General features: G+C 30.4%; 1 protein-coding gene across 1 annotated transcript; it reads left to right on the forward strand.

Annotated features, from left to right (window-relative positions):
- The first annotated feature begins 5,948 nt into the window (after positions 1–5,948).
- Positions 5,949–21,423, forward strand: LOC132760156 (allatostatin-A receptor-like). The gene is made up of 6 exons (XM_060752064.1): positions 5,949–6,997; positions 18,292–18,415; positions 19,296–19,519; positions 20,173–20,338; positions 20,754–20,882; positions 21,180–21,423. The coding sequence occupies exons 1-6, from the start codon at positions 6,573–6,575 to the stop codon at positions 21,405–21,407; spliced, it is 1,296 nt and encodes a 431-aa protein (XP_060608047.1). The 5' UTR covers positions 5,949–6,572; the 3' UTR covers positions 21,408–21,423.
- Positions 21,424–65,164: the final 43,741 nt, after the last annotated feature.

Consider the following 65,164-nt stretch of genomic DNA (forward strand, 5'->3'; position numbering starts at 1 on the left):
TGTTTTAAAAAACGTCATTTAATAATGTGACATCATATACGAGGGTTGTCCCAAAAGTCCGTGACAAATTTTATAGCCGATTCATTTTTTACGCCAATAGAAAAATAATTCACACATATAACCGATAAGTTTATTATTTAACATTACAACAAATCATTTACAAAAAATTTACCCTAGTTAATTAGAAATTTTCAGTATTAACGACATTGGTTTGGGTTGCCGGCGCACGTCAAATAATTTACATTTTGTTATGAATAGGCTGAAATTAATTACGTATATTTCAAATATCTGATGATGTGTCTGCACAATGTCACGTTAACTTCCTCTGCTGCTATGTTTAAATCATCTCTGAAAAGTTTAGTTAAATAACTTAAAAAACGAAAAAGATACGAATAAATGAAAATATCTCGTATCAAATAGGAAAGTTAAAATGGCGATGTTCGAAGAATTTGCGGCGCAGTGAACATGTCACTCAGGTTTCATGACTATTTCGAGATGACACATGTAACGATTTTCAACAAATATATCAAATATAACATATGAGCAAAATATTATGAGCATTTGTGTACAAAAGGCATGAACGGAACCAGAGTTTTGCGCTACAAAAAGCGAAAATAAGGAAAACACTGGTAGGAAGACCGATCTTCGTCGCCTATTTCCTACAGCTAAAAACAGGAGTAACGAGACCGGAAGTTTGCGTATAGCAAAAATTAAGGTATGCCATCCAAACATTCAACAGACATTAATAACCACATGATTTAAGTCAGAAAATGACAATTTATGGGTACTATTATTGCGTTGAAAGCCATTGAGAGTATTTGAGAAAGGCGCCTTATATAGATTTTGACGTTGGACGTGCGCCGCGATTCAGTTAGTTGCCATGGTGTTTATGGCATATTTTTGTTGTTTGTTGATATTTATCTATGAAAATTTGTGAAAATGTTTAAATTATATGGGTTTAAAACATATTAAAATATCAAATTCGTACCTGTTTTATTTAGCTTTTAATCAATCTTGTCACAGAATATTGGGACAACCCTCGTATATATAACAAGTACATCTCAATAAATATGTATATGATATTCGCTGACAATACTACTCTGTGACGTAGATCTATCGTTATAAACGGATTGGTATCGGGCGGCATTAACAATTCTTCTTCGATGGATTAAATACCGGCATTGACAATACTCGACAATAGAGGACCTAGGCTTATGCAATGGGATCTTCTTCGGTTATGAACATTTAGTTACAAATAAATGTAAAGTATGACAGGATGTTGGAAATTTCTAAGACCAATACATCTTTTAGGGTCTGCCATAACGTGATAATTCATATTAGATTCAGCATCAAATGAATTTGTAATAGACTTCTGTAAGTAAACTGTTGTTGTTTACGATAGTACTGGATAGCTTAACGCCCAGCAAATTAAGGTAAGTTATTATTTATCTAATATATAGTAGATACCTTATAAGTAAGCAAGTAAGTGGTTGCAGGATATATATATATAGATATATCAGACGTAATACGACTTAAGGCTCAAAGAATTTAAGCTTTGTTGCTTTGGTACTTCTCAAGTTTTTACGGTTGAGAAGAAGATGCCAAATGACGACAGTCACCCCTATTTATAAACTTTTGGGACGCTACAAAGAGTGCCCCAGCCAATGAAAATCCCGGCTTAAGACTAGGTCCAGTGATCAGTCTTTAACAATATTTAACAATATAGCAATAACAATAGAAGTTCTAACAGACATAAGTAGCACATATATGGCTTAATTGAAAAGCCACATAAACATATCTGAAATAACATTTAAAAATACATATTAACAAAAAGCCGGTCCAAAATACTCGAGCGTAGTGATATATGCAGACGTATTCTATTACGCAGATAAAATACAGTTCTCACTTAATAAAATATGATAAAGACAGAAAATCATCCGGCTCAAATCAGGCTTACAATTATTTTTACATAAATAAGAAATCCTGAAAGTTTAAATGTAAACAAATATACATTCATAAAAAGCCAGACTGAAATACAAATAAGTAGTTCCAAAGTTCTGTGTCCGCCATTTTTAAACATGGAAAATGACAGAAGAAAGCGCCGTCTGAATCTTCCAATAATGTCTGTAGATATTCACTTTGTGATATATTATAGTAACTGTAAATGTTCCAAATTATTAGATATTCATCAGGAAATAAATTAGGGTCATCTGACCATTTTGTGGCGAGAGTTATCTATCCTAATGTGATACTCTTCTTAAAAGAGAACTGTCAACAATGCTGATATTCAAGTTTTACGTTGTGTTTCGTGGAATAAAGTCCATTTGTTAAAAAGGTAGCACTATTTGATCATTGTTAATACATTTTAAGTAAGAACAGTTCATGATTTATAGAATTATATATGCACATGTTGATTTCTGTTGAAAGTATAACGTAAATTGTCATGTCATTTGAAATGTCCAAAATTTGTAAGGGAGGTATTCCATTACACGATCGTACATCGATTTCAAGGACGGAAAGAGGAAGTGAGGTTAAATAAGATACCCCCCCCCCCCCCTAAAAATCCTCCTAGTTGGCAGTTAATTTAGTTTTATGATATTAAGCTTATATTTTTGTAAAGACGACCTTCAAAACTAATGTAAAAGCGAACCCGCAACGGTATCAGACAAGTTGTGTTTAACGTTCTTCTCGAGGTTAGGGATTTGGGCATTTTTTGTCGTAAAGAAGACGCTCCAAACTTATGAAAAAAAAAGAAAAAAAACCGATATAATACGATTTTGAAAATGACAGAATTTAATAAACATTTTATTATTTTAGAACATATTTTAAAATTGTCATTTAGATAAATGCATATTGCGTATTACACTTATTTGATTTTCATTTATTTGTGCATTTTAACAATTTGCTTTTAATAGATAAGCTCCTACTATAACGATAGTAATGTCTTAAAATGTAAAATTTGCAGAACATGATATTGTAAAACTTTCAAAAAAACTTGGTACTTAATATCAAGTAATGGTATGTTTATCCAAAATAAAACACAGTCTGATTGCAAGAGAAAAAACACACTAAAATTTGAAAATGCAAAATGCTTCAGGTTCAATATTTGACTCGGCCTCTTCATAGACGATAGTGTTTTATGCAACCCTACACGACAATATGAAGTAACACATTTTTACATTTCCAAGAGAACTAAGTTTTGATTTTTACAAATAATGTTGCCAACACCCTAAGGAATGAGATCTTTGAAAAGGTATTTCTGATTCTAATTGTGCAGCATAGATATTATCTCACTGAATTCTAATCCTTTTCAACATGCAACAGATGTAAATGTAAATTATTGTATGAAATGTATTTCTTTTAAGTAAACATTTGTTATTTTGCTTTTTTGCATTAATATTTGAAAACATTGTCATTCTTTAGAAATATCAAACATGTGTGTAATAAAGTTAAATACGGATTAAGAGCATGTTAGATGTTAAACAACTGTAGGAAGTAGTGTTGAATGTGCCGTAATGGTATCAAAATGTAAACAAAGTAGTAGTTTGACTTTGATACAAAATACTTATACTATAATTACCAACATTCCAAACGAAGCAAATAAAACTATAACAAGATACCAAAAGTAAAATGATTTTGAGAAATAAAAAGGATACAATTTCAGAGACATAATAGGCCTATTAGAGTAATTTAACTGATGTTATCATGTTGTGAAACCAGAAACATATGAGATAAATAAATAATAAACACATGCACATGCAAATGTTAATCACACAACACAACACAACAATTGATTTGCATTCTGAGACTGGAAAATTTATTTTACTCTATGACCTAAAAAAGAAAAAATCCGTATATGAGGAACGCACTGAAATATAATATTTTTGTATTCAATTTGATACGTGAGAGAACACGGTAGTATGATTGATCTTAATGTATGTTCAACATTTGTAAAAATGCCACAAGCTATATAATCAACAAGGTATTTACAAAGAAAAATAAAACATAGTTTCCTGCAGCTCTATAAGCACGCGACACAGTAAACTGTTGTAAGAACACAACACCTACTTACCACTTTTAAATATTTCGTAAGGGTTATAATTACGAAGATAGAATCTCTCTTTAAGAGTGCTTTTCAGAAATTAATTTACCGGTAAAAGTATTACCGTACTTGTGAAAGTCAATAAACACTAACTTTCTTAGACTTACAATTTCTTTATAAGTCCATTATACCACAGAAATGCTTTCCTGATTATGTCTCAAAAACCTTTTTTTTGTTTTTAGTGTCCCCGTTTAGTTTCTAATAAGTAACTAAATTGCCATTTCAGCGAAACATCTTTACATTGTTGTTGTTTGTTACTTTGACAATAAGCAAAGATATAGTATTTTGTATAAAAATCAAAATACTATTTAGTTGATATGCTGCTATTTTCACAAAGAAGAAAATAAATCCATTGAATGCTGCTTATTTCATTTGTCCTTAAATCTGCTTTCATGACCGATCATTTTACATTCAAGTTAACATTATTCTTTCATAAGTATGCCCTGAACCATTATTTAAACACTATAAAACTTATGTTTATCTTTTCAGAAAGGAAAAATGTATTCGTTTATAAAGCATAATGTGTCTTAAATGACCATCTATGTAATCTGGTATACATCTATAACCTGAAAGATAGAATGAAAGAAATGAAAGATATGGTTATTAGCCGAAATAATGGTGGTTTTGTTACTGTCAATCTTTCCAAGACTCAACGATATGAAGAAGTTAATTAAATTAAGTACAACAAAATTTGTTAAATATCACAGTATGGCCATCCAAAAATGATTAAATGATATAGCCATTTAAAAATAACGTGTCTCTAATGTTGTTTGCCTTAATGGGCAATATTTATTTACCACAAGTACCCATGTGTTTTTTCAATTGCATCTGGTTAAATCACTTACAACGGATATCTATCATGTAGTAAATATTTATAATCCCGATTATAAAACGTTGAATTTTGTATGTTCGTTCCAATTTTAATATTGCCAACAGGAGATCTTGAGAGAGCAAATTGTTGACTAGTGAAGACTTAATTTGTTGGAACTGATGTAATTTGCAACATCTCTCAAGCACCTTAGCACCGGCTTAGGAAGTATTCAATTATTAACACAGCAAGTATTAGTTTAAATGATACTGAAAAACCAGTAAGGTACAGCAACACTGTACACTGAGATGAAGTGCGGGGGATTTTGGGAAGTGTAGTTTTCTAACACTCAGATGTTCTCCATTGTTTACAAAAACATAAACACCAAATGTGGACACTTTGAACGTATGCATATTAAATTCACGATTCACCATTTATTTATCATATTATTATCATTATAATAATTATTATTTCTACTATTAATAAAAAAATAAAAAGAGACTAACTTCTTTAGAACGAACAATTTATACTATTTCAGCATATCATCGGGAAATGCTGAGACTTAATCGGTTTAAGATGAAAAAAAAGGAAACAAAAATAATGTATTGATAGTAGAAATTAGAAAAATTGCGTGTTTGATTTGTTAGTAAATTTCGCGATTTGTTCTTGTATTTGTTTTGTAATTGAGTATTTATGAATGCACATGAAAAGTGCCACAGTGGAGGAAACATTAATTTTACTGGAAATAAAGAAGTTGGATATTTTGGCAATGTTTCTTCAAAGCTATTTCATGACTTTGATACGCTATTGAAAATCAGATAAAATAAATTTCAAAGTTGTATTTTAGAATTTCATTTGATTTGTAAGAGTATATCAAACATTATATCTGCAGCATATTGCATTTTCCTCTAACATAAAGGGTATTTACCAATCAATAGAACGTCTAAAATGCATTTTTGATTTCATTGATATGATTAACTTTCGTTAAATAGCATAGCTTAATTGTCGCTCGAAGCTTTTTTCAAAGAATCTGATCAACAAAGCCGCTTTGTATAACATCCGATAGCATAGCCAAATTTCAAACGCATGCTATGATGAGATGGTGCTATCAAGCTACGCTAAATCTCTCAAAACTGCGGGTATTAAGAGAACACATAAAACGCTCACCACTTCGTTTTATACGCATCAGAATAAAAACCAATTCATAACTTGTATCGACAACGCTGACTCTATAACATGTCACATTCTTTGGAGTATCTCGATAGAAGCCGTATGTAATTATAATAAATGAAATGTTGGTATAATATAGGAGTTTTCTAGAATGGTTATTGGAAATGGACACAAGAATACGAGTATTGGAAACAGCATAATTATTGAAAAGTGTTTTTATATTTCAGCACATAAAAAGTAAATAGTTTGAAAGTTAAAGATGGAATATAACTATAATCATTATCGGTGATTTTGAATAGGAAATAAATATATTGTTAACAGACAAATGGTTAAATATTTAATTCAGTTAATGATTTGCTGATGGATTGATTTTGTTTGTATTCGATTAAGTCAATTGATAAAATATCCTTTATATAATTTGTGATTGTATACATTATGTTCAACGCTTGAATCTTAAAGATATTCATAAATCATTGTGTTCTTAGAGACAAAATGAACAAAAGTTTCAACAGTCAAACTTATGAAGTATTAAACAATAGTACGGATATTGTTGATGACGACGGCTACTATTTTTACGAAGATCTTGATAAACTAAAACATTCATGGATACACGAACCCCACTTTGTGCCTTTGATAATAGTTTATGGGACCGTCTTTCTAATTGGAGTAATAGGAAATGGTATAGTGATGTTTTCAGTACTTGGATCTGGGTCGTCAAGGTCGGTCACCTTTACTTTTATGATGAGTTTAGCTTTAGCGGATATTTTATTCCTGATGGTTGTAGTTCCACACGAGACTCTACGAATGGTTCTCGGAGAATGGTCTGGTGGAAGAGCGTTCTGCAAGGTTTCTGGATTTATTGAAATGCTCACAGCTGTAGCGTCAATTCTTAATCTCACGGCAATTAGCTTTGAAAGGTATTGTTACATGTTTGTTTTAAAATATTAACAATATATTTAAAAAGATGTTATAATAAAAATGTTATTCATCTATATAGTACTTATAAGATCTACATGAATGTTTTCGTATACCAATAAACAATAATGTCAATAAAATATTCGTCTTTAAGGAGGTTTATATAAACTATTTTTCTATTATTAACTCCTAACTTTCAATATATGTTTTGTATTATTGTATTATAACAATTGAAGAAGTATGTATTGTTTAAACCAAATAATATACCCATTTACAAATCATCCGGCAGGAAATACTTACAATATGGCTTACATAACAAAATATTGTGATAACACAAAAAGTGTTTTAAATATGTTTATTAAAATTAAAAGATATATATAACATGGAAATATGGATATTATGCAAGTATTTCTATTTTTTAATGTTCTAAAATCTGGTTACTATGACAACAAATAGAGCTATAGGAGTTCCACTGAGGTAACACGGCCCACAAAGGTCAACTTGAAGCCTAGAATTCTTACAAAGACCAAGCGAAGATCTGAAAATAAACACATCTTCAGAGAAAAATAAAGTATAAAATACTTATTATTAAATGGAATATCAATTTTTTGTGCAATTTTTAGTCCAAGGTTTGAGCAAAAAGCATTGGGACGCTTTTCATTTTTGGGCCATTTTAAAGAAAAAATTATTCTTGAAACACGGTATGAAAATGTGATCTGAAAATTCGACGCAAGTTATTTGTTCAGACCTACAAGAAACGGTACTCAAGTCTGGAGAAAATAACTCTAGTACCTTCATGTATTAAGCTTCAGTGGAGTTCCTTTAGAATATAGCAAACATATCAATTTATTGTGATGATTTTAAAGTGCTGGACAACACATTTTAGGAAACGTGAAATATGGATAGATGGATATAATGCACGTCATTATTTTATTATAATAAAGTAAATACAGTTATAATAAACATCATAATGTGCAGATCAAGTTTAAATCGTGGACTCTTTAGAACATGAAGTCTTGTCAATCACCAACATAGAGTGTGATCATGAAGATAACAGTCGCATCATGAAGATTTAAAACTTTTCACACGTTGTTTGCCAGTCTTAAGCTAAGCTCAACAAAATACCTATTAGAACACAAAACAAATTCACGTGAAATCAATGCATGGTGATAACTGGATTAGCTATGTTCTACAAAAATATCTCACAAGTACCTGTTTAAAAACACCTGAAACATTGAAAGCTATGGAAGTTAAGTTTCAACTGCTGACGATGATGCGAGTGTAGTACAATCTACATCACTTGAAATCATCACCAATGAATTCTAGCTTCATTTATACCAAGCCATGAACACAAACAGTTGTTTTATTGAATAATTCCTTGTTCATAAACGCTTAAGCAAAAGTGCGATAGTAACAATTCTTTTTTTTTTTAATGTTTTTTTTTGCATGAATGCACTTTTTTCGGCTCGATGTTAAGATAGTTTTTTAAATAACTTTATGGATTTTAATTCTATACAAAAATATCAACATGTAATATTAACCCAAGATTTACGCAAGACTTTAATTTTGTTTTGTCATGTTTTCTCCTACCCTTTGCCAACCATACCGATTAAGGCTTTGTAACTAAGAGTAGAATATATAAGATTTCTTAAATTTTTTACGATTGTTTTAAAAAACCTCCGTAAATAGAGGAAATGTTTTTAATAGTATACATTATGTTCAAAGACCTTACCAAGTTCAAAAAACGGCTGCCAAACAATGTGTAAATGCTCGAAATAACGTTTGTTATATTAATATGTAACATACTTTTTGTCCTTTAATAGCATTTACTATCAGAATTGCAACAAATTTTTAATTGCTTAGAACATTACGTAGTATACATGTGACAAAATTTACATTACTCTTGCAAAATTCACTAAAGTGCAAGTTTTTATCTTTACAGGACGCAATAAATTGATAGTGTATATTTCTTTAACGTAATAGAGATATTGATATCTTATAGATAACTAATGTCATCAAGCTACAATAATGTCCTGTTTTGGACATTTTCGACTGGAATATTCGACGTTATAATGAAACAGCTTATGTAAAGTATTCCGAAATGTCATAGTTACGTTTACGGACGTCACGCAACTAATTTTTTTATCATTTCATTAAGGATTCATTTGCTACTAAAAGTAAGAGTATGTGTTATGATTATATTTACAAAAGTATATATAAATTGATTTTCCAAGAATACGCTTTCAGAATAGTAGAACTGTGGACACCGTTTCAACATCGCTTAATAAGAGATAAAATTCTCTAGGTATGGGGTCAAAAATGATATCGAGACTGGTAAGCTAAAGCATTTAAACATCAGTGCGTACCTATAATAGAAGAAAATATAATTATTTTTCCTGTTGAGAAATTCCCTTTTTCGTGAAAGGTTTTTATCTGAAAATATGTTTAAACTTAATTGTGCATTTGTAAGAATTAAAAACATGTTTATTTTGATTTTTTTTTCGACTAAATAATAGCACATGTCCAAGTGTAGATAAAATACAAAACAGGGATAACAAATGATTAACTTCTTTGATTTACAATTATATCCTTATTAACCTCGTGATACTGTTAACTCATTGATGTCATTTAATGGTGTTTTTGTTCTGTGGACTTCATTGCCATATAATATTCGACACGAACGTCATAGAAACAGTGGGTAACAATATGGTGATACTGATTTGTACAATACTGTATAAAGAACAGAATATGACATATATGCGCAAGAAAAACATACACATATTCAGCGTTTAAAATGTGCTTTAAATCAATTTTCATAACACATTGATAACAAAAATATTCGAGCAATAATACAATTTACATCTGACATGTACCTGTTTTGTTTGGTTACTGTATTTTCATATAGGTAAACTGTTTTGAAATACTACATGCTGTGTTAGGAACAACGTTATTAAGAAAAATTAAAATTGTTAAACATTAAAAAAATATTTACTGCATAACTGTTTCTTACACATACAATATGATTTTAATCTCATGCATTCATTAAATTGAACATTAGCGAACATTAAGACGTTGCAAAAAATCAAAATTAATGTAAGCCACTTTGGTTAATGTAGCATACATTGTTACAAAGCACCTGCAACATTTAATTATCCTCTGTTTAAATTAAAACTTAAGTCTTATTTACGAGAAATTCAAATTAAAAATATGATATTTGTGTTTGTTGTTTTTATAAACCAATTTCTAATTCATTACACTTTCCAGGATGAATTGTTAGTCTGTTGAAATATGACTACAAGTTTTATTTTCTCAACAAAATGATTAAACTTCTTTTCGAATTTTATTTGTATTTTCAAAGTACATAAGAGTTCGCAGAATAAGGAATGCCTCCAATACATTTCTCTTTGATTTTAATAGTTTCGCGATCACTTCATTTGACCTAAATATCTTTGTTCATTTTACATGCTTATACACTTAACTGCTAACATTCTTACATACTTAGTTTTGTCTTGAAGGCACATTGAGTCAAAAGTGGTATAAGAAAAAAAGTTATATTTTCGTAAACTTTGAAGACTTAATTTAAGTGACATTTCGAGCGTTACCACAAAATGGTGTTCAGAAATTGAAAAAGGGTTAATCAAATCCTCATAAAAGAGACAAAGGGATATAATTCATGACCATTTCGCATCTTTTGTATACGATATTTCTATTCTTATCATTAACCATAAGCACAACAGTCATAACCACTCATTCAGTTCCAAGTGGCATGTTTTGTCATTAATTAGGGACCACTTACTTGACGATACATTGCTTTTATTTTACATAAATTGTTTACGCAAATTGTAGTTATTTTTGTAAACAATTACTAGGGTTTCATAAAGAATCTAAAGACATAGTTTAGTCGTTAGTGCAAAACTGTGAAAAACTGAGGTTCAAGAAAAGTCCTAAGTACAGTTTTAAGACTAAACTTAGGACTATTCCCATCGGTGCCTCAGGGCACTCCTAATTTTTGTCTAAAGTCATAAATACAAAAACAAGTGATTAAAAAACATTGCAGCTCTTTATTTACTGTCTGATACGTAAAAATCGAAGGCATATATGTGAAGAAAAAATTATTATTACATGTTATATTAAATAAATTCTATATTATATTTGTTATTATTGCATTGATTTAATATGAATTATGATAAGTTTTCGTTATGTGTGTATGACTTAATTAAATACTTTTAAGGTAAAAAATTGTTAAAATAAACATGTCATTTTTGCTAACCAGTATTATGATAGGTTTTATTAGTGAATAAAAATTCGTACCAATCATATTATATGACTAACATTGTGACTGATATGGCTACGAAATGCCGGACTTAGTTTGGCGTATGTTTTTTTGTGGTTTTTTTTCAAGATTCGGTATTTTTTTAAAGACTTTACATAAAATTCAAACATGCTTCACAATTTCCTCCTATAAACAGATAAGGCAGTCAAGTAAGCATTAATAGATCTACATGGTATATACGACATAAAAATGTAAGGATAACACAACATATAAGTCAGATATGACGTCAATAAACCAAATGACGTCATAAAGATAACTTCTACGCATAAAATAATTCAAATGTTTCTATTGATTATTTTGATGGAAATATATATCATTTTTCTTATGTTACTGTAAAATAATGCAGGGTTAATCATTCAAATGTTTTGTAATAAGTTATTTGGGCCTACCAACCTTAGTTATTACATTACTGCGCATTTGAACTTAGAAGGCGCATTATCCTACAACAAAACACTCAAAATTTAGATTTGTTTCCTTAACATTAAGAAGTTTTTTGTTTTTTTTAGTTTGTGTAAAATATGAAGCATATTTTCAAGAATCATGTCTGCCATATGCAATTTATAAATAATTTTAAAAGAAACTCAAAAATTATTAGTCCTCTTAGATCTACATTATAACATTAATGATATGAAGTAAGATAATAGATAAGAAATATTAATGAATTAATGTCAATTATACACCATAATTATATTTTACCAGTGTCTGCTTAATCATTTGTCATTCTACACTAACTTATTGCAAGATAAGACACAAGTGATTATTTTTATCTCCATTAAAAATATTTTGTCGTAAGAGTGACGTTAAGACTATTCCTAATTACAAGAGTTAGGGGAGTTTCTTGAAACGCTCCTTAGTGCAATTTAATTATAATCCTAACTTTAGTCTTATGTTTTAGACTTTTTTAGACGATTCTTTATGAAACATACCACAGTAATATAAAAAGATAAAGTAGCAGAATGCAAACTCCCAACCCGATCATTTAAATGTCACAAAAAGGATCTTAGCACACACCAAATGTCAATAACCAAACGAAAGCGCTAACATACAAAAACTATCTACCCATGATGTTTAATGCCGATATCTCCATAACATTTTGAGATAAAGCCTTGGTAAAAAAACAAATCGTTAAAACTGCAAATTAAGAGTCGAAAAACACAAGGTAACGACTACAAAATTATTGTCATTCCTGAAAATTTAGAAAATAAGAGAAATCATTAATATGTACCCTACTTCTTTATAAATTTTGAATCTGACGTGAACGCTCATGAAAAAAGAGTTATAAGTAACAAACTATTATAGGCAGAGTTATAATATTTGTGCATACCCTCTTCTTGAATGAGATCTATGATCCATTTTTAAGTTTAAAAATGAAATCTCCAGCACTTTGTTTTGATATGCTTCAGACAAAATTGTAAATATAACATAGGCCAATTACTCAAACACTAAGAAAATTTGATCATAAAATTGCATCGTTCAATGACAGGTATAGTTTATTATATAATATATGATAATGATAATTTGTTGTCAAGTATTGTCATGCATAACGTTTGAATACTAACAAAATGTTCGTTTTAACACATTAAATACTAACATAAAAAACTATCGTTTGAAATTCGAAACACAGGGTTGTTTGACATTTTGTAGATACTTTTAATTTTGACTTAAACCAAACATAGATTTGTAAATCACATTTAAACTAAGCACTTGCTACAAACAGGTATCAAATACATATGTTAGAATAATCACTTTGGTAATTATATTATACACTCAATTTATACCAACACTTGATTATAATGATTAATACAAAAACGTAAGGCATTTATCATATTTCCTGGATAGCATTAGACATGTAAGTCATAAGTGAAAATGACAGAGAAAGGTTATTTTGTCAAAGAATATGTATTATATATTCGACTGGTTTCTACTAGAAAGCGCTTATACACAATTGGCATGAACATCGACAGGAAAAGTGCACCAGACATTGAGGGTAGAAACCTAAACATAACCAAGTTGTAAGATTACATCTTTTCAGTTACAACACAAAAGGGAATGTCTTTCTTTAATCAAACTTTCAGGACAAATATTTGTTATCAGGGAAAGTATTCAAAAATGAGGTTTTCAAACTAACCAAAAAAACAAAGTGGACAAAAATAAATAAATAAAAATGAATACCAGGAAAAAAATTGTTCGACTAAAATGAACACTATATTATAATAATGATAAAATTGATAAATACAGAAACCCTAAAGAAAACCCAACACGGCAAAATTGAAAATGTTGCAGGCTCGGTTTGATTGAGCCTGTTCATGGACGGTACTGGAAAGTGCAAGTTTCCGCCCACGCCCCCTAGCACCGGCTTAAGCAGAATTCAACATTTAAACAGTCTTTATATAAATTCCAACATATTTATGCAAGAAACTCTCAACAAAATCGTATGCATTCCTTTTTATTCGCTTTCAACTCCCTTTGATTAAGATAAATGGCTCTTTTGATGAAAACAAATAATGAAATAATATTAATAACTAAAGACAAAAATCTAAGTGCGCCATTTTTTCTAAATCTAAGCTGTTTTAAGCTCAACTGGATGCCTAAAGCCAATTTGAAGATATAATGAGTGCAGCTGAGTTTGATTATTCATTGGCATAAAATACATCGTGGACACATTGAGACAATGGTGTAGCAGTACGCTTATATTACTTTCTAAGGCTTTCTAGCATGCATTTTAGTCTGAATGTATTTGGCTTACCACATATTGAGACAATTATATGGTATCACAAGTCTATTTCCTGTAATAGGAAGTGTGCACGTTAACATAAATAAGTCAAGTGATCGGAAGTAACGCATGCTTGTGATCACAAGTCATGATACACATTTTACTGTATATGCTTACAATGTACAAAAATTAGTTTATCTACTGTGATTTTACTTCAGTTGCTTATCATGACTCCGTCTACAAACTGATCAAAACATATAAAAGAATGTACATTTGCAATACATACATGCATTTTCATGTCAGCTATGCACAGTATCTCCTATGTTTATGCTAAATAAACTCTATGGCATATTATCTTATAATAGCAATTAAACGTTATAAACATAATAATAGAAATATATTTTATACATTCAGACAATTTTATTCATTTTAACTGATTTCAATGCAATAACAGCTTATGGTCGTTGGTCTATATCATGTTTACAGGCTAAATAACTAGTTTAGATAAATATCATTGTCATTTTGGTGTCAAATTATAATTCATTGATTGCCTTTCTAAGTGTTTGTGAATAATAATTGTACTGACAATACAACTCGTTTGTTGTTGCGTATCCCAGAGAGGTTTATTGATACGATTAACTGAAAAAAACATACATAAATGTTATACAATACAAAGATATTAATATCATTTGACTAGATTTACAAAATTATAACAAGATAAGACTATAAGTGAGAGTTGCTAAATATTGTCCAAATTAATTTTAACAGAATAAAGAAACTGATTTAAAAGAAACATTTGTCACTTATATTTACCTAGCTTTTTTAATAACAATGTTCTAGTCACCTTAAACTTGTCGTAAACAAAACAAAACTTCTCTAACACGTAATCTAGAAATGTCTTAAATTCAACAATATATGATATGTAAATACGTTTAGTAAACGATCAGAATCTGCAGACAGGGGAAAAAACGCCGTATGATTGCAAAAGAAATCAATCAATATCACGTTAAATCCACAGACAACCGTACTGACATAAAGGATGCGTATTCTACATAAATACTCTAATTTATCCCTACCAAATTTGAAGTATGACGCAGTGTTCTCAGTACAGACAACGACAAAATATCTGGGAATTCATTTCCCTCTATAAAAATCGGAAACTACTCTCTAAAAAAAGGAGATTCTTTTATTCGTCCCTAAATATTTTCGTATTTCACGAACATTCGCACCAGAGAAATAGGTTACAAACTACTAAAACCTTAGTTTGTGTTACAAACACTAAATTGCCACTAACGGAGGTTACAATAATATTGTTCTATTCTATTTCTATTGACTTAAGTCATATCATTTTTCTTTTTGACAATAATATTTAAATGTGTATTAACACAACTGCTGTATATTACATAATGATTGAATAAGAAAGCTGTATGACGATATCCACATATACGAGTAAAGAGCATGTAAATATAATTGGTACAGTAATAACTTAAACTTATTCTCATCTAATTTATATAAAAGGTCAAAAACAGCATCAAATAGTACAAATATCTCAAAAACATACTTCTGACTTATCTTTCGTAATTACGAATTATTATTACATACAAAACGAATTAATTCCGTGGAAAAAAGTGTGGACCTTAAGGGCTCGTAAAAGGGTCATTTCAACTTTTGATGTTTCTTTCTATTTGTTCATTTAAAATGAAGTAACCTATTTTGTTGTTCTACTTTTTTGAATCCGCAAAGGAATGTTTGCCACACAGAATTCCAATTTTAACATATTTGATAAAGACATTTAATTGAAAGACATTTTTGTAATAGCATACTATAAGGTAGTCGCCTTGAACACTACATCATGCAACTATTACACTGAGTGTCTTGAAAATTACAACAAACATTGTTTTTTTGTACACTTTTTATCTCAAATGTTAATATCCTTCATGAGGGCAATTTTCGTGAAAAACCTGATTGTTATACTGATTGATAAACTGTTTTGAGAAAAATTTGAATTACAAAAGTAATAAGCAGATAAAGTGCATTATCTACTGATTGGATTAAGAGGAAATAAATTGCATCAAACCTTATCAAAAGCCAAACAACCAATATGTCAATGAATGTAGTTTTAGACATTTAAAGGGATAAAAAGACAAGATATTATCTTATTATGAACAAAGATAATTCAATAAGTTTGCTCTTATTTGATCTTAAAGGTAAGATGAACATTAAATGTAAATGTGATATTTTTGTCGTATACACACAAAAACATAAAGATCTTTTTGGTATGCTGTTTGAGTTTTGTAAGTTATCAAAAAAATACAGAAAAAGAGAAACTGTAACATGCCGGGAGGGGACAGACAATCCTTGTACAATTCAGGAAAAACGTGCATGAACTAAATCCCCTTTAAGGGCTAGCATTTGTTTCTATGAGCAAACAACTTTCCACTTATACATTTTCTCCACACAATCGAAGTACAGTAAATATTGACATGAACAGGCACCTGAGAAGAACAACAGACGCTCCGTAATCTAGCTGACAGGATCGTGATCAGGTGCAAGTAATTTTAAGTCAAGGGCCTTCACCAGTCGGCCACAGGTTACTTATAATGATTAATATTTCATAAAAAATATTGAATAATGTTGTCATAACACTATTTATAACCATGTAATATGATATAATATGTTATAATATATATGATATAATCAGTGGTGATTTTAATACTGCGTTAAAAAGCTAACATTTCAAAGTCTGAATTTGATCTGTTTTAAATGTATTACCAATTGTTGCCTTTAGAGTGACATATTTACATGTCAAGTGTCATTGTAAATAGCACATCAATCTCTACCAATTAAGATATCAAGTAAGCCGAGCGATGAGTATCTGTTAAGTGTGGCTGTTGGACTTGATGATGTCTTTAATCAATTGCAACTAGAATGTCTCGCAATTCTGGGGTTTTCTTTTCGTTTTCACTGTGAGTGTCAATGAAGACACTCATTGAAGAACATTTTAGGTATAAGTTCAGAAAAAAAACTCTGGCATGAATCCTTGCCATTTGTAAGGATCAGTGGTCGATTATGCGTTCAGGAAGGCGGAAGTCAGTGATTCAAGTCTTTCTAATGAAATGAGCAAGAAATTAACCCGATTTGCTTAACTGCACCCAGGCATAAACCTTAATATTTGAGTTGGGTTAAATCTGAAGTCGAATAGAGGTCTGTAATTAGCCAAGTGATAGACTTCCTAGAAGAATAAATAGCTTGATGCAAGCAATTAATTTAGAGATGATGTCACGTGTATGAAATGTAAATCGTAGAATGCATTTACAATATGATTTTTAATACAAATACACATATAAGGCAAATACAGATATAAGGAAATTGAAAATTGTCACGGCTAACCTGTTACAGGAATCCTATAATTCATTTCTATCTGTCGATATTGAGAACAGTTTTTAACGTCAACAGGTGTTTAATTATCGGATACTCTCAGTAAGGTGACGGAACGTTTTCAGCTGCGCTAATGATTTACAATCGGTAAAACAATCCGTCTTAAAATCTTTATAACGTTTAATGTTGAGAGCTAGCTTTAACATGAAAATAGTCTGTTACTTATTGTTTACATTTGCGGTAAACATGATTGACAATGCACTTACCATAGTTTGAAATATTAAGTTTTATACATTCATATTCTTTGCTCTACTATTGTGATGCTTATGCATGTAATGTAAAACAACATAATTATACGAAATAGCATTTTGATTGAAAATGTTCACAAGCGACAAAAGTAAACAAAGTTTAAACATTACAAGCATACAAATATAAACGACCTTGACTTGTTTTGTTCCAGCAACTTTATTTAGCCAATTTGGTGATGTTGAAAAGACAAGCAGAAATAAACTGTGTACAATTAAACAGCATATGTCCCCCGTGTCACTATTTTAAGCAACGGCTTATTATTTCATTTGTACATTTGTTGTTTTTACAGTCATTAATGTCATATGGTGACTTTTGTTGTATCTTAGGCACACTCAAGGACAAAGTTGACATCAGGAACATTCTGTTAGATAGGATTGTGTTTTTTCTTTAAATAAAATAACGTTCAAGATGTGCTTTTTTCAACTAAGGATTGAGGGTTGCATTCCAAATAATTTTTCAGTACTTCAAAAAACAGTACAAACAAAGAGGAATAATGACAAAAGACGCCAGTTCTGTTAGGAATATGTATCTTTTATTCAATTATATTTCCATTATATTTTTAGGTATTTTGTGATAGTTATGCCAATGCAAAGTAGACGGAAGTGTACGATAGGTTATACCCGGAAACTTCTTGTCATCGTATGGATTTTGTCGACGTTTTTGTCGGCACCGGCGCTTTATGTTAAGGTAATATATTACATATAATCTTTGAAATTTGCTTATCAAAACGTTCAGTTCTTTAAAGAAACTCAACATATACATATAAACAGTTTTAAGGAAAAACTTTGTCAATATGTTTGTTTTATATTTTTTCAAAAAATATGGAATATAGAATTTGTTTTATTCATATCTAAATTCAATGCTTGTATTGGAACATTCAGTTCTAAGTTACATTCAATCTTTCAAATCAATTGGTTTTAAATTTTAAGAATTGTAACACAGTCCTGAGAATACAGGATGATTCTATTTCAATTCTTTATGTTACCAGAGTACAGCAACACACATATTTCATTCTTGTTTGACAAGCCCAAAAGGCTTAAAACCATTTTCAACATATATCTTATTACAAATAAATAATAACTAAAATTTGCGACGTTGGCCAATTCTATTCGCTTATGGAAGAGAACGAAAAAAAAAATTCTACAAATTCAATATCAATTTGTCAAAATTAAGGATATACTTTACGTTAATAATTTGTCAAAAATGCTCTGACAGTTTGCTACAGGATTGGCGACACATACATCATTACCAAAAGCTTTCACATACATTTCTGTCATTCTTCTTTACTCAAGAAATGTATGAGAGTTTTAAATGGAAATACATCCAAACTAGTGCATAGATACCTGCATCAAACAGAAAGAAAATTATTTTGTTTTATTCAAACTACATCAAGCGATTCTCTTTTGACCACTAGCTTGTGATACTGTACACATAAAGCTCTAGTTTTTTTTTTACTAAATGCTAAGAAATGCATAAATAAAATCAATCATGCCTTATTCTTGCAAACAATCAAGAACAACACAAATATAATTTTCTTTCAACATGATACTTTTATCTTTACCCATAGGACACACAGCAGACGACATACCGGAATAATGACAGCTCTGTGACGCTAGTTTTCTGCTCGGATCACGGTGTGAAAGATCACGAGAGATTGTATTTTGCAATCTACCAACTGATGATCATGTTTGTAATACCCACAGGATCCATGACATTCTGCTACGCCGTAGTTATATATGTGCTTTGGATAAGTGGACGAACTTTAATGAATCTGACCTCAACTTCACAGACGTGCGTATAATCATAATGTTTATAACACATTGCTCTATAAATCAATAACTTGTACCAAAGGTAAAAGTTGGAACTTGAAGCATACATTTTCATAATATAAAGAGAACTATAATAAACGATTTTTACCAAAGGTAAAAGTTGGAACTTGAAGCATAAATTTTTTTAATACAAAGAGAACATTAATAAACGATTTTTACCAAAGGTAAAAGTTGGAACTTGAAACATACATTTATGTGATACAAAGATAACTTAAATAAACGATTTTAAGCTGTTAACTGTAAACCGTTTGATCTATTGTTGTATGGAATTTGAATGATTAAAAATTTTGTATTGTAAGGAATATTTCATTTCAACAGTATGAATATTAACGTATTGTAAAAAACGTACATTGAATAACAATACCTTATGAACAGAATGTTTTGAAAAGTAAACAAGATTTTAACAAAATAGATTTTTTTAAACTGTTGAATTATTGATTAATCACGAAAAATAACATGAAAATTGCAAAGTCAGTTCAGACTCGACTGAGCCTGTTATTGAAAGAAACGTTCCGTTTATCTTAAAAACTATAAAAAATAACAACAACAACAAAACAGAATATAATAAAACTAAATAAATAAAAATAAAAATATTTACTAATTTTTACATAAAAGGTGTAGGAGTATACCCCTTCGAGACTCAAATCGCAACTCTAGCGGATCGTCCTCAGAAGGAACACCGGTCCGACCAAGTAGTAGAAAACGCATGGTGAGAAGACAATATACGTATGCCTCTTCAAACGTCTCCATAAGGGAGTCTATAATCAAAGGAAGAAAACAGGTACTATTTGGTTTGCAACATTGTATGAACAATCAACCCATTCTTATCATTGAAATGGTGTACGATTTTATTCAGTATCTGTATGTATTTTCAGTAACGCAAAACATTTAAAATATATCATTTGATATTTCGTTTGAAATATTTCCTGAATAAAAGTAGATTACTTCTAAAATGATTTAGTTTAACAGTTATATGAATAAAAACAATAATAAGATGTTGTTCTAAAACACCATTTCTTTCTATTTATTGATATGTCATATTGGATTGTATTCCTCACACTTACCTGCAAAATTCATATATAATTATTTTATGTTTTGTTCACGTAATATATCTAATACTGTCAATATTATCATGTATTGTATTACAGATTTTACATAATAATTCACTTTTAACTGTAAGGTTTTATATGTTTTAGGTAATCAAAATGCTGATCACAGTTATACTTGTGTTTCTAATATGTTGGGGACCTCAACTTTTTTTTCGAATCATCAAATATTCAGAATATGGAGTTCACATTTATACGGAGACACATTTCAAGCTACAGGTAAGATAACCAAAACAACAATTTTCTTGAATTCAAGTTGTTGCTCAATGAATACTAAAATAATAAGCTGAACAATATATATGTGTAGTGCATTTGGATTTATTTGAATCTGTTTATCAACATCGACAATACACTATATGATGTGTGTCCCTGTAGATATTAAAATACTGCAAAACTTTCCTGAATATAGCCTGTATATATTGAATCGATTCAAACATTTAATTCACATATACAATATAACAAACTATTAACTGTACCTGTTTTAGCACATTCACTGACCGTGTTTTTCTTTTTCAGATTGCTTTGTATTGCCTGCCATACATACATTCTTGCCTTAACCCAGTTATTTACGGCTTCATGTCTAAAACGTTCAGACAAAGTGTCGTGACGTCATGTAATAATACCGTGCTCTTGTCAAAATGTAGACAAAGGAGATCACCAATTGCTGAACTTGAGCTCGAATCAAAATACATCAATGGCACTTTAATGACAAAAGCTTTACGGCAAAGTACCTCTAGCGAGTGATATGAAATAATATTAATAGTAAACTTATTTAATTATACAATTTATTTCAAGCTCTACCACGTTACAATTATTTACTGGCTTTATATTTATAAAAATCAATTATTATTTGGAAGTACTTCAATCACAAAGTCTTAAAATATAGCAGAATACAGTTATTGTATGGTGACCTTAGCAAGTGTTCATTGCCTTTTTAGTTAAAAAAGCTTCTTATTTTCGACTTACATTAAAAAAAGAAGATACGTACGTAATACAAATTATCATAATTTGTCATCTTTGCCTCACTGATTTAAGCCTGTACTTTCATATATTATTTTTCGTTGTACTGTTTTTCATTGCCAAATAAATATAAATTACATACATTCGAAATATTTGTAATAACATTTTGTATACACATTCAAAGGCGCACATCTTTAAGATTCAAAACTAGCTTACAATTTCTTTTTATACATGTGACGTCTAAAGGTTTTCGACAAAAAGGTTATTAAATTAAGAAGACTTTTTACTTTTTAAATTAATTTTAAATGAATGTTATTTACGCTAAAATGTAATATATAATAAACAAGACCAACAAGGAAAGGCGGCGTTCAACGATTGCAACCCCCACACGGCCCAGCAACAGGAACCAATAGAAAGGAGCCAAGGAGGAACCAAACAAAACTGTAAAACTGTGTGAACTGTATACTGAAGTTACATTTTATGTATAAGTAACAAGCAAGCTGTATGGCACATATTTTGTTGGTTGTTTTCGTGTAAGTTTTAGTTCTCATTGTTTTCAAATAGAAAATAATACCACTTTGCAATATTGCATATACTAAAGACATTCATTAAAATGAGATTCACCCAATTTTTAATATTTATAACCAGTGTGTGGGGATGGTGAAGGTTTTAGCTGTTGAACTCTTTATGACTAGGTTTGAGAGTTTGCCCTGTCCTGCTATTATTTAAGGGTCCTCCTGGGCTCCTTGTCGCTGGTTCTTGTTGTTTGGTCGTGTGGGGTTGCGTTCATTGAACGCCGCCCTTCTTTGTTGATCTTGTTCATCATATTTTAAGATTTTTTTTGTCTAGGCAATGCCATTTAATTTGTTGTTTTTTTACATAAGACAATTACAGATGTATATCTAACTAAATAATTAGTAAGGAATTAGTAAATATTATGATTGGTAAAGAATGCAATAAAGTATTGACCAATTTTGTACAAGGTCACTTTTATCACAGCCAATATGGAATTTTTGAAAATACACGAGGCGGCTTGGCCGGATAGATAACTAGTTATTTAATGACAGCCACCTGCATTGGTTCAGAATCCGTCATGGGTTTCTTCAGCAGCAGAATTTACAATTATAACTCAGTATTAATTGAGTCGTTTAGGAGCCTATTAGAGAGTGTGTGTATAAGATAGCTTGTAGCTGTCTACACAAACTAAATAAGTTCTGAATACACTTAACACTTAACTTTGTAATATGAAGTAGAGTTTTGTAAAAGATATTGCCAAAAATGAGTACATTGACTGTCAAGTAATTTATGAGGATACCTTTTTGAATAATAAAAGGACAAGATCAGAGTCATAGGAAAACTGGACATTTACGAAGACATGCATATTGTATTATTGCATCTATGTTAGATTGTTTTTTAAACTATTAGCTGTTTTGCTCAAACCAAATGTTCATAATGTGAATAAAGAGTACAATCAAATATGTTTTGCATTGCATTATATCCATTTTTCTTGCCCATTAATGGCTAATACGCTGCGAAGAAAAGCAACCATACCAATTTCGTAGAAATGAGGTAAAAACATGTTTGTTTGTTTTCATTTTTACTAGAACAAAAAATACAGCTTTCTTAAATACTCGTGTTTAGTTCATACCTATTTTGTGTTTATACTTGCCTGCAAAATTTTTCTAAAGAATATATATGATCTTTACATCCCGTGTAACAAGGACCATGGCAATAAAACACTTTTATCATTCTCCTTTGTCAATAGTAGCTGATTATTTTATAGTTTTGTTATATTAACAAATGTTATGACATGTTTTATATTATTTCTTTTCTATGATAAAGGTTCCAATATATATATCCCCATGTAAGTAAACCGCAAAGTGTCATATTTTCTAATAATATTGCAAATATACAGCAGCGTAACGAACAATCTTATTGTATCGTAAGAGATATAGCCATAGTTATAGATATCCATATTTATTATAAATACATATATTATTTATCGCTGGATGTATTGTATGGATTCATTTATAGCCTAAATAATCTTATTTGTAAAATAACCATTACTATGCTTTGATTTACCATTGTAACCTTATACTTTCTCGCGAATTACTAGGGGGTATTTTCAGAATTATTAACATCAGGGAGAAAAGACAAAAAGATGTACAAAAAATATTCAACTCGTTGATTAAAAGTGTAATAAACGTAAAGTTATTGAGGGACATATGAGCTTTACTCATGTTTGTTTGTTTGTTTCATTTTACGCCTTTTTCCAACAGTATTTCAGTTATATAGGCGGGTAGTTTCCTAACCATCGTTCCTGGAGAGTTACACCAGTACTAGACTACCTTCCTCCGCGCTAAACTACCAAAGCATCTCCCGGGGATCGAACCCACGCCAGAGAGGTAACTGGATTAGAAGTCATCGACTCTAACCCCTCGACCACGGAGGCGGCTCTTTACTCATGTGAATGATTAGTTAAGAGTCGGTACCTATGAAGAATAAGTGACTTTTGAAAACTAAGCTAAATACCTTTTTGGCGTTGATATTAAGGGATTCCGTTTCTTAACTTTCGACGCCAACAGAATGTGCAGTCATGCCATATTAATCATGTACTAACTATTGAATGGGACAATTATAGTTTTTATTAAACTGGAACTCGGATATGCTGTTGGATCAAAGGCGCGTAATTAAATTTAAAGAGAGAAAAGGTAAGCATGAAACCAGTGACTCAGTGCCGTTATATTCCTTTCATCAAGATTTGTGTCAATGATAAGAAAATTACGAGAAAATAACATTAACAAACTAGAAGAATACTACATTCCTTCACTTTCATTAATACCGTATGTATTTAACGTACAATGTTACTTTATGCCGGCTCGCCACGGCGAGCCGGTATTACGTTAGGATTTTACTGAAAAACAACCTAAAACTCCGAATCCATCCAAAAATTTAATCGAAGCTTGGCTTCCAGCTTCCTACAAAATTTATTTATCAGGGCTAGGATCCAAAATTATTTAGCCAATCAAATTTAATCTTACATAGCGTCAAAAAACCTTCAATTTTCACGCCATTTTTAAAAAGCAGCAAGTATTATTTTGAGCGCAAAGATATAATGATGATTAAAATGTTTGTTTTCATGATTTCTTTTCAAAAAATCATATTTACACTGACTTTTGTTTTAGCGATCTCACCTGTTCCTCTGTAGTAAGTTTTCGTTTGGTTAATTAACATAAATGTACATCTGGTTCTGTGCATTTTTTTCTTTTTCCTTTTTTCCGGTCATTTTATCCTTGATCGGTATTTAGTGTATATATTTATTGGCCGGGGTCCGGTAGGTCCGGACTGGCCGGGATCCGGGATCGTATAAGATATAGAGGAAAAACTAATAAACTATATTTGTATTGATTATTGTCGTAATGAAAGGACATTAAACGTTAAGTTTTTTTTTATTGTATGTAATGAACGTTAAATTAATCAAACTTAGGATATAAATATATTTAGAGGTATTTATTAACAAACTTAAAATGCGGAAATCCCAATACTTATAATTATATGCCTAATTAATTGGAAAAATCAAAGACTACATTCTTGAATTGGTCAAATCCCGGGATCCCTTTATGTTTTAATGCGATCCCAGCTTTTCTGAAAACTATATTCTTGAACTGGCCAATTCCTGGGATCTCTTTATATTTTAATACGATCCCGGCTTTTCTGAAAACTATATTCTTGAACTGGTCAATTCCCAGGATCCCTATATGTTTTAATAGGATCCCGGCTTATCTGAAAAACATCTTAGACTGGTCAAAATCCGGGATCCCTATATTTTTTTAATAGGATCCCGGCTTTTCTGACAACTTGTGTTTACTTTAGGACTTGTGTCTGTCACTCATTCCAATACTAAATAACATTTTACAACTTAACTTCGTATAAAGAGACATCTTTATGAATTCTACCTATCTAAGATTTATTTGGTCAAGGTCAACAGGCCATACAGTAAATGTGCATAGACATAGGGACTTCATTCTATCTGTTTACATGCATCTTCATATATACTCATATTCCTCTTTGTTAAACTTAGAGAACTGGCTTCCATAACTTTATTTCACTTTTATTTTGATGTTCGCTGAAGTCTCTTCAGCTAACAGAACTATCATTTTTACATTTAAACGCACCTCTGGAAAAAAATTACGAAGCGAGTCGCTACTAGCTTTTTTAAAAGCTAACCTTGTAATTTGATTAAAGTAGCACGAGTACACATCGATTTATACACTTACATTTTTATCGATTTATTATTCTGTACGCTACAGTTACAATACATTAAACAACATAATTAAGATTGCCTGTAAATATGACCACTTCCGGTGACGTTTTCGAGCAAATACACGAATGTGCATCACTAAGAAAACGTGTTTCTAGATCCGACTTATACAAAAACGTGAATGATGTCCCTTACGCTCTTTGAATATAAAATTGCGATACACTAAAATTCATTGTGATATGATATTAGCACAAATAATTAGTTTATGTAGTTATGAATGATCACTCTTTTTTTTCCAGATGTTAACTTCACATCAGCAGGTATTAAGTGCTGTATGGCAGCTGTAAAAAGTTGCCCCATACTGAACTTCAATGTTGTTATATTTTTCTGTTCCTTCGAGATCAATGATTCAAACACTATTAAAAATTGACTACCATATAAGCTGGTCCTAGGAGACGTTAGGAATGTCGTGCAGTTTCATTATTTCCCGTGTACAGACTCAATCAAACAATGTCTGCAATGTTTATGTAATTTTTGTTCAAATTAATGCTTCTGAATGATCACACTTTGTCGAGATATTAAAAAATATATTATAGGAAAACGATGCAACATTGAAATGAACTTCACAATTATTGTAAACAGATAAGGATAAAATAGCAAAAGTAATGTCTTACTTATTTTCTGATATCTATTTTCAATTTACTTGAATACTAAAATGCTTGTAATATAAGATATAAGATATCGTCCAATAACCACATGCTATCAAAGTGTTAAAAAAAAAAATAAAAGTCATTTAAAATTTGTGCTCTTAATCGTTGAAGGATTTCTTAATTTATCAGGCGATTGGAAACCATCAACGAAAGCGGAAAAATATAAACACAATGATAATTTTTTGGAAACATAATAAAAGTCATTAAAAATATGTACTCTTCAATCGTTGAAGGACAACTAAAATTATCAAGCGATTGGATACCATCAACGAAAGAAGACAATGATTAACACAATGATCATTTTTTCTGTTAGCCTAAATGTGTCAAGAGCACTTAATACACAAACCAGTGTTTTTATACTTGTTTGTAAGTCGCCTCTCTAATCTTTATCAATTTAATAGAGTGTGCCTGTAGAATTGTCAACAAATTAGATATAATCGATCGGGCAAATGGTTTTTAAATTAGAAAAGAATTAGGGTTGTCATCAAAGTTGTACTGTCACAGACGATTATAATCGTTAACGGAGTTCGCAAATCTCAAATTATTAGAGACATTTCTTTCCATTTCTCAAGTATGTGACACAGAAAAATTGCAGAAACAATGCATTTTCAATTATTCGTACAATGACACCAAACGCTGATAAAAATTTGTATCATGCATTATCCGTAAACAAACCAATGCAAATTTATTCATGTGTTGAAGTTGGTATGTAAAACTCCGATGCCAATTTCACAATTAAAGTAAACAAGTTTCCTATAAAACACTGTGCATAACCGTATTCATTTGTTTCAATATGATTGAACATACAAACTATTGATCTGCTTTCTTGCCGAGTTGCTCACCTTGACCATATATTGCAGATGTTCGGTGTTGTTATTGCACTATTTCTGCTGCCTTAATACATTCCAGCCTGACGGGATAATCACAGTGATAAGCATTGATCCAATGTTTCAGCCTTAAATTTGATTTAAGTCGATTTGTTAACTAAATTGAAACATATAGTTCATTTCATAATTAAAACATTAAAGACAAATAAAACAAATTTTTCTCTTTAGAAAGATAAGAAAGTCGATTTGTATCTAAAATGTTTCTAATGAATTGAATAAATTGCAAAATTTATTTTGGTTATCAATTAATAATCACAAAGAAAAAATTTCAATTTATATTATTGCAATAATGAATAATTGTATAAAATCATGAAAATGGAAAAATTATATAAATGTAATCTTGTTCGAGGCATCTACAACAAAAGGGTTAAAGGCTATATAATAAACAGATATTTCAATTACTTATTTCATTCTATTTTTTACATTTAAAATGTAGTAACCTGTGTTGCAATTCTTTAATTTTTGTATCCACAAGTTTTTGTTTTTAAGTAGCCGCACACATTTCCAATTTAAGCATATCTGGTAAAAATGGAATTGAAAGACATTTTTACAATTGCGCAACATTAGGGAATCGCATTGAGCACTACAACATGCAATGATAACACTGAGTACCTCGCAAATAACTACAAACATTAGTTTAGAACACTTTTTATCTCAAATTGTAATATCGTTTATGAGTGCAATCTTCATGAAAAACTACATAGTTACAAAAATATGTTGCATTCATTTTCATGAACTGTAATGAGAGTAATTCAATTACAGAAGGGATAAGCAGATAGAGTACATTAGAATGAAATCAATTCTACTGATTGGATTAAGAGGAAATAAATGGCATCAAACCTTATCAAAAGGAAAATAATCCATATTTCAATGAATGTAGTTTTAGACATTTAAAAGGATAAAAAGATAAGTTATTATCTTATTATGAACATAGATAGTTCAATAAGTTTGCTCTTATTTCATATTAAAGGTAAAATAAACATTGAATGTAAATGTGATATTTTTGTCACATTCACACCAAAATATAAAGATCTTTTTGGAACGTTGTTTGCGTTTGGTAAGTTCATCAAAAATTATACAATCCTCACAAATTAAGGAAAAAAGTGCTGTGTGGACTCAAACCCCTTTAAGGGAAAGCATTTGTTTCCTTGAGCAAACAACTTTAAAGACTTTGTTAAGTACGTGTACAAGTGCCATTTGGTCCGAGGAACGGTTTGATGGAGTGTCGATAGCTTATAGTTTTTACACACAGTTGAAGTACAATAAAAATATTATTATATATTTAAATAATATGTTGCAAATAAACAAGACAGAAAAAAGTTGTTTAAGTTTTATCAATTTATTCAATGCACATAAAGAAACTGAATTATTCCACAATCTTGATTTCAATGTTTGTAAAATACATAAAAACACATTGAGTTTCATAAAAGTATCAATTAATTGTAGCCACAATATAAATTCAAAGTAAATTACAAAGAAAACAGAAAATTTTACAGACTTTATGTTAATCAATGTATATTCATTGCCTTCAAAATTGAAAACGTATAAAGAAATTGTCTTTAATATATGAAAGAGACATAAAAATTAATGATCTACCACTGTAATACTCAGACGTTTCAATTCAATAATAAGCACATGAGTAAGTTTGCTGTTTTATCTATGATTGATAACGAATTCACCAAACTGAAATAAAATAATGGAGAGATGAATTTGATAATGTAGCAATAAGACAATGTATGTTATGTCTTAAATCATTGCAGCTAATGTCTTCCTTATATAACAGTGTACTTAATGATTTCTAGATACAACCGTTGTTGCGAATTTCATTCTTAGTTTTAAACAAGAATATAGCTCTTACACATCCGCATACTAAATGCAATAATTATTTTAGATTCTAGTTTTTTTCCCGCTTCATATAATGTCTGCTGTTGAAGACAGAATGCTGATTATTAAGTTCATAGTTTGCTGATAATTTTTCATTTTATTTTGTGTTAGTTTAAGATATAAATCTATTTTTCAATCCTCAGAATGAGGTTGAAAGTTTGCTAAGAGAAATCTCGCTGGCATTGATATATTACTGGATGTTTATATTAGATTATTGTATACCTAATTATAACGTGGTTGGAAATGGTAATTTTTGTTTATTCGCATATTTTGCGTTCCGTGTAACATAAACACAGAAACATGACCACATGTATCGATACCGCATTTATTCCTTTTTGTGTATTATATGTTTAAGGCTTATTGATAATTAACAGAACTGCACTTAAAAATAACTACTATATAAACCTTCTATATTTAAAGAATATTTCTACATACTGTCGACCGTACACTTGTTCTTAATTCTGTCTCCGAACATATAGCGGTGTTGAGCAAGTGATTATAAGTCAACTGCCTTAAGGTATGACCCACCTTATGCATTACCCTCCACTTTGAAGAGTACTCAAATAGGCTAGAACTACTGTCAAATGCATTGAAACTGAGGGGCGCGGGTTCAAGCCCCAGAAGAGGCAACTTTTTTTTCTTTCTTTTTTTTTCTTTGAACATTATTTGTGTCTCTCAGATCACTCTTTTGATAAGAAAAAAGTGTTTTATTTTAATTATAAAATTATTTTTGGTATTTATTGGCTAAATTGTGCCAAATTTATTATCAAATATGGTACCTCATATTTTCAAAGTCTAATAAAATAAAAACTAGACGGTAAAAGTACTTTATATTTGACAGGCGCATCCAATATACTTTTAAGAAAATTTATGCAAACTTTGAAAACAGCCCCTGATTTCAGTAAATTTTAGGGATATTTTGAATAAGGCCCTCCAAGTAGAAAAATGATCAAACAACTACTTAAAATGGGTGGGGTAGGGTAACATTTATATACATATTTCAAACATTTTGAGTAGAAACAATAATTTTGCTGGGTCATTTGTTAGCTGAATGCTATTATTTGTTTCTTAAATATTTTCTATAGGAAAAAATTATTTCATAATGATTATATAATAGAATAATTAGAGTTTCTCATTTCTGAAAAAGAGCCCTTCTAATAGCCAAGTTTTACTTTAGAAAAATCTCCATAACTCGTAAACCATACGGTAAACTTTGTTTAAATTTTGCATTCTTGTGTCTTTTAAGGTATATAACTGACCTATGTTGTCAATTTTATAGTTCCGTTAGGTGCCCATTAGGGGGCTCATACCTTAACCACTCGGCTACGGTATAAGGTTACTTATAATGATTAATATTTTATCAAAACTATTTGTAATGAGAAACTTTATCATTGCACTGTTTATTATAAGTCAGTTTCTGAGTTAATAATGTTATATACATGTATATATAATTACATCTTCAGTGGTGATATTCACAGTGAAGTAATTGCTATCATATTCAAGTCTCAGATCAATGTTATCTGATTTAAATGTATTACCTATCTTTGTTCTTAGATTGACATGTTTGTATGTAAATTGTCATTGCAAATAGCAAGTCAATCTCTCTCAATTAAGATATAATTTGATTTTATCGATTATCTGTAACACGTTGTCTGTCACACAGATATGGGGATTATATCAGTGAGTAAATTTAAAATTGGTTGTTGAAATAAACAGCTGTTGAGATTGAACTCTTGTTGGCAGGGAGCATAATTATACTTTCTTGTTTCAAACTCACACTAATAAATGACAGCTCATGTAATCTTTGGGTAATTTCAAAATAAGTCTTTCTACATTTAAAATGATGTTGACCGGCTGAGACTTACATTTTACGAAAATCCAAGAGTTTTTTTTTATAAACTCTAAAGACACGAATGGTAGACAATTACTTTTAAGAACAGCGGCAAAATTTGTAAGTGGTGTTTAGTGCTTGATTTGTGTATCCAACTTAATTGTACAGGCTGAATGTTGCGTATATGCTTATTACGTATGGCTGTTGCACTTACTGATTTTTCTCATTTTGAGTTCAATTGCTACTAAAATGTCTTGCAGTTCTGGGATTTGCTTTTAGTTTTCACCGTCAATAAAGAAAATAATTGAATACAATAACATTTATGAGTTCAGAAAAAATAACTCTCGTCTGAATGCTTACCATTAGTAGAATCTCTGGCTGGTTATGCGTTAAGGGACGTAGAAGTTCTCGATTCAAGTCGTTCTAATGAAATTGCTTATTTTCTTGAGCAAGAAATTAACTCGACATTTCAGCACTGGACTGAGGCATAAATTTTACTCTTTGAGTTTGGTTCAATCTAAAGTCACATTGAGGTCTGTAATTAGCATATTGTTAGATTCCCTAGAAAAATACTAATTCAATAACCATGGGTAAAGCAATTAAGTTGGATACGCAGTGATGTGTATGCAATCTAAATCATAGAATGCATCTACTATATACTTTTTTATAAATATCAAATACCGATATAAGGCAATAACAGATATAAGGAAATTGCAAATTGTCATGGTTGTATTGACATAAAAAGAAACACACACACAAAACACTATCTGGTCAAGCTTTAAAAATCTTACCTTCATGAAGCCTATAAATCATTTCTTAGACTATACGACGATATTGAGGTCAGCAGGAGTTTATTTAGCTGATACTCTCCGTAAGGTGACTGGACGTTTCAGATGCGCTCGGTAAAACAATCCGTCTTATACCTGGTTTACTTGGCAGGGATTCATTTTATTTACACTGTCTCGTTTATAGGAACATGGTGGGGCTAAGAGCGAGGTTTGGTGCACCATTAACCGGTTTAAACTCCCCAGCAGTCATAATTATGCTGCTGACCGTTCCAAGGCGGCGCCCCACTCTGTTCCTCAGATGTATGTCTATGTTGTTTCATACTGTTTTGGTGACACTTTTGCTTGTGTCCCTTGTTGTTTTCTCGTCTACGGTAAGTATCTTCCCCATTGCCTCTAGTTTTTGTTTCTTTGATTACCCCCCCCCCCTTTCCCCGGTGTCCTGCCCCCTTCCCCTTTTTGGGCTTATTATTTTCTTTGAGCCCTGTCCTTTTTATGTTTGGGGTCCACCTTGGCTCCTTGCCATTGGGTTCTTGTTGCTTGGTCATATGGGGGTTCCGTTCATTGAACGCCGCCTTTCCTTGTTGATCTTGTTTATCATATTTTATGTAATCTTAATAAGGTTTTATGTTGTGATGAAGGGAATCCTTAGTATGTTACTCATTGTTTATACTTGCCGTAAACATGATTGATGGTAAAATGTTTTAAATTAATACAGGCATATATTTGGCTCTATTACACAATTTGTGATGACAATGATAAACAATATATAAAAATAAACACAAGTCCATAAAAAAAATTAAAAATGTTAAAACATTACATGCACGCAACCATAAACGACTATGAACAACTCTGCAGATGTTTCTAAATTCAAAATTTCAGCATTTTCTCGTTAAATGTTGAATTCTGCTTAAGCCGGTTCTAGGGGGCGTGGACGGTAACTTGCACTTTCCAGTACCGTCCATGAACAGGCTCAATCAAACTGAGCCTGCAACATTTTCAATTGTGATGTGTTTGACTTTCTTTAAGGATTCTGTTTTTCTGTATTTTGACCTTATTTATTCTAGCAACTTTATTGTTTCGAATAACTGCACATGGCACTCACTTTTATTATTTACGACTTATCATTTCATTTGTTTTTTTGCTGTCCTAAATGGCACATGATGATTCTAATTGTTTTTGTGACACTTCCAAGGCAAAAGTTGAAATCTGAGACCCTCTGTCAGCTAGTACGCTTCTGATGATTGTGCTATTTTGCGACAAGGTTTATATTTTCAATTTTGCTGTGTTGGGCTTTCTTTAGGGATTCTATATTTGTCTATTTTATGATCACATCCGTGTTATTTGTGCCGTGTGGCGGCTGTAAAAAGTCTCCCCGTACATTTAATCAATGATGTTATATTTTCGATCCTTGAAGATCGTTCAGCACGACATTATTGTTGTGCTTGTGGTATTTTTAGTTTCAACTTTTCGGCATTTTCTAGTTGGGTGGTTCCAATATTCCTACTTGAATAATGTTGAATCACCCTTAGGATATGTTGCCTGCTTTTTAAATTTGTCTTTTGACGTCTTATCTGTGATACGCAGGCTTCATAACCTCTGATCCCCTTTCTAAATTCCATTTTATTTAGTTCCGCCCATTGTTTTCTCGTTTAGGGCACACGCTTTTTATTACTTGGGGACCATACGCCGCTTTTCATGGAATGGCACGTAAGTGTCACATTGAAGGTTCCATGATAACCGCCGTATGAACACATCTGCGGATGTTTCTAAATTCAAAATTTTACTATTTCACGTTTAAATGTTGAATTCTGCTTAAGCCGGTGCTAGGGGACGTGGACGGTTACTTGCACTTTCCAGTACCGTCCATGAACAGGCTCAATCAAACCGAGCCTGCAACATTTTCAATTTTGCTGTGTTGGGCTTTCTTTAGGGATTCTATATTTATCTATTTTATGATCACATCCGTGTTATTTGTGCCGTGTGGCGGCTGTAAAAAGTCTCCCCGTACATTTAATCAATGATGTTATATTTTCGATCCTTGAAGATCGTTCAGCACGACATTATTGTTGTGCTTGTGGTATTTTTAGTTTCAACTTTTCGGCATTTTCTAGTTGGGTGGTTCCAATATTCCTCCTTGAATAATGTTGAATCACCTTTAGGATATGTTGCCTGCTTTTAAAATTTGTCTTTTGACGTCTTATCTGTGATACGCAGGCTTCATAACCTCTGATCCCCTTTCTAAATTCCATTTTATTTAGTTCCGCCCATTGTTTTCTCGTTTAGGGCACACGCTTTTTATTACTTGGGGACCATACGCCGCTTTTCATGGAATGGCACGTAAGTGTCACATTGAAGGTTCCATGATAACCGCCGTATGAACACATCTGCGGATGTTTCTAAATTCAAAATTTTACTATTTCACGTTTAAATGTTGAATTCTGCTTAAGCCGGTGCTAGGGGGCGTGGACGGTAACTTGCACTTTCCAGTATTGTCCATGAACAGGCTCAATCAAACCGAGCCTGCAACATTTTCAATTTTGCTGTGTTGGGCTTTCTTTAGGGATTCTATATTTATCTATTTTATACCTTGAGCACATCTGCGGATGTTTCTAAATTCAAAATTTTACTATTTCACGTTTAAATGTTGAATTCTGCTTAAGCCGGTGCTAGGGGGCGTGGACGGTAACTTGCACTTTCCAGTACCGTCCATGAACAGGCTCAACCAAACCGAGCCTGCAACATTTTCAATGTTGCCGTGTTGGGCTTTCTTTATGGTTCTGTATTTATCTATTTTAGTTCAATTTCAAGTACTTCAAACACAAAAACAAAAAATGAGTACTGATAACAATGCTTAACAAAAGACACCAGTGATTTTATGAATATACATCTATTATTCAATTCTGTTTTCATTATATATTTTAGGTATTTTGTGATAGTTATGCCAATACAAAGCAGACGAAACGTCTAGAAAGTGTACTATAGGTTATACACGGAAACTTCCTTCTTCGTACGGATTTTGTCGACGTTTTTGTCGACACCCGCGATTAATGTTAAGGCAATATCTATCAACAGATAATCATTTGAACTTTGCTAGCAAAAACTTTCGGTTCTTTTAAAGAAACACAACAATTACAATAACAATTAAGGGATTAAACGATGATCGAGTTTAATCGAAAATTGATCGTTTATAGGACCAATCGGCAATGATAAAATACAAAGTTTAATAATGGATAATCTGTAATTTATTTTCTTGCTGTAACTTTAGTGACACACTGTATTATAACAACACTCTAAATTAAAGCCACTTTTGGTTCATTAAAATGAATAAAAAGCATACTGGTGACCATGGAGTTAATAGTCATTGACAGTGAGACATTATAGTTTAGATATATACTATGCTCAAATTTGACATAAGAAAATATATAGAATTGCTACACAGTCTATTTGTAAATATAAAATAAACATGTTTTGACTAAATTCTTATAACTAGTAAAGTATGAAATTGTATATATGTACATTGTACATATTTACTTTGAAATTGTAAATGTTTCGATTTTATAATCGATGATTGATGAAAAGGGGTTGTTCGATTATTTTCGATGATCGATTATGAATTTTGTCCGATTAAGAAACCATTATATACATACATGTACGTACAAAAAGTTGTTTGGGCAAGTTTTGTTGATTTGTTTCAATTAATTCATAAGAAATGGAATATAGAAACTGTTTTTTTTTAAATTTTAGTCAATGCTTTGTCGGGTAGTGGAACATCCATTTTAAGTTACATTGAACTAAAAAGCCTAAAAACCATTGTTAGCACCCATCTCGTTACAAACAAACGATCACGGAAATGGGCGAAGTTAATCGATTAATTTTGCTTAAGGAAGAGAAAAAAAAAACCTGCTACAAATTCATTACTTTTTTTGTGGAAAGTGAAGTATATATAAACGCTGTGATATTAAGTAATCAAAATGTTAAGACGTTTTAATATAGTATTGAACACAAACTATTTCTAACGGAAAACTTTCACAAATATTTCTGTTATTCTTCTGTACTCGACTTAACGCCAGTATTTTACAGTAGGGCATAGTTTCTTGTCGGGAAACAAGAGGATTCCCCTTCAAGGCTTCCCGATCAGGTAGCAAACGTCAAAATCCCTCCCGATCGGGAAGTGTTTTTGGTCTTTTTTACCTAGTTCAGAAAAATGGCCAGTGCATAACAGTTTTCAATCCCCTTCAATATGAATATCACCTTTTAGTGCCGAAATAATTCATCTAAAATCCTGCCGAGTCGTTTTATATAAAAAGTCTAAAACTGAAATGATCTTAAAGTGACTTAGGCCATTTTTTTTTTAGATATTATCAAAAACTAGTCACTTCCCGTTTTGGAAAGGTTGCTTCCTGATCAGGCATCTAGCAAAATATTCACCATTAAAAGTTCCATTTAAGATACACTGCTCCCCAATCTGAAAGTACTGGCATCTTTATTTTTAGTAGAATCTTATTTGCAAATTTTTATATTAGAAATTGCCAAGCCTGGTAATTTTTAAAGACATATGGCACATAATTCAAACACGTCGAGTGGAATATATCTTGAGAAAATAGATAAATACAGAATCCCTAAAGAAAGCCCAATACGGCAAAATTGAAAATGTTGCAGGCTCAGTTTGATTGAGCCTGTTCATGGACGGTACTGGAAAGTGCAAGTTACCGTCCACGCCCCCTAGCACCGGCTTAAGCAGAATTCAACATTTAAACATGATATAGTAAAATTTTGAATTTTGAAACATCCGCAGATGTGTTCATATGGCGATTATCATGGAACATTCAATGTGACACGTAAGTGCCATTCCATGAAAAGTGGCATATATTAAAGTTAAAAAATGCGTGTGCCCTAAACGAAAAAACAATGGGCGGAACTAAATAAAATGGAATTTTGAAAGGGGATCTGAGGTTATGAAGCCTGCGTATCACAGATACGACGTCAAAAGGACAAATTTAAAAAGCAGGCCACATATCCTAAGGGTGATTCAACAGTATTCAAGTGAGGAATACTGGAACCACCCAACAAGAAAATGCCAAAAAGTTGAAACTAAAAATACCACAAGCACAACAATAATGTCGTGCTGAACGATCTTTAAGGATCGAAAATATAACATCATTGATTAAATGTACGGGGAGACTTTTTACAGCCGCCACACGGCCAGCTTGTGTTCTTGTATGGGGTTAGAAACCTATCACCGCTTAAGCTATACTTGACGACGTACAAAATAAAAATTATCATTGCAATACAAAAGCTTTATACTGTAAAGGTTTTATAGCACATGTTGAACACTATTGCACAGAGTGTAATTTCTCCAAACAAGTACCATGCAGCTGAAATAAGCTAACTGTTGACTCGAGTTCACATGTAGACGGATTTTGTTTGGCTATAGATCAAGACGTGTTTGCATACTACATGTCATTGTAGTGACTGTGTCATTTTATCTGTTTTCTGAAACTTAAGCCACTTTAGATTTAAAAAAAAATCCGAATGAAATAAATGAATAAAACCAGAAATGCAGAACGACATATATGCTCCATTTCTAGCCATTGACTCATACAATTGGTAATATTGTTTTAGAAATATGCCATAAAAGGGTACATGGAAGTGTTCTGTTATTGAAAAGGAAAAATAATGACTATTACATGACCTAAAATTGAATGATTGCTATCATTAGTAAGTTTTACAAGTTTGTAGGTAGCGGGAATAAAATATATATTATCATATAAATGTAACTATGAGCATTTTCCTTTACCTTTTTAACATTCAATACTATTGTGACCTTGACCTTTGACCCTTAAAATCAATATGGATAATCTACTAGTGTTGATCACTTAAAGTTTGAAACACAAAAACTTGATATCAAGTAGTTTTAAAGATAATTAGTGGAAGCCATTCTGCCATTTAAGGCCCTTGTGACATTGACCTTAAGACCTCAGAATCCAGTAGGTTTTTTTTACTAATTATAAGCAATTAATACGTGAAATATAAAGACTTAGTGATAAAAAGTTTGCAAAATAATGAATGGAAACCATTCTGTCATTTAAGGCCTTAACCTAGTCAAATAGTGACCCAAAAATCATTAGGGTCATCTACTACATATGACTAAACGACATATGAAATAGGAAGACTTTGTAATAAAAACGTATCTTTTCAAGATATTGTGCGGAAACCATTTGAACATTTAAGTCCCCTTGACGCTTGACCTTACTTTACTTAAATTTACTTTCAGATTATTTTAATTGCACACATTCTAAAAGAAAATGACTCGGTAGAATTTTAGATGTATCTTTTCGGCATTAAAGGGTGATATTCAAATTGAAGTGGATTAAAAACTGTTATGCACTGGCCATTTTTCCAGAACTACATAAAAAGGCAAATACACTTCCAGATCGGGAAGGATTTCGACGTTTGCTGCCTGATCCTGAAGGGGAATCCCCTTGTTTCCCGGTTGGGAAGTATGCCCAACTATTATAAAACACCGTAAGCAATGTCAATTCACCAAGTGTATTCATAAAGAAATAAGAAAACAAATGTTCAATTCAGCTTAAATGCACGAAAGTGTTTAATGGGAATACAACCAAACCAGTGCATATATACTTGCAACAAACTGAAATAGCATCATGTGTTTAATTTCAAGCCATTCGCTTTTGAACCACAGCTTGTGATACTGCTTACATAAAGCTCTCGTTTGCTTATTTTACTAAAGGCTTGCAAATACTTAAAAAAGAATCATCCATGCCTTAAACTTGCGAACAATCAATAAGAACAAAGAACACAAAAATATAATTTTCTTTCAACATGATACTTTTATCTTTACCCATAGGACACACAACAGACGGCATACCGGAATAATGATAGCTCTGTGACGAGAAGTTTTCAACTGATGATCATGTTTGTAATGCCCACAGGATCCATGACCTTCTGCTACGCCGTATTTATATATGTGATCTTGTTATAAGTGGACGAACTTTAATGAATCTGACCTCAACTTCACAGGCGTGCGTATAATCACCATGTTTGTAACACAATATTCTATAACTCAATATCTTGTTATCTACATTTCTAAAAAGTAAAAGTTTGAGCTCGAAGCATCCATTCTTAGACTAGGGAGAGAATTTCATATAGAAAAGCTTTTTTAAGCCTTTACTCAAACTGTAAACTATTTCAAATATTGTTTTATGTTATGTTAATGATAAATAAAAACAATATAGTAAACAAATGTATAATAATCAATATTTTATTTTTACTGTATAAAACAATAACGTATTGTATAGTAACGTACATTGAATAATAATTATAATACTTATACACCAAATGGTTTCAAATTAAGTAATCAAGATTATAACAAAACAGTTATCATGGGAAAATCTGGAAGAAGTTGATTTCTCGGAAGGATTAATCAAGACATACTGATATATTGAGCCTGTACATAAGGAAACGATGAAAATATATGACTTAAAAATCATCAGAAGGAAAAAAACAAAAAAACCTCCAGTATACGTAATGGAAACAGTACGATTTTTTTCTTCGAAAGTGTCTTCTTACAGATGTAAGAAGACAGTTTGCTAGGATAAACAACCAATTGTCCAATGCGAAGCCGAGGATAAATTGTTGTTTGTCCAAGCGAACTGTCTTGTTTACGTCTGTAAGAAGACATGTTCGAAGAAAATACAAGTAACTGTTTCCGACTTATACGACGTTTAAGTTTAAAGGACAGATAAACGCATTAAATTATAAATAAATCTAACTGAAATTAAATGTATGTTCACGTTGAAAATATAAAACTATAGAAAATATTTGCATGGCCTTCAAGTTTAGGCCAGTGAAAGGTGTAGCACACGAAAGGTTCGTGCACTTATTTCAATCGGACATAATTCACTTTTACACCGAGTCCAATCGTTCACTATGTTTCCCAGGCGGAGAACGCATGAAGAGATCAATTTTACAGGTGGAAAACCGATACTGTGGTAAGAAAATTGTCTTCAATTTCTTTGAAAATGCATATTTCACAAAACTTTATAGCCTATTCTGATCTCGTATGATAACTTTAACCGACAGGCATCTCAAACTCGCCAAATCTTTGTTAACTTATTAGATCATTATCGACAACTGCACAAGAAAAGTCACAAAATTGGTAAAATCGCTGTTTGATAGCGCATAACTTGACATCCAAGCAAACTTTTAAACATTCTTATCGCTCTAAAGGTTCTTTATTAACATATCCTCATCCACCAAAAGCCTGTTCTATTTCTATTCCGTATTTTTGGAGTATAATATCGTTTAAGCGAATTTTCAAAATGAACGCATGAACCGAACTTTTCATGTGGTTTCATCAGATTGCAAAATGAACGCATGAGCAGGCGGATTTTTTGGTTACTCCAGTTTTCATGGATATCTCACATATTATCGATCACTGAACCTTTAAATTCCAAAATTTTCGTTCCAAAATGTTTGAGCAAACAGAAGTCCCTATTTTCATACCTTATGACGAATTGCTTATAAGCAATAGATGAAGGTCTGTTCAGTTATGTGAAAATATAATAAATCCTCATTGCTAAAACTTTGAGTAAAATATTTGCAAAATACAACATCATTGGTTGATGGGACTTAAATTTCCTGCATGTTTTAATTAAAGATGTAACATACACTTAACTCATTACTTAACTTCATGAGCATTTAGTGAAAAATGGCTGTTTTCATTGAAAAGTCTCCCGTTACAAGTTCAAATTGCTATAATACTATAAAAACTGCTTCAACACTAATCAAACTTGGCACAAATGTTGACTGGACAATTGCCCTTGCAACAACATGCTCAGGCTTTAATTTTCTGTTACCATGGCAACGAGGGGACATCTCAAAATTGCCAAAAATCACTATTTTGCGTTGATTTTTTCCATCAAAATTGATTTCAAAGTGCTGCAACTTCTCAATGGATTGAGATAGAGTCAAATGCTTTTCAGCGTTGGTTACACATTACCTTATGATCAATCTGGGGTCATTTACAGCCTCTCACAAGTCCAAAATTTTCTTGGCGATGAGGGGGACTCCTCCCCCTTCAAACCCCCCAAACAGAAGGGGGCACATCCCCCTTCTGGCAACCTCCTGATGTATCTCTTGGTTGGGAGGCCGCGCCGAAAAAGAGGTCACTTTTTTTAACAACATTTCTCAAACAAAAACAAGTGTTTGGGGCCTAAATAAGGCATTTTGTCATTATTTGAGACAACAAAAAAGGGGGGGGGGGTGAAAAAGGCGTTAAAAGGCGTGTATATGAAGTAATGGGTTAAAGATCCTGTGAAAAAAACTCAAAATTTTATGTTCTTATATGAAAACTCTTTGGCTTAAATAAAGAATTATCAATTTTAAAAGTTACAGAAAACCTTTTTGATAAGGATATTGCCAAAATTTAAAATGTCCGATGATAAAAGGAGATAATTAGAAATCTGTTTTTGGTAAAAATAAATCAGTTTTGCATTCAACTAAAAATTTCACAACCTGTTTACCTCAATGTGTTTAATAATGTTAACTTCTTAAGTATATGTTTTTCATAAGAACTGACTTTATATACAACTTTCGCAAGGATGTTACATCCTTAATTATAACATACAGAATCTTTAAGCAAGAATATATATATCACCTTCTTTAAACAAAATGAACATACAAGAAAACGTTGAAATAACACATATTTTTTTAGGTTCTTTATTAGTTTTTCTTTTAGAAATAATACACTTTTTATTTTAATGAAGAATAGGCAAAGTATTTATCAAAATGTGTTTCTAATTACCTCCCTTTATTTACAGAACTTGTTAAATTTGATAATATCTATGTAAGATTTGTAATATTGGTAATTCTTTATTTGAGTATCAGGTTTACCATATTAGATTATTAAAGTTTTGAGGTACAGGGACTTTTATTTGTCATTTGTCCTTTGTTGTATTTGTTGTTTAATATTATGCATGTATGATTGTAATTGTATACAATTATTCAGGATCAAAGTACATATTTTGTAAAACAATCATTTCCAATGCGTGCAAAAATCAAGGATTTTTCCAAAGTATCATGTAAGATTAATATATAAATCAGCTAAATGTCGTCAGTTGTTGATTTTATTCAACATGACAAGACTTAGTTATCTCTCCGTTTTATGTATTAAACAATATTCATTTGTTTAAGTTATTCAATTAGAGGTTGTTCATTAAAGCTGATAATATGTGTTATTTTTATTAAGACAATTTGCACAGTGCAATAATTATTTCTTACCAAATCATAAGCATGTCGACATGCTACATAAATTTCGCATTAAAATGGCTTTACTTTAGTTATCAATGATTTGTACCTTTACCAATAGCTTTGCATTGGACGACATATAGCACGATACACTACCCAGATTTACTTGGCTTACGTAAACATATTCTATAAACTTGTAATTCGTCGTTTAAAAAGGAAATTTATATCGAAATGTTGAATTTTTAAACGTGATTCGTGTATAATATATTTTCATATGCTCATACTATAAAAACAGGGAAGAAATAATTGTACAAAATAACATGTATTGGAGAAATTCATGAAATTACATCAATGCTACAATCGTTTACAAGTTTTCGAGGAACTATTATGCTTTTCTTTGTCGTCTTAACCACTGCTTTTGCAAATATTACAAACGAGGAATTACGATCTTTCCCGACAGACCTCGTACTTTTGCTTTTAAGCATATATATACATGTATATACAGCGTACAAAGTATATTTTAATTTGTAAAAATAAGTGTCTCTCACTTATTTGGAATAAAATTTGAAATTTTTAAAGTTTGAATATGTTAAATTTGTTAGATAATTAGGAAAAACTGGAGTTTTAAAAATACCACCTGCTCATGCGTTCACTTTGCAAACCTATGAAACCACATGAAAAGTTCGGCTCATGCGTTCATTTTGAAAATTCGCTTAAACGATATTATACTCCAAAAATACGGAATAGAAATAGAACAGGCTTTTGGTGGATGAGGATATGTTAATAAAGAACCTTTAGAGCGATACAAATGTTTAGAAGATTGCTTGGATGTCAAGTTATTGGCTATCAAACAGCGATTTTACCAATTTTGTGACTTTTCTTGTGCAGTTGTCGATAATGATCTAAGAAGTTAACAAAGATTTGGCGAGTTTGAGATGCCTGTCGGATAAAGTAATCATACGAGATCAGAATAGGCTATAAAGTTTTGTGAACTATGCATTTTCAAAGAAATTGAAGACAATTTTCTTACCACAGTATCGGTTTTCCACCTGTAAATTTGATCTCTTCATGCGTTCTCCGCCTGGGAAACATAGTGAACGATTGGACTCGGTGTTTTATTCATGATAAATTTTTATCTTAAAATGCCTGCCTTCATGAGTGAGATTAATTTAGTCATTCAACATTGAAACCGTCTCTGAACATGTTTTGCGTCAATGTAAAGTGGATAAATGGATAACGTTTTGGACACCAAATTTGAGAAGTTTCCTTATTTAGAAGCTTAGCTTAAAACAACGTTCAGCTGGATATGGCAGATGATTTTTTGTGAGTTGGGATGGGACAGTAAAATTAATGTCATGCTAATTTTGTTGTTTTTTATAATGTCAGACTGTATACCCAAAAAATGAAAGAGTTTTAGCATCATCCAAACGAACTATTGTTAGTATCGGCAATGCTAAAATCAACAGTAACTTTGTTCCTGGAAATGGCCATCCAATTGATTTGATTCATTGCTTCAAATTTCAGTCAGTTTCTATGGTGTCCTGTTTGAGGCAGTAAAAATATCCCTATTACGATTAGGATTGACTAAATTTTTGACTGTTTACGCTCGACTATTCGAAATGTAGAAGAGCTATTGTAAATATAAATTTTGAAAGAACTATGGCCCTTTGAACTTAAAACATTATACATTATTCAGGCTCTTGTTTTATTATCAAGAACTGAGAACAGTCGAGCGCACTGGCTCTTGTTATTAGATAAGTAGCGAGCTTTAACATTCTCTTTCGAAGAATTTTCACTATAGACACTGGTACTGATAATAGGTTACAGTTCAGGCATAAACATGTGAAAACTAAGGTTAATCATCTCCAAGATTTTTATTTTGATTCGCACGAGGATTAAAGTTTGAGAAAGTATAAGCATGAGACAAATTAAACTTTAAATGACGCGAAAAGTTAATTGCGAGAATGTAAAATGTTGCTTCTTTATCTATAAAAATACAGAAAGGCGGGGCAAGACTATAGGAAAGAATTATAACATACCAAGAAGAGTCCTTTAACTGGCCCAAGCAGGACACCATACATTTCAACTGTATTAAACCCACTAGGAAAGTAACGGTTCTTCAAAAGTGTCTTCTTACAGACGTAAGAAGACACGTTTTGAATAGCTCTGCTGGGGGGGGGGGATATAGTCGTATAAAATATATACTTTTTTACATAAAAGGTGTAGGAGTATACCCCTTCGAGAATCAAATCGCAACTCTAGCGGATCGTCCTCAGAACGAACACCGGTCCGACCAAGTAATGGTGTACGATTATATTTTAATGCTAATGCAATGAATCAAAGGCGATGTGTAAGGTAAGTAAAAGTTTTCATATTTTCTTTACTCATATATGTTAGAGGTAATTCCATTTCAATTTCCAGAAATAAACTTAGACTAACATATAAACGCAGCTTCTTTTGTTAAACCGATGTGATCTAACCTCAATCTGTTATAAGGCACAAATGCCAGTTTATCATATAAGTAACAATGGCAAAGATTCGACCATCCAGAGACGGTTGATGCAAATAGTAGCAATTAAACATATTCTAAATTTATTCTAATAAATCCCAATGTACTACAGATCTCAACTTTCCAGCCAGTTATTTTCAGTTTCCCATCCCTACATGTATTACGAGTGCAAAAACTTGAATACAAAAACGTTGTTAATATATGGTTTGTTTTTTTCTTATTTGTTTGTTAACTTACCTTAAGTTTAAACTATGTCTCCGTATAAATGTGAACTCCATATTCTGAATATTTGATACTGCAAATTATTATTATTATTTTTATCATCATCATCATCATCATCATATATCATCATTATCATCATCATGATCATCATCATGATGATCATCATCATCATCATTATTATAATAATAATAATTATTATTATTATTATTATTATTATTATTATTATTATAAATGTTCAAACTATATCATTTCAAAAATATCAAAATTTTGTTTTCAAAAATCATTTCAAAAATTAAAAAGCTTAAACAGAACTGCCTAAAATCCTAAACCACATTGATTATCGACGAAACAAAAACATTGCTTTCATTTGAAATGGTAGTCATGTTGTCATTCCAACGAGTGGTCTTATAACGGCAACATTTGATAAAAATATGTGTAATGCTGATTAAAGTATAATGTAAAAGAAGCCTAATTTATGTCGTTTAAATTTATAATTAGTAACCGTGTAACACGTTTCGACTATAGCTTAGCATAGGTGCGGGGCTAATTTTTCTCAAATCGTGCTATAGATTTACATTCCTGAGTTATTGGATACATACGGTGGTAAAAAAGCACATTTGCAGTCAACATTTTAATGTTATTAATGTGTCATAATATTAATACACTGTTGCATAGTCAAAAGATAATTTCTAACTATCTGTGTATATTTGAAAAAAGACAACACACTATGTTATGTTTGTCTCTGTAGATACAGTTAAAATACACAAAAACAACACATATTTTTTTAAAATCTTTACTAGTTTCGACTGTTGTCTTCATCAGAATAACGTACAAAATATATGACGTCACGTCCGTTAGGACGCCAACGTCAACGTGACAAAATTGCGCAAAAACGGGAATGTAAAGTAATTAACAAATAGATATGGATCAAAAAGATACAGCGGGTATTAATAATAGAACTATATTTCTACAATATAAAGCAGAGAAAAATGATAAAACCCAACATACCTATATCTCAAAATATATCATATAATTTTATATATACACATTCACTGGGAATTAGCGAGAAAGCATTACTTTAATTAGCCAGCAAGTTATCTAGAATAATAATAATAAAAAAAAAAGGATAATAATAATAATATAATAACAACAACATTATCCATTACATATAATCATCATCATCGTTATCACTAACACAAATAATAATAAAAATAATGATAATAATAATAATAACACTACCACCAATAATAATAATAATAATTATAATAATAATAATAATAAATAAAAAAAAAGAATAAATGAATAAGAGAATTTGTAAAACTAATTTGTAAAATAAAATCATAAAATAGAAGGGGGAAAATTATTTTTTCAAAATTTAATAATAAATTTTCTCTGTAGATACTAAATACATCACAAAACTTGTAATTAAACGAATCGATTAAAACATTTTATTCATATATATTATACATTATTACTTATCACTAACTGTGCCTGTTTTAGCGCATTAACTGAACATCTTCTTCTTCTTTTTCAGATTGCATTGTATTGCCTGCCATACATATATTCTTGCCTTAACCCAGTTATTTACGGCTTGATGTGTAAAACGTTCAGACAAAGTGTCGTGACGTCTTGTAATAATACCGTGCTCTTGTCTGAACTTAAGATTGAATCAAAATACATCAATTACACTTTGATGACAAAAGCTTTACGGCAAAGTACCTCAATCGAGTGATATGGAAAAAAGAAGCATAAAACAAAAAGAAACAAACAAACAAACTAATACGTTATATCAATTTTTCTTTAATTTATTAAATCATACAATTTATGTCAAGCTCTGCCATGTTTAAATCATTCATTGGCATTACATTTTTGACACTCAATTATTGTTTGGAAAAATATCAATCACAAAATGCTAAAATTCTAGCTTGGGACAGTTAGTGTATTTTAACTTTAGCAAGTAGTCATAGCTTTTTAAGTTCAATATCATTTTACTTTTGTTTTCGATAGTTCATAATAGAAGATACGTAATACAACCTATCATTATTTATCATATCTTTGCTTCACTGTGTTTAGCTTGTACTTTCATCGTATTTTGTTTCGTGTTTTGTATCTTTTGCCAAATCATATAAATTATATTTACTAGAAATATCAAACAAACAAGTTCATGTTTAAGACTAAAACCTAGCTTTCAGATGTAAAGGTCTTTGATATAATGTTCATTTAGTTAAGAGGCTTCTTAACTTTTTGAATCAATTTTAATGTGTCGTATACATTCTTGGACCGTTATTAACGTGATGATGTAGTGTTTGTACGTATAAATAAGTAACAAGCAATGTTTAAAACAGTAAAGTTTGTAACCGTTCTTTTGTGCACGTTGTTAATTTTCGCGAATGTTAAAATTCTCATTGTTGAAAAATGAAAAATGAATTAATTGCATTAATTTGAAAGAAGTGGAGACATTTCAACTAATACTTTATATAGTTTAGTGTGTGGGGATGGTAAAGGTTTTTAGCTATGTAAAAAGGCTCAATCAAACCAAGTCTGCAATATTTTAAATTTTGCCGTTTTGGACTTTATTTATGGATACTTATTTTCTATATTTTGAGGCGGCATGACAGGATGAACTAGTAACCAAAGGATAGTTTCCGACTTGATTCAAAATCCGTCAAGGGTTTATTAGCATGAAAATTAACAATTATAATTCAGTACTGGTTGGATCCAGGAACCCATTAGAGTAAGTGTATATAAACATGTAGCTTCCTCACATCGAACTTAAGTAAATTTTAATACACTTAAAGGAGGACAACTTTTCTTCTAAATATGATTATATGTTAGATTGATATTTAACTATTAGATGTCTTGCTCAAACAAAATGTTTATAAAGTGAATAAAGAGTACAATCAAATATGTTTTGTCATACTTTATAAGAATAATATCACTGTTATACCTTCTTAGAAACAGCGTTCCGAAAGCTATTCATAGCGCGTCAGTGACGTTTGTTTCTGAACAGACGGGAATATCTAGCTCTCGGATACCTGTTGAACGGAAACTCAGCAGAGCCTCGTTACTGCCGTGCGCAGTTACCCTCGAGCTAGATATTCCGGTCTGTACCGACAGCCAGTGGAAGATGCTTATATACTGATATATATAACGAGAACAAGTATGTTCAATTCTTAAGGTATTTATATATTCTTAATTTCACTACTTTTGGTTTAGTAAATAACCTTAAGAAGGTCTGCTAAACTTAAGATTAATTTATTTATAAAATTGCTTATGCCAATCCCTTCCAAGAAAAATCAAAATATTAAATATTAAATTGATATACATTATAATATATCAATAGAAAAAAACCAACGCGTAAGACGTGGACTTGCAAAATCTTTTTTTTTTCTTTTTATCATGAACGTTTTTACCGACACAAAGTCAGATATTAGGAATAGAAGCGGATTATTTTCAGATCGCGTTTTTCATCATTTCCATTTACCTCTCTGGCGGTACCACTTCATTGTAAAATATTTCTAAAAGAAACTTTATGATCTTGCAATTCTATGTAACAAGGATTTTGGCAATGAAACACTGTTTTATCATTCTCATTTATCAATATTAGCTGACATTTTACAACACTGGTTATTTTAGTGTTTTGTTATACAAACAAAGGTCATGGAATTTTTTCCTGTTATTTCCTTTCTATGATAAAGATTCCAATAAAGATTATTTTGTCTGTAACCCGCAAAGTGTCATATTTTCTTAAGTATCAAAAGTTTACAGCAGCGTCACGCGAAATGTAATTGTATCTAAAGAGATATAGCTATAGTTATGTCATAGATACATGTATACATTTAATAACATATAATTTATCGCTAAATGTAGTGTATGGATTTTGCACTGATAAAAGATAACCTTATTAGTATAATAATCATGAATATGTTTTATTTGACCATTAACACTCGGATTTTTCCCCGGATTTCAATGTGATATGATAAGAATTATAAACATCAGGAACAAAGACAAATATATGTAAAAACAAAAAAAGATTCAACCAGCTCGTTGATTTAAAGTTTACTTAACTTAAAATTATAGATCGACATATAAGCTTTACTGATGGTAAAAGACTGAGATGTGTAAAAAGATTTGTTGTTAAAGAGAGAAAATCGTGATATGAGATTATCAATAATTTACAACAATTATGTCTACTATAGTAATAATTTGTGTTATATTTTGACGCATATCGTTTTCAGTTACACCATTAAAGTTTACGTCCGCTTCTTTTTTAAGTGTTTGTGTAGATTGTGATGGGATGATATAAAGTTTTCAAAGTTTCAAAGTTTTATTTCAGAAAATATCCTGAAGGCCAAAAGCCCATGAGGACAACATTTTAAACAGTGTACTTTTGAAAATTATTACTACATACTGACATATTCTTATAATCGTGTATGCTTCTAAATCTCTAAGTAAAAGTATAGTTAAAAACATGATATTATTTTTAATACTGATTATGACATACTCTATCTATTTGCATTACTTCATCTTACAAAGTGTGCTATTGATTGCACAAATATGTAACACCAGTGACTAGAACTTTATGACCTAATAAAAATATCCATATGCTTCGCAAAGACCAAAAAAGAAAATTATATCTGACATATCACAATGTCATATATCATTTATATTTTTCATTATGCCTGATGTTTGCTCATATGCGAATGAGAAAATTATATCACAAACAAATTCATTTTTTTTTCTCAGGAAATAGTGTTACATATATATAAATATCATTACAGGTTCTTTAGCCAATAAAACATAAATACATGACAGCTGACTGTGCGAGATCAATTCTAAAGTAATCCGGATTTGACAGAGGCCTTATCAGAGTTCATTAAAAATGTGTATTGTTTGAGTTGGTAGGGCAAGAAAAAAAATGTGTGAAAGACTAAAACAGAGGTATCCGTCATTACATCAGTACAAGCACGGGCAGGCAATTTATACGAAGCATTTACGTTCCATATGCTTGCTGGATATATCCCTTGCATAAAAATAAATATTTCTGCAACATCTAATCAAAATAAGATGTAAAATTTCAACACTTTGATGCCCTAGCATCATTCAAAATGGATTTGTATTTTTCTTGAACGATAGCCCATATTTTTTTGTATGTTCTTAACCTTTGATCCCTTTCAAAATTCTATTTTACTTACAATTGGCAATTGTGTTTTCATTTACGCCACACATATTTTTTAATTGGGGGACCATACTTCGCTTGCTTATCATTAAATGGCTCGAACATGTCACACTGAAGGTTAATGATAACAGCCATATAAACACATCTGCGAAATTCAAAAGTTCTTCATTTACATGATTATATATTGAATTCAATTAATTTTAGGCAAATGGTAGGGGGCGTGATCGATAGCTTGCATTATACAATTACGTCCGTGAACAAGCTTTATCATCAGCGTGCACCATTTTGAATTATCATGTGTTATGTCTTATTTTTGAACTGTAGATGCAGAGGAAAAGAAAGAATATTTCAGTAAAACTATGAATACTAAATATGACTGAAAACAAGATTTAATTTAAAAATTTAACAGGTTAACATTCTTTACTTTTGGATTCTAAAAATGTAATACACAAAAGTAGTATGAGTTATAATATATATATTTGTATATCTGTGAACTTATTTAATGCAATTAAAACTTTGTCACAATAAGGAAAACTAATCTGGTTCAATTTATTCCTTCATTTACGTACGATTTAATTACATGTTGTTTTTTTCATTTAGCACTAACAAATCTATAATTCACCATATTCAGTGTCGTACAAAGCAGATGTCTGTAGGAGATTAGAAAATAAGCTGAGCTGCATTTGCATTGATTTATTATAAGTAAAAATAAATGATTTAGTTTATATGCTTCTATTTAACCAGGGTTTTAACCGTTCAGAAATGTTAATGTTCGCGCCATTCGTGTTTAGGAATCTAGGAATTATATACACAAGCTCCTTTCATGCAGAATTTTCGGATTTTCTTTTTGAAGTAGTTTGTATACTTCATGTACAATGTAGTAGATTTATTGAATTATATTCTTCAAAAATGCCTTGTTTGATTTTCAATTGCAAAATATTTTCATTCTTACCGTCTAAAATATTCATACTATATCATCTTCATTAATAGAAGAACGACGTAAAACCATTCGTTATCAATTCTTTTGATCATACTTGAAACATTGAAACGGTAAAAATATTATTTACGAAAAATATGCAAACAAAAGTGTTTATGATTTACTTTCTGTTTAAACGAAAGAATCGTTTACAACATTTGTCCGATGTTATAATTCTTTATAGGACACCCTGCATGATATATAGAGGGCAAATATTTTATGTTAATAAATAAGTGATTTGATATTGGCCCTCTTATTTATCCGAAGGCAGTTGTATTGACCGAAGGCCAAAAGCCGAGGACAAATAACAGGGCAAATATCAAATCACTTATTCATTTGACAATTTTATTAAATAATTACATGTACTTATAATATTTCACATTTAATCCTTGGACTTTTCTTCTTTGCAATTCATTGATTCGAGTCGGTAAATGTTTGATTGTGTTTTCGTGAGATCTACACGTTGTAAATTTCTAACACAATCGGTAAAACACTACTAAATCACGGCGTGAATACTTAGAAATTAAGAACATTTTGTTCATTTATGCAACCTGTCGGCGTCTACACATAGACCGAGTTAAAACAAAATGGCTGCCATTTCCCAGTTTCTTGCAGAAATCTATATCATTTTATAGCTCTGCTTTATTAGCCAATCAAATTAGTTCAAATGCAGGCTTTATATTTATATCACTTTTCGGCCCGGGGCCGAAGAAGTGATATAGATATTGGCACTGTTTTAAGGCAGGCCATCGGGGCAGTTGCTTTTTTTAAAGGACTAATAACGATAGTTATTTAATATAATATAATGAAAGCATCAAATTTAGTACAGAATAGCCCACATAAGTATGACCTTGCTTGACCTTAAATGAATTATGGATACTAGATGGCAATGTAATATTTTATATATACACGCAATAATATTCTATAATCTTTCCGTAAATTTATCTTATCTTGTAGGCTATTTAGATAAATATGACTTCCGTCTGAATAGAATATTCTCAAATTATATTAACAACTAATAGTTATGTTCTGTGCATGTGTCTATTATAATCGCTTACATATCTATTTCCTCTGTGACAGTCCCGAAAAACAACATCCACTAAAATAAATAAATAAATAAATAAATTATAAAAAAATAAACTACTATCAATCAAATAATGAATATTATTGTTTTGTAAATTTCACATACACGCTGGTTTTCTATTCAACTATTATATTGACGGAATAGCTCAAGGACTTTGAAATACAAATGTACCTTAATTTCAAATTGATTTGCGATACGGTTGAAAGTTCGACAAGACAAGCTTTAAATTGAATGGTAATATATAGTTCTTTATTTTTTATAATACATGAACACAATTAAGCGCTGTTTTTCGTTATTGTTTTCATTTATTTTGGACTTCGAACTGTTTTTTAAAAGTGTGATACAACTAAAGTTATAAAAAAAACTTTGTTTAATCATGTCTAAGTGAAAGTGATGATAATGACCATAACATCGTGAATGGGGCATCTGACAGGGGGTTGGGCATCTGACAGGGAGTGGGGCAGACAATACATATTAACTCCTGAAAACACAAAGCTATTTCTCGACAAAAAAAGTCTCAGTTGTGCAGAATTGCATCTTTTATACAATCTTGCTTCCCTGCAAAATGTTCAGAAATAATGATTATTATCATTTATTTAGTAAATCTAAATAATATTTTTATCATATAAATAGCATTATATTTCAATGTACAAACAAATGATAAACAATTTAGCAATTTTCGACATTTTTTATTAAAGCGCGGAAAATGCGTCATACGTTGAACAGCATTATGGTGCTACTTTAAACTTTTACAGTGAGGTAATAATATTCGAATCGAGAAATAATCCATAAAGAACGAAACGCTGCAATTATAATACGCACGAATGGGTAAAAGACTACGATGTATAGTCATCAAATATGAGCCGATTCCATTTCGACTTCGGGAAAACCCAGTTAAACAAAGAAGTCAGTGATTATGATTTATATAATTCTTCTGTCGACTACTGTGAGGGTCATTGAGGTTGAAGATATTTTAAGCTGTATAATCAATTTTCAAAATCGTAAAATACAATTACTCAAAAAAGTAGATGACGGTATGTAGTGTTTGCTTTTACATGTCATTAAGGCCGAAACATTTAGTTTAACATCAAACGTGCATCTTTGTGCTCTCTTAGTTAACGATTGTGTAACAACGCATTGATATTGATATTATAGTTATCATATATCTAAATTAAGAACGGTTAACAGTAAAAAACTATGTATTTGTTCATTTACCCGCCAATAGGAGCTAACGTTAACTTGTTTTATGCTGTGTATGAATAATGCAAACGACGCCATGTTTACTTTCATTTTTGGTCTCAAACATCGTGGGAAAAGAGTCAGCTAGAAAGTCAATATTAAAATGAAATATATTCTACGTTACTTTGATAAATCAAATGTTTTATTCTTTATTTTCATTTTATTTTAATACATTTGTGTTGACGTAAAAATTCAATTTTAACATCTTTATACCATGAATTAATAAATATTCTTTAATGTTTGCCTTTTATATGCTTTTAGTTAAAATAAAGTTCATTTATATTCAATTTGATATTCAAGTAAACAGGAAATCAATCTAAATGACAAGATTGGGCGTTTGCTAACTTCAATATCTATTTTCCGCTTAATAGACTACGTGATTTAAAGTTGAAGATATCATAAGTGTAATGTGTGGTTTACCATAAGGACTAGAACATGACAGCATTTATATGTTAATGTATATTATTCTTCTCAATTTCTACTATTATACTTAATATGTTTCTGTCAAATTGTGTGGTATCCAACCGTTACCTGGATACTAAATGCATACGTACTGCATTCTCCATCACTTTGGAAGTTCTGCTACAAATGTATGTTTGATTATAAAATCAATAGTTTGAGAAAACTCCCGTGTCAGATTTCTATTTTACTTTTCATTTGTTTATGTATTTATAGACGAAACTAGATGTTTTTGTAATTGGTCAAAGATTAATACAGCGAAAATTAAATGGTTACATTGTAAAGAAAATCTAAATTATTTTGCTTACACTTTATTTTCATGATTAAATTTGTGACAGAGAAATCATTATATTGAATTTACTTAAAAATCACAAAATCAAACCCAAGTCAAAGTGTTTCGTTTGAGCTTAGAAAAATTTTTTATTCTATAATATTTTTAATGTTTTTTGAGTCAAAACATAGTTTACATTCTCATATACAGTGTACGGATAACAATTTGTTCTCTCTGTTTTGATAAACACATGGTTCTGCGATTTAAAGATCATGACATTTACTTATGCTTTCTAAAACTTTTAGTTTTTTTTTCATGAGAATTTTACATTTTTAATTATATTTTATTCCATAAGGGATACACCAAATTCATTCTTTCCAACAAAATTTGTTTATAACAATTGTCTTTTTTTGAAGTTGTCAGTGTTTTTTTTTTAATTTTCTTATTAAAAATAAACGTTCACAGCTTTACAAAATTTACTGTAAACAATTTTGTTTACTGAATCCAAATTTCGAGATTTCTAGATAAAACGCCTGAAGCCTGCTTTTGAATTATTCTGATAGGAAATGTAAAGAAAAATACCTTTGTGTTTCTGACTAATATCGTCGATAATGTTATATCTAAAGTAATAAAAACTGGTATGATAGTGATGTGTGACTGTGTACCATGAGCCACATTCATGTTATATCAATTGTGTATTGGTATCAAGAATTTTCACGAATTTGGTCAGTCAGCATCATTTTAATGTAACCCATTAATTTCTCAAAATAAAAATAATTAAATTCAATTAATTACTTTTTTTAATATTTCTTAATTATTGTTCATCATTAATTTAAAACAAGAAACAATATATCTGCATAATTGCAAATGAATATGAGTAATTGTTACAGACAATATGTCTTAAATTGGTGACTTTGAATGAATGAATGTTTGTCAAAACGAGATGTTGACAATATGGTATTAGTGAAAGAATGATGATAGAACAAAAATATATTTCAACCCACAGACAACTTAATATATCTAAATAATATTTTTTTACTTTGTTAGTTTTATATCTTTAGGCTAGTTAAATGTATATGAGCTGTCATACTTGTGCTTTGTGAAAAGTATTTATAAGAAAGTTAACTACTATTCTAACAAAGACAAAAAGATAAAAAAATATAACCTTGCTATGAAAAATAAACAAACAAATGATGACAAATAAATTGTTATTTTATGACACGTTATCTAATTAGATTTAATATTTACTAAGTTTATGACGTCAATTTTCTGTTCCATTTGTTTCGTATCATTAATTCACGTTTAAGATTAAGATGTGTGTACATCGATATCCATATTACAACCATGATAGCAAAATACATTATACCCTCCTGTAAAAACATTTTAATATTGATTCCCCGATAGCAAGGGCCACAATGAATATATCAATAACTCATTTTGTCCCTTTATTTGCATGCCAGTATACAAGTATTTTGTATTACTTTTTTTTTTCGTTTTTTGTTTGTTTTTTGTTTGTTTGGGGGTTTTTGGGGTTTTTTTTTCGCTTACCCTCATATAACCTCTAACCTGCATTGAAAATCCTGAAGTGAATGAAATATAAAAAACAAATACTGCTGCGTGGATCGTTACTACAATATTCATTGATAATTCTTATTTTACGCCTCGTCACTTCTTATTTTTACTAATGCACTTCTAATATCTAGCAATGTATTATCAATTACCTTTGATGTATGAAGTACTTTGTGACATTAGAGGGCTGTTTAAATGCTTCTTCGTTATGATATGGGCGGCTTGTTATTCCATTAATTGTATGGTATCGTTGGTTATTTACAGAGAAAATTTAGAAACATATCATAATTTCTTAAAAAAAAGCAATCAATAGTTAAACAAACGTTAAAGTTAATCATCTGAAAAACAATATAGGGATAGTGAATATTAGTGTTTTGAACAGCCTATTGACTTAATGAACACATAAAAATTATGAGCTTTCTAAGAATATTTTTTTCTTGAAAACTGAATAACTGTTTACTACATCATTGACAATGTTTGTGTTAAAATTACAAAATTCTCTTAAGAAGCGATTGTATAATACGGAGCCACAAGATATAGATTTTAATCTTAGTGCATGCATGGAACATGTTTGTTTAACAAGAGTTTCAAAGTAAAATCCCGCTTATATCTGTAAGCAAGAAGTTGTCATTAAATTGTTATCATACATTCGTCCGCAACTATAATTATAGGGAGAGCATCCATTCAGTTATCAAGGGGTCTCTGGTTCCATCCTTGGGCAAAGTGACAATTGATCAAGGACGGTTAGTCCTATGGCCATTTGAGTATCACTGAATATTTAGAAATCGGAAAGATAAGTCGTCCGTCACTTGTTGAGTAAGCTGTTAGTAAACGAAGAAATTTAACTCTTTTAAGCTTGACCTCCTTGACCGAAATGCATAAACCAGCGAAAAACAGATAAAAACAAACAAATGGTTCTAAACACATACGAGGATGTACTTTTTTGTGGCTACAATATGTTGGCCATCAAAATTGGATTGACTGGATCTCTTGTTATATCAATATATTGATTCTCGTAGCCTTAAAACCAGATGTAAGACATAACAGCTGATGCATCCACCAAGTGCATCGGATCTATGTCATACAATTCATTTACTATGTCTAGATGACCATTACATATAGATATAACGAAAGTGAAAATCGTTATTTTTATATTGATAGATAATGTCAAAGAAAGGCTAAGGTGTAATGTATATTTATAATATATATGTATATAAATATATATTATACGACGAGCATTAGGCATGTGTTTTTGAAAACAACGAAGGTCCATTAATATCTGAAACTCTTAATATTGTGACGGAAAATTCCAAGCTTCGCTAATGATCTACAATCCGCATTATATGCGTGATTATTATGTCAACATTGTGTTTTTGAAAAGCTTTTAAAACCCCTAGATCTAGCTTAACATGAATATAGCATTGTTTTTCTTCACATGACTCATTTATTGAATGCATCGGTTTTATCCATGTTTATATACAGTGTGACAATTTATGCTTTGTTTTTGCTCTGTAAAATAATATAATTATACATGTAGATAACAAAAGAATAATGCATACTAGTGTTTGCCATGATTTGCCCTTACAACGTTTTGTATATGATTATGTGCTGACATAAGCACTGTTCGTGATCTTGTATTATGTTATAATCGTCAGAGCATCATGGGCTAAAGCTTTATTAGATTTTAATATTTTTCTGTCATGAACTTCTCTTTTATTTGACTTTAAGTCATTAACAAATCAACACTGCAAATGGCAATGATAGGAGTATCATAGGCATGATCTTGTTGCAACGAGAGACCTTCTGTAGGTCCAAATGGCTCTTGTAATGACATGAATCATTATTATTTTAGGAGGTTCTCTCTTTGAAAGACTTTAAAATTGTTTTGATTCTACCGCTGAATAACATGTTTTTGTTAAATTCTATCATAAGTTTACTATTTATATTTTGAATATCATGTGTGATGCTTATGTCTGTGGAAGTGAAATTTTTAAATAAAAAACCATCCAATTTGACTCTTATAAATCATATTTTGTGATAATGATTAGCATATTAATCAATTTCTGGTTTTGTTTGTCTTAATGTAAGCAGATTCTGTCATGCGGATCCTTATCTATTCTTGTGCGTTTCAAAACAACAACATATCTTAATACAGTACCTATAAATTATTATAATAATATTGCTTTAAACCATATGATGACCATATGTATTTCCGTATTATTGATGATATTATATGTATGTGACTCTGTGGTTTTTCATTTGTTACAGATATACGGAATAATTTCAATGAATATAGCCCTAACCTTTAAAACTTAAGTATTTAGTTTGGTACAAAAATGCTTTATTCCTGTAAAATTGTTTTTTTTTTATCGACGAATGTGTTCTTTAGGTTTAATTTCAGTCAAATATATATACACTATAAAACACAAAACTGATTGATTAAAAATCTAGAAACTTTTCTAGAAACTCTCTCCTTGAAATGAAACAATAGTCATTAATGATGACATTCGTATGTAAACAAAATATTGTATGATTTTAATTGTAATAGTTCAGTTTTTATCACAGTACAAAATTGTCAAAATGAAACTTAAGAAATTAAGATAATTATTAGGACATTTATATACAATAAAAAGAGAACATAGCAAGCAGTAAATCATTTCATGAAAAAAGAACAGGAATAAAATATCGGAAAAAAAGATTTAAATTAAAAACAATGCAATATAATATTAATATTATTTGAATTGTACGTCATAACTTGCTTAGTATTAAAACGTTAATTCCACTACCACCTTCCAACGACTGTATACAACTATATGCTTACACTAAGCAAGTTCTGGCTCTTATCTTTCAAGACTGTAATAAATCATGACAACATGTGTATTGAATGTTCAAAGTAATCAAATAATTCAAACATGACTGCATTTGCATTACTAAAAAGGTTTGTACGAAAATAAAATATCGTATTGAATAAATGTTTTGAAAACACGTTGAATATATGACTGGCTTAATGATATATTTTGTTTGTTGACAGAAGTAAACCTAAAGCGGAATGAATATGGTTGGCATTCAAATGATTTGTGTTGTTTGAGTTAGTTAAAAAAAGTTTAAAGTCGTTTCTAAGACATAGATCATTGTATCCGTCATTGCATCATTACAAGAAAGAGCAGGCACTTTATACGAAACATAGGCGTTCCATAAGCTTTTTGAATAGATACCTACCCTAAAGTAAAATATTTCTGCAATATCTATTAAAAATAGATATAAGCTATAGGTACAAATAAAATGCAATATGTATAATTTCAGGACTTTGATGCCCTAGTATCATTCAAAATTATTTTGTTCTTGGACGATTACAGATAGTCCATGTTCTTAACCATTGATTATCAAAATTACATTTTATATACATTTGGCCATTGTTTCCTCGTGCACACATTTTTTATATTGGGGACTTTACGTCGCTTGCTTATCATGCTAATTCATAGACATGTTTAAATATAGAATTCTATTAATTTAAGGCAAACGATAGGGGCGTGATCGGTAGCTAGCAATAAACACTGACGTAAACAAGTGTTATCATCATCATGCATCATTTTCATTTTAGTGTGTTATTTTTTTTTACTTAAATTTTGATGCAAAGGAAAAGAAAACCAATTTCGATAAAAAAATGAACAAAAAATATGACTGAAAACAATATTTAAATTAAAATTCCATTGACAATATCGTCAATAGGTTAACATCTTTTTACTTTTAGTTTCTTAAAATACACAAATGAAATATATAGAATTTAATTATAGTCTATTTGCATATCTGTGAATTTACTTAATTCAAGTAGAACTTGGTTACAAAAAGTGAAACGAAACTGGTTCAACTTATCCCTGCATTAACAAACTATTTGTTTATATATCTAATGTTATTAGTGCAGGTTAGACCAAAATACCGTTTTTGTTTTGATTAGTTCTACTTTTTTGTTCGATGTCCTTATCCGAACATTGGCGAAGAAGCCAAAAAGGTTCTTAGTGTATACAGACAAATGTTCACGTTGTGTTAATTACACCACATATTTATTTAATACACATTATACAAAATGTCCTTGTTCTTGAGAAAAATCTCTTAATGTATATGAAATACTGTAACTTAAATAGAAAATAGGAATAATATATGATGACTGCGGCTAAGGTCACTTAGAGCACGTCTTACAGAATTGATCGTCTACTATTAGCTTATGGTAAGACATTAGATACTTAAAATTGTATCTATAATTAACGAAAACAATAACTAATCGCAACATTATCGACTCTTAACAATAAAATGAATGTTTGATTTTGTACTTTTGTTATCCAATTTAATATTGTATTTTTGTTTGTCGTTGTATAATAGTGTTGTTATTTCCTTTTTTCTTTCCTTTCTTCATTTTTTTGTTTGTTTTATTTATTTTTAGGGGGAGGAGGTACTTGTATTTAGATATTAATAGAGACTCGGAAAAGTTGTACTTAAACTCAATATCTGCAATTGCTCGTGTTACTATGCTACATTCAAGAAATTTTATAATCATTCGTGAATCAATTTTCCTAATGACAAACACTGCTAGAGCCAAAGTTAATATTTCCTGTAGCACTAACAAAACCATAATCACTGCCTTACAAAACAGCTGTCTGTATGTCAGTAGGGAAAACTGAGTTGTATTTTCATTGATTTATTATAGATAAAAAAGGAATAATTTAGTTTTTATGTTGTTATATTACCAGAGTTTTAACCGTTGAGAAATGATGATTCAATGTTCGCGCCATTTTTGTTTTAGGAATTTAGGAATTACATACACAAGCTTATTTCATCCAGGATTTTCCGATTTTTTTTTTTTGAAGTATTTTGTATACTTCATATACAATGTAGAATATTTATAGAATTATACACTTTAAAAATACCTGGTTTGGTTTTCAATTGCAAATATTTTCAATCTAACCGTCTTAAATATTAATGTTATATCATCTTCATTTAACAGAAGAACGACGTAAAATTATTCGTTACAAATTCTATTGATCATACTTGGAAAGAAAATTAAAAATGCAATAATAATATTTACGAAAATATGCAACCAAAAGTGTGTATGGCTTACTTACAGTTTAAACGCAAGAATCGTGTACAAAATTTATTCGATGTTAAAATTCTTTATAGGACACCCTGCATGATATAATATTATAGAGGGCATATATAGGTTAATAATGACTGTAGTGCAAATTACAAACTAAGATAAAAACGATGCTTTCACACACCAATCATCAGTTCAAGATATTCTACCAACGTTATAAAGTTTACATAAAACATGATCACAATTTTATTAAAAGACAATCAATAACATACTAGTCTATAAATGTGGTTTCAGGTATAAGACAAGAAAGCATCTAATTTCGTAGAGAGCAAACCACTTAAATGTGACATTGTTTGACCTTAAATGTATTATGGTGTTACGAGCCAGGCGTAACGAGAAAGAAAAGCCAGCAACAAACTTGTAACAATAACAAATTTATTACAGAAAAATTATTAAAGAAAAATAAAATTATAACAAATTATGTTTACAAATACCTCAAGTTCAAATAAAAATGAAATTATAAATGTTTAGTTTGATCCTGGAATGATTCTTTTTGAATAACACAGTTAAATCCAAGTTAAATTTAAAAACACTTTAGAATAAATTTCCACAATAAAATTTACAAGAATAATTTATTTTAAAATTCAAGCTTCAATAACTTACTTTAAATTCAAGTTGAATAATACTTTAAATATATTGATGACTTAAAAGATTACTGATGACTTAAAAGGTAACTGACGACTTAAAGATTACTGATGACTTAAAGATAAGAGTAATGAAAAATGTTTTCTTATATATATTAACTAAGAAGTTTTTAGAAAGGTTTATTATGTTTTTAAGTAATTATAATTTAGCAACTTTAACAATAAAGAACATTTCAGAAATTTTTATTTAAATATAATGCATGAGTTATTTACAACAGTTAAGAACGTTTTAGTACCTACATGTAGTTTATGTTCTAAAAATAGAACAATGATAATATTGGAAATACCAACTGGTTAGATACAAACTATATACATGTAAGATGTTGCATACATAACAATGGATACTTGATGGCAATGAAATATTTTATTTATACACGCACTAATATTCAGTGCTTGTTTGTGCGTTGTATGGTTTGTTTATGCACGTCTCAGAAATTCTTAATTAAATACTCATATCATACCGTACGCAAATCCAATACATACTTGTCACTTTGTCATTTGGTCCTTTCTAGAACAGTAACGAAATATCACCATCACAATATTAGCTATGATTTATGGATTTCAAAATAAATAAAAAAAAATCTTCTTTCCGTAAATTTATCTTATATTGTAGGTTATCAAGATATATGACTTACGTCTGAAAAGAATATTCTCAAATTATACTAATAACTAATATTTATGTTCTGTGCTTGTGTTTATAAAATAGCTTACAAATTTATTTCCTCTGTTATTTTCCGAAAAAACAACTTCCACTTAAAATAAATAGATAAATAAATAAATAAATAAATAAATCATAAATAAATAAACTATTATCAATCAATAAATGAATATTATTGTTTTGTAAATTTCACATATACGCTGGTTTTCTATTCAAATATCATATTGACGGAATAGCTCAAGCACTTTGGAATACCTTAATTTCAAATTGATTTGCGATACGTTTGAAAATTTAGAAAGACAAGTTTCAAATTGAATGGTAATATATAGTTCTTCAATTCATAATAATATTTGAACACAATTAAGCGCTATTTTTCTTTATTTTTTCATTTATTTTGAACTTTGAACTGTTTTTGAAAAGTGTGATACAACTAAAGTTATATAAAAAAAAAACTTTGTTTAATCATGTTTTAGTGAAAGTGATGATAATGACCATAACATCGTGAATGGGGCATCTGACAGGGGGTTGGGCATCTGACAGGGGGTTGGGCATCTGACAGGGGGCGGGGCAGACAATACATATTAACTCCTGAAAACACAAGCCATTTCTCAACAAAAGAAAGTCTCAGTTGTGCAGAATTGCATCTTTTATACAATCTTGCTTCCATGCAAAGCGTTCAGAAATAATTATTATTATTATTTATTAAGTTAATCTAAATCATATTTTTATCATATAAATAGCATTATATTTCAATGTACAAAAAGCCTAATGATACACAATTTAGCAATTTTCGACAGTTTTTTTTATTGGAGCGCCGAAAATGCGTCATACGTTGAACAGCATTATGGTGCTCCTTTTAAAGTGAGGTAATAATATTCGAATCGAGAAATAACCCAGAAAGAACGAAACGCTGCAATTGTTATACGCACGAATGGGTAAAAGACTACGATGAATAGTCATTAAACATGAGCCGATTCCATTTCGACGTTGGGAAAACCCAGTTATACAAATAAGTCAGTGATTATGATTTATATAATTCTTCTGTCGACTACTGTGTGGATCATTGATATTGCAGATATATAATCTATAAGCTGTATAATCAATTTTCCTAATAGTAAATTACAATTACTCAAAAAGTAGATGACGGTATGTAGTGTTTGCTTTTACATGTCATTAAGGCCGAAACATTTAGTTTAACATCAAACGTGCATCTTTATGCTCTCTTAGTTAAAGATTGTAATGCCACGCATTGATATTGATATTATATTTATCATATATCTAAATAAAAAACAGTAAAAAAAAACTATGTATTTGTTCATTTACCCGCCAATAGGAGCTAACGTTAACCTGTTTTATGCTGCAAACGACGCAATGTTTACTTTTTCATTTTTGGTCTCAAACATCGTGGGAAAAGAGTGAGCTAGAAAATCACTATTAAAATGAAATATGTTCTACGTTGCTTTGATAAATCAACAGTTTTGTTCTTTATTTTATTCTTATTTTAATACGTTTGTGTTGACGTAAAAATTCAATTTTAACATCTTGATACCATGAAGTAATAAATGCTCTTTAATGTTTGCCTTTTATATGCTTTTAGTTAAAATAAAATTCATTTATATTCAATTTGATATTCAAGTAAACAGGAAATCAATCTAAATGACAATATTGGGCGTTTGCTGTCTTCAATATCTATTTTCCGCTTAATAGACTAAGTGATTTAAAGTTGAAGATATAATAAGTGTAATGTGCTGTTTACCAAAAGGACTGGAACATGACAGCATTTATATGTTAATGTATATTATTCTTCTAAATTTCTACTATACTTAATATGTTCTGTCAAATTTTGTGTTTCGCATACCATGTATCGAACCGTAATATGGATAAAAAATGCATACGTACTGCATTCCCCGTCACATTGAAAGTAATTGTTCAATGTATGTGTGATTATAAAATCAGTTGTTTGAGAAAACATTCGTGTCAGATTTCTATTTTACTTTTCATTTGTTTATTTATTTATTGACGAATCTAGACGTTTATTTGCAATTGGGCAACAATTAATACAGCTAAAATTAAATGGTTACATTGTAAAGCAAATCTAAATTATTTTGCTAATACTTTTTTTTCATGATTGAATTTGTTGAGAAGTAATAATTATATTGAATTTACTTAAAAAGAACACAAAATCAAACCAAAGTCAACGTGTTTCGTTTTAGCTTAGAAATCAATTTTTTTCTAAAATATATTAAATGTGTGTATGACTCAAAACATAATTTACATTTTCATATACAGTATACGGATCTCTGTTTTGTTAAACACATGGTTCTGCAATTTAAAGATCATGACTTTTACTAATGCTTTCTTAAACGTTTAGTTTTTTTCACGTTTAGTTTTTTTTCATGAGAATTTTACATATTTTATTTTATTTTATTCTATAAGGGAGATACTAAATTAATTCTTTCAAACACAAATTGTTTATAACAATTGTCTTTTTTGAAGTTGTTAATGTTTGTTTTTAATTTTCTTATTAAAAATAAACTTTCACAACTTTACAAAATTTAATATAAACAACTTTGTTTACTGAATCCAAATTTCGAGATTTCTAGATAAAACGCCTGAAGCCTGGTTTTGAATTACTCTGATAGGAAATATAAGGAAAAATACCTTTGTGTTTCTGACTAATATCGTCGATAATGTTATATCTAAAGTAATAAAAACTGTTATGATAGTGATGTGTGACTGTGTACATTCATGTTATATCATTTGTGTATTGGTAATAGGAATTTTCAGGAATTTGGTAAGTCTGCATCATTTTAATTTAACCCATTATTTTCTCAAAATCAAAATAATTAAATTCAATCAATTACTGTTTCAATACTTCTTAAATATTGTAGTCATTTATTTTCGTTTTCAACATTAATTTAAAACAAGAAACAATTTACCTGCATAATTGCAAAT

The sequence above is a fragment of the Ruditapes philippinarum genome, unplaced genomic scaffold, assembly GCF_026571515.1.
Source record: "Ruditapes philippinarum isolate M1 unplaced genomic scaffold, ASM2657151v2 ctg68_1_1_1_1, whole genome shotgun sequence".
Classification (NCBI taxonomy): domain Eukaryota; kingdom Metazoa; phylum Mollusca; class Bivalvia; order Venerida; family Veneridae; genus Ruditapes; species Ruditapes philippinarum.

What these genes read in the sequence shown, in the direction of transcription:
- LOC132760156 (XM_060752064.1), top strand. Translation starts at nt 6,573, where the DNA reads ATGAACAAAAGTTTCAACAGTCAAACTTATGAAGTATTAAACAATAGT. An exon ending in CTGACCTCAACTTCACAGAC is followed by an intron (nt 19,520 to 20,172) that starts GTGCGTATAATC and finishes TTTACATAAAAG; the next exon opens with GTGTAGGAGTATACCCCTTC. An exon ending in TAATCAAAGGAAGAAAACAG is followed by an intron (nt 20,339 to 20,753) that starts GTACTATTTGGT and finishes TATATGTTTTAG; the next exon opens with GTAATCAAAATGCTGATCAC.